Genomic DNA, 72,089 nt, shown 5'->3' on the forward strand with positions numbered 1-72,089 from the left:
CCTTTAGGAATTGGCTTTTTTCAGTGGAGATTGATTTAGGTTGTTGAGTATATCAACATTGTTTTTTGTTTTTGAGTAGTATTTCATGGTATGGATGTATTGTGGTTTGCTGAACCATTCACCTGTTGAGGGACATCTGGGTTGTTTCCAGTTTTGGCTATTAGACATAAAGCTGTTAGGAACATTAGTATACAGGGTTTTGTGTATCCTAAAACCTGGGATTTCATCTCTCTGGGGTAAAGTCCCAAAAGTAAAATAAAGGTGCTTTTAAATGAAGACCATTTTAGCCTAAAGAATGTTTCCACACTTTTTTTTTTCCCACACTTTTTAAAAAGAGTTTTTCAAGGATTTTCTCTTGTCCTCAGCTGAAGGGCTGATGATGAAAACAGAGTTAAGCAAGCAAAGAGAAAGTGTGGGGTATAGTTTCAGAAATAGAATGGATGAACAAACAAGTAAAAAGACAATGGGGAATCATTGTGCTCCAATGATTCCTTAGGTCGATGAGCTAAGGCAAATCCAAGCAAACTTCCATGAAGCCAAAAGACTTCTTTGGAAGTTTTGAGATACCACAAATGCCATCTGGAACATCTCAGGACTCTTGACTGTATCCTTTAAAGTGAGGGTTACATGAATGAGTTTGAACTTTTTCTTGAATAATTATATGCTTCTTTTAAATGGAATAGTTTCAAAAATGATTAAAACAAAATCTCCCAGGAATGCTTTTAACTAGCAGTAGGACTTGAGCTTACTTTTTTATTTGAAAAATCTTTTTTGCCCTACTTTGGTTTTCCTGTAGGAAAGAATGATTTATTTTTCCTACAACCAAGAATCACTGCAGTCTGACAATAAATGTTTTTGAGGAGTAATTTATTATGATAAATTAGGAACCCAGCACTCCTGCAGTCGAATCATACCAACATAGACTTTGAAAACACATCTTTATTTGAGCCCAACACATTCTTAATATGACCTGGTTAAGCTGATTGACAAACTGTATATAACGTGCGTTCACTTCTATAAAACATTTTTATTATAGGATCTCACACCAAAAACAGAGTAGAAAGTTGTAATCGTGTCAGAGAACCTGAATGATATCCATAGCATTATTATTATAATTTAATATTCATTGAGTACCAGCAGTGAGCTAGACTTTCTAAGAGACACAGCAGGAGAACTGGTTCCTGTCCTCTAGAAAACCACTCTGTATGCCACACTCGTACTGAGGCCTTTTGTTTCTTTCTGAAAGCGAAACACAAGAAAATGTCATTTAGAATGGATAGAATGATTCTGATTAAATGAAAGCTCAAACTTTAACTTAGCTGTAGCACCATGCCTTACATATCATAGTCAGTCAGTGAATAAGTTTAATTTATTTAAACTTAAAATTTCATCAACCAGCTTACATCATTCATTTTATAGTATTTATTAAACACTTGTCATATGCAAAGCTAAGTAGAGAAAAGGTATGAAAGTGAGAGCATGTGATGTTTGGGGCAATGACAAATTATCCAGTCATGCACTGCATGAAGCAGAAGTGACCAGATAGGCTGCTTTGGGCTGCAAGTAACAGAAAATATAAGTAACAGTGGCTTACATAAATAGGGTTTCATTTTTTTCTCATATAGCAAGAAGCAAGAACAGAGATAGGTGTTTACTGACATTTTTGATATTGCTCACAATGCTATCAAGAATACAGGCTCACTCTAGCTTTCCATTCTGTCTTCCTTCATTTACTGGGTTTTTCCTCTTCTGCTTGAGGCCCCATGGTTTTTAATATTGCTACCACAACACCAGGCATCCTATCCATGCAGGAAGAAGAGGGGAGAGGAGGTTCTAGCCAAGCCTGTCCATTTTATCAAGAAATATGGTCACTCCTAGCTGCAAAGAAGGGTGGAAACAACATTATGAATATTATCTTAAAATGATCATAATTCACCCCCTGGAATGAGCACATACGGACTGGAGTTCTGATAGCAGAAACAGGGCAGATTGGTCACCGGCAGGTGGAGGAAAATCAAGTTAGTGGCAAAATCTTGGGGGCCTTTCAGGCAGGTTTAGGAGTTTAGGCTTTATCAACAAAGATGTAGTATTTAATATGAGTCTTCAGTCACTGGATTGGGTGCTTGATTGTCATAAACCACTAGAATACTTCTAAGGTTTTAGGTTGCGTTGTGATTATGAAAATTTTCTTGGTATTCTAGCTTTATGTCCTAGAAAAACTACTTGCCAAATAGGTCTTACAGAGGGAGATTTTTGCAACCTATTTAGCAAAATGACCAGGAAAATATAAGAAAAGATGGACCTGTTATTCATCCACCACAATACAGGTGTATCCTGGAGCAGCCTATGTGGCTTCAGAATTGCCTGAAGATTTGAGGGAGAGAGATGCAAGTGTCCCCTGCAACCTGGCAGTCCTAAGTGACAGGCAGACTGTTTTCCCTCCAACCCGTGCACCTGCACCTGACTGCCTTTACGAGAATTTGTGAATTCAACACATACATACTCAGTGCCTCATGTCTAAATGGACATGAAAATAACAATGGGATGTTTTTGGAATGCCATCTGTATACACAGAATTTGCCTATGTGACACCATGTTATGCTTAAAGTGTTCATTTAATTAACTCTCTCTTAAAGTGAATTTAACTTACTATTAAAATACCAATAATCTTTGACCTAATATGGCGGATACTAGGAGGTCTAAAATGTCACGATTTATAATATTTTGGAAAAAGATTCCTTTTAAGGAAAGTGTTACAAAGGAAATTTGAGAAAATTGAGAGTTTAACTAGCTGTTTTCCTACCTAGTGAATATGCGTGTGCTTGGTATTTGTATGGTATGGGACTTACAGATTTGGTGGTGAGGTGGTGTCTATCTTTTTCTGTATCACTTGGTCCTAATTTTTAGTGATTATGTAAATTAGGTAAATTGTTGATCTTTTGGAGGTTGGTTTCCTTTTCTGTTGTTGTTGATTTTAGTGAGTTTGTAATAAATTCTAGACCTTTGTAAGAAACGGGATCAGTATTGGCATGATTTTTTAAAAGCTAAAATTCTTAGTGGTTTCCTTATTACAAATGAAAGGATACACAAAGGATATACAAAGGGAAGATTCAGACTTGTTCAGGAAAGAGAAGGAGATCATTATGCCTTAACTTGCTTCTGTCATACCATGTTCTTTCCTGTGGGAAAATATGAAAATGTGGTGATTCATTAAGACTGGTTAAGCAGGAAGTAGAGTCCCTATGGCTGTCTCATATCTAGAAGCAAAATTATATAACTCTTACTAAGACAGATTTAATCAATGAGAACCAAGCCTTGAGGCAATGACAGATAAACAGATATATAAGTACTGGTGACATTGTAATTAAAAATCTGGTGGTTTTTAACTGATCTAAAAGGCTATCTAAAAGCATTTTATCAGGCTTCTTGTATCATTATTGTCACATAGGTTATGCTACCATTTCATGGAATGTTGTTCTATATCCACTAGAAATTAAGGACTTTAGTAGTTGGGGGCTAGCTGATGCAGAATGGGTCCTGAATATACATTTCTGGAGCAACCATACAAGGGTCTACCTATAAGGGTTGTAGCTCTAGGTGAATTCTGTAGGTTACATCAAAACCTCTGTACTCTGCATATCTAAGTTGTATGTATAACTTTATTCCTTACATTAGGATTTTTCTTTACTGTTATAATTTTTTTTAACCTTTTGTGTCTGTGGTGTGCAGATTACTTCAATTTTCAGTGGACTATTTTAAATTTTCAACACAGATGTGTTCTGTAAATACAGGTGACCCTTGAACAATGTGGTGGTTAATCTACATATAACTTAGAGTTGACCCTCTATATCCATGGTCTGTATCCTCGGATTCAACCAACCATGGACTGTGTAGTAATGCAGTATTTTTGAAAAATGTCTGCATATAAGTGGACCTGCATAATTCAAATCCTCATTGTTCAAGAGTCAACTGTAATGATGGCTGTAGTTGGGTTGTTAGAGGTCCCCATGGAGGATAAGATCTCAGGGTGTTCCTTTGTTGTCATGGAGCAGGATGCAAGAGGATTGTTCCTTCCTCCCTTTGTCCTTCTTCCCTTCCTAGATACCCTGCATTTCCTCTTTGGGTAGACATTTTAAGGAACTGTTTCAACCCCTAGAATTAAAATGTTTGACAAAAAAGAAAACTGAACTTCGAGTGTCTCATAGCTGCGGAGTTAGAAATAGTGGTCGGGTCTTCCCTCTACCGACTCAGTGTACTTTCTTATTTATTTATTTATTTTATTTATTTAGTTTTGGCTGTTTTGGGTCTTCGTTGCTGTGTGTGGGCTTTCTCTAGTTGCGGCGAGCTGGGGTTACTCTTCGTTGTGGTGCGCGGGCTTCTCATTGCGGTGGCTTCTCTTGTTGCAGGGGATTCTCTTGGAGCAGGGGCTCTAGGTGCATGGGCTTCAGTAGTTGTGGCTCGCGAGCTCAGTAGTTGTGGCTCACAGGCTTAGTTGCTCCGCGGCATGTGGGATCTAACCGGACCAGGGCTCAAACCCCTGTTTCCTGCATTGGCAGGCGGATTCTTAACCACTGTGCCACCAGGGAAGCCATACTACTGCATTCTTTTAGGTACAGCATTGTTTTCCTGGCATACGTAGTTTCAGAAAGTATTCAACTGACTTGCAGAATGGAATCTAGGCAATTAAGAATACTTGGTCTATGAAAGTACATTTACGTGTGTTCTTTATCTTATGTCTGGTTTTAATGGGTCTACCCACAGAATAGCTCCATTTGATGAGACTTCCCACTAAAAAGATACCATGGTACTTTGAGCGAGGCTGAATAAGCTGCTTCTGTTCTGAAGAGCACCGGATTGTTTATGAAGGGTGTTGGCCCATTAGAACTATATAACAAACAGAGCGAGAAATTTCAGATCACTTTGTATTCAGTTAACTAAGTGTCAAAACACTGCAAAAGATTCAATGATGACTTTATGGGAAGGGTGGTGGGAAAGCCTTCTTATGAATGATGTGTTACAGAGAAACCGCTCTCTGGAGTGCATGCATGGCGAAAGGCAAAGAAGGAGAAAGACCTTGTTTACAATTACGGATGGAAGAGGCTCGTGTTAGGATTTCATAATGTTCTAGGGGGACACTGATGAACGTCCCATCTGGAACAATGAATGTGAACTGTACATTCAGGATGAAAATAACATCAGTTATAGGATTCCCTAAGTGGCTTGACATGACAAGTTCTACCTTATACTTTAAGCTTGTCTGCCTTCAAATATCGTTTAATAGCAACACTAAATGAATAAATGAACCTGTTTATCTTAGATGATTGGCTACAGGAATAATGCAGGCCATATCCGTCATCTTCTATGTCTAATTTAGCAAGACTGAATTGATGTCCTCTGTGTGTGTGTGTGTGTGTGTGTGTGTGTGTGTGTGTGTGTGTGTGAGAGAGAGAGAGAGAGAGAGAGAGATGGGATTAACATTTGGAGGCTCTGCTAGGTCTCTAAAGACAGGCCTTCTGTGGCTTCCAGAGCCCATAGGACTCTCTCCTATCTCACAGGAGTCAGGCTTGATTTACAGCTGCAGCCAGATGCAAAAAGAAGAACACCAGATCTGGTTCATTCTAGATTACTATCTGCCTGCTAATGTTGTGTTTGAGGAGCTAGTTGAAAAGGGCGGTGAGCGTGTGTGTGTGTGTGTTGGGGGTGGAGGACAGTTTTGGCTATCACATGTGGCTTCTTGTTTTGTTGGGCTTGTTGAATCTCCTTACAGAAAACAGCCATGTCCTGTTTATCAGGTTTCTTTAAAATCCTTTTCCTCAGCGCCATCCAAGATGCATCAGCTATTATTCTCCTGTGCGTCAACACGCATTCCTTCTTGAGCATAGAAAGCAAGGGCAGCTTCCCTTCAAATGTAATCCAACCCCCGAAGGGCAAATTTTTTTGTCATCATTTACCTGGGTAATTACAAGTATTTCTGCTGTAATTTATACAATTATAGGAAGTTTAATTTTTCTTAGTTGTGGGTTTCCATCACAGAAACTTGTCTGACTTGCTTCAATGCTTGGCTCTTAAATCTGTTGTAATACATTATTTTTTTTTCTCTTTTTTTTCTGCGGTACACGGGCCTCTCACTGTTGTGGCCTCTCCCGTTGCGGAGCACAGGCTCCGGACGCGCAGGCGCAGCGGCCATGGCTCACGGGCCCAGCCGCTCTGCGGCATGTGGGATCCTCCCGGACCGGGGCACGAACCCATGTCCCCTGCATCGGCAGGCGGACTCTGAACCAGTGTGCCACCAGGGAAGCCCTAATACATTAATTTTTGAATTCAAATTGCAGCTCTATTGTTTTCCATCACCATGTTGGGAGTGGATGGTAGATGAGGTAGAAGAGTTTAAAAGCGAAAAAGAAATGAGAATCCTTCAGGCAATTCTGATTTTAGTCTAGCTTTCTAGAAGTGTTTCGTTTTCTGTTGTATTTATATATTTATTTAGCCACTGGGATTCAGCTACTGACTAGCAGTTTACCACAGGTCTTAATAAATATGCGTTGTAAGGATAAAGGTTAGGCTGTTTCTCTCCTGTTTCCTCCCCATGTGTTAGTTTATAAACAGAAAGTTTTAGCCAAACACAATTAAAGAAACAGTGGTAAATTTTAATCATGCTTCGTTCCAGATACAAGATTTTTGTTTAATCATAGTAACATTATGTTTTCCTTCTCTGGAGTAATTTATATGTTTTGTTACTAGAATCTCTTCTGCATAAAAGAGGTTAAGATAAATCATTAGATGCCTTTAAGGAAGTCAAAATAAAATTGAATGTACTATTTGAAACATAGTCCAAGTGTAAACTCTGTGGATGTGTATATGTTTAAATTTCCCATTGATTATTTCACATAAGAGTAATCAGTGTCTTTGGCAATAAATTTTTTGAGTAAAATATCGCTTCTCCACAGGGAACAGAAGTAAAGAGAAATTTAAAACCCATTTGGTTTCACCTGGATTCTGACATGACCAACTTAGAAAAAGGATATAAAATTTGAACATTTTTTTCTTAATTAAAAACAGAGACTCTCTCTTTGACACAAATATAAATGAACTGTATCTCCAGAGTGACCCAAGGAAAGAGGAGGGAGGTGGTGTTGGTTGTTAATTGTTATTATTATAAATATTCTCAGGAAGAAATCTTCAGAAATATTCTAAACAGGACCAGTCATTTAATAAACAGAAACTATTTATATTCTCCTTGCCTAAACCTTTGCTGCAGGAGTTGCAGGGATGTGTAACATTATCAGGGTCAGTATGTCCTCAAGCAATCTTTATTTTGAGGTGTTTTTGCTTGCCTTTCCTCTGTACATTCTAGTAGCATCTCATCTCTTGTAGCACACTGAAGCAAAATTTTCTATATGACATCTTCATGGACTGAATATGTTAGTGTATTTATTTTCTTTAAACCAGTAGTAGATTCTTTAATTACTAACCTGACATATAAGTTAATATCTAATTAGTATAATTTGTCATATTAATCGTTTTAAGCTAGTAATGTTAGTTTAAAAAAATCAATGCATGCCCATTGCAGATAACTTATATGATAAAGAAAGGCATGAAGAAGCGATGGCTGTGCATAGTTACATACCTCTTATTTCTCCAGATTAAAGTAAAGGAAGACCAAGTGTCCATATGCTGATCTAGTTATCTTTCCCTTAGGGTCCTCTCTTACATAGTTGTTCATTAGATTTCAAGACCCAAGAAGGAGATCCCTGGTATTGAATCCACCTGTGGTTATTCTTTTTTTTTTTTAGGCATAATTTATTATTATATCTTATTAACATTTATTGAGAACCTAGTAAGTACCAGCACTGTGTTAAGTGCATACATATATTATAGAAAGACATGCCCATTCCCAGATCATTTTATCAAATGAAATTATTTCAACTTCTGACCACTTATTTCTTGTATTCTTTCACATAGCTTCATACTCTATTGTTTCTCTCTTATCAACAAGAAAAAGAACATGGCTTGTTAAATTGTTCCCTTTACTGTATATCAAGTCTTGTACCATTCTGATAAAACCTTGGGTTAATCTAAATTTATCTGACCTGGGAAAACCCACTAGTACTGTCATCAGATTCAAAAGCTGAATAGCATGAACCCGCCATCCTCCATAGTTAGCTTTCTCATGGCTATAAAATCTTCATTCTTCTTGCTGGACCATGTTCCTAGGGAGGACACCATCACTGCCAATTTTCTGGAATGACCAGCTGCCACAGCCCATTGGAGGCCAGGCAGCTGCACAATTCTCCTGTGGTTTCTAATGCCAGAGGGCCACACTGGGGCATGGACCAGCTTTGCCATTGCAGGATCCTCCACTCCCACAACTGCATCTCTGGCTGCCACCCTGAGGACCAGCAATTCTTTAAAGTTACTTTTCTGGTTGCCCTAAAGATTCTCTTCCCAATACCTTTTCTTTGTATTGGTTGATATATGGGATAAAACTAGAGGGCCACTTGCTCAGGTTCCTGGGGCTTCCAGGTTTACTAAGTTCTAAATCCAAACACTAGAATCTCAAGCAAAATTGAGCACAGAGGTCAACAACCCTTACTGTATTGATCTTGCTGTCATGTTAGTAGGTACTGTGGCACAGACCACAAGAGAAAGCTTTGCAACATCACTACTTACCTGTCTAATGGGGAAGAATTCTCTTGGAAATCTCTAACAACACAATACTTGAATTAGTACTGCCAAAATGAGGATGCTTAGCAATCTTCAGTGGCTTGCAGGAATTTGATTTACCTGAAGAATAAAACTAGGTTTAAAAAAAAACCAAAGGTTTTCTAAAGAAAAGGTAGTATCTGACTGCCAAGTCCTTGGAGACCAAGAGAAACATATTGAGGACTGCGGTCTGAAAAAGAGAGAGAATTCATAGAAGAAACTCTTGGAGATGATGAAAACAGTGACCACAGAGAAAAGATCAACCCAATCCTGCAGCTTCAAAGAGGACAGCAAACCAAGGGGAATTCTGAGAGGGAAACAGGAGAAATTTCATCATTAAAGTGACTGAACTTGAAGATGTCAAGGGGAGGGGAAGCAGAGAAACTAGTTCAAAAGAAACTGAGCTTTTCTCCACAGAGAAAGCACTCAATTTTTTGGAGACATCCAAAATTTCACAGGGAAAAGGTTATTATTATTGTTTGTTCTTTCCTATAACAGCAGTCTACCTGGAAAGCAATAGAGTCAGCTAGAAAAACACAATGCAGGCTTCCGTTCTGGGGGAAGTGGAAAAAAGGAAGAGGACCAATGTTGCCTCCTTTTTACCCACTCTTTTTTTTTAACATCTTTATTGCAGTATAACTGCTTTACACTGTTGTATTACTTGCTGCTGTATAACAAAGTGAATCAGCTACATGTATACATATATCCCCATATCCACTCCCCCTTGCATCTATCTCCCTCCCACCCTCCCTATCCCACTCTTCTAGGTGGTCACAAAGTACTGAGCTGATCTCGCTGTGCTATGCGGCTGCTTCTCACTAGCTATCTATTTTACATTTGGTAGTGTATATATGTCTATCCCACTCTCTCACTTTGTCCCAGCTTACCCTTCCCCCTCCCCATGTCCTCAAGTCCATTCTCTATGTCTGCGTGTTTATTCCTGTCCTGGTCCTAGGGTCTTCAGAACCATTTTTATTTTTTAGATTCCATATATATGTGTTAGCATACAGTATTTGTTTTTTTCTTTCTGACTTACTTCACTCTGTATGACAGACTCTAGGTCCATCCACCTCACTACAAATAACTCAGTTTCGTTTCTTTTTATGGCAGAGTAATATTCCATTATATATATGTACAACATCTTCTTTATCCATTCATCTGTTGATGGACACTTAGGTTGCTTCCATGTCCTGGCTATTGTAAATAGAGCTGCAATGAACATTGTGGTACATGACTCTTTTTGAATTATGGTTTTCACAGTGTATATGCCCAGTAGTGGGATTGCTGGGTCATATGGTAGTTCTATTTTTAGGTTTTTAAGGAAATGCCATAGTGTTCTCCATAGTGACTATTATCAGTTTACATTCCCACCAACAGTGCATGAGGGTTCCCTTTTCTCCACACCCTCTACAGCATTTATTGTTTGTAGATTTTTTGATGACGGCCATTCTGACTGGTGTGAGGTAATACCTCATTGTAGTTTTGATTTGCATTTCTCTAATGATTAGTGATGTTGAGAATCCTTTCATGTGTTTGTTAGCAATCTGAATATCTTCTTTGAAGAAATGTTGATATAGATCTTCTGCCCATTTTTGGATTGGGTTGTTTGTTTTTTTGATATTGAGCTGCATGGGGTGCTTGTATATTTTGGAGGTTAATCCTTTGTCAGTTGCTTTGTTTGCAAATATTTTCTTCCTTTATGAGGGTTTTCTTTTCATCTTGTTTATGGTTTCCTTTGCTGTGCAAAAGCTTTTAAGTTCCATTAGGTCCCATTTGTTTATATTTCCATTTCTCTAGGAGATGGGTCAAAAAGGATCTTGCTGTGATTTATGTCATAGAGTGTCCTGCCTTTGTTTTCCTCGAGGTGTTTTATAGTGTCTGGCCTTATATTTAAGTCTTTAATCCATTTTGAGTTTATTTTTGGGTATGGTGTTAGGGAGTGTTCTAATTTCATTCTTTTATATGTAGCTGTCCAGTTTTCCCAGCACCACTTATTGAAAAAGCTGTCTTTCCTCCATTGTATATTCTTGCCTCCTTTATCAAAGCTAAGGTGACCATATGTGTGTGGGTTTATCTCTGGGCTTTCTATCCAGTTTCATTGATCTATATTTCTGCTTTTGTGCCAGCACCACACTGTCTTGATTACTGTAGCTTTGTAGTATAGTCTGAAGTCAGGGAGCCGATTCCTCCAGCTCCATTTTTCTTTCCCAAGATTGCTTTGGCTATTTGGGGTCTTTGGTGTTTCCATACAAATTGTGAATTTTTTTGTTCTAGTTCTGTGATAAATGCCATTGGTAGTTTGGTAGGGATTGCATTGAATCTGTAGTTTGCTTTGGGTAATATAGTCATTTTCACAGTATTGATTCTTCCAATCCAAGAACATGGTATATCTCTCCATCTGTTTGTATCATCTTTATTTTCTTTCACCAGTGTCTTATAGTTTTCTGCATACAGGTCTTTTGTCTCCTTAGGTAGGTTTATTCCTAGGTATTTTATTCTTTTTGTTGCAGTGGTAAATGGGAGTGTTTCCTTAATTTCTCTTTCAGATTTTCCATCATTAGTGTATAGGAATGCAAGAGATTTCTTTGCATTAATTTTCTTTCCTGCAAGTTTACCAAATTCATTGCTTAGGTCTAGTAGTTTTCTGGAAGCATCTTTAGGATTCTCTGTATAGTCTCGTGTCATCTGCAAACAGTGAGAGTTTTACTTCTTCTTTTCCAATTTGGGTTCCTTTTATTTCTTTTTCGTCTCTGATTGCTGTGGCTAAAACTTCCAAAACTATGTTGAGTAACAATGGTGAGAGTGGGCAACCTGTCTTGTTCCTGATTTTAGTGGAAATGGTTTCAGTTTTTCACCATGAGAACAAAGTTGGCTGTGGGTTTGTCATATATGGCCTTTATTATGTTGAGGTAAGTTCCCTCTATACCTACTATCTGGAGGGCTTTTATCATAAATCAGTGTTGAATTTTGCCAAAAGCTTTTTGTGCATCTATTGAGATGATCATATGGTTTTTATCCTTCAGTTTGTTAATATGGTTTATCACATTGATTGATTTGCCTATATTGAAGAATCCTTGCATCTCTGGGATAAACCCCACTTGATCATGGTGTATGATCCTTTTATTGTGCTACTGGATTCTGTTTGCTAGTATTTTATTGAGGATTTTTGCATCTGTCTTCATCAGTGATATTGGCCTGTAGTTTTCTTTTTTTGTAACATCTTTGTCTGGTTTTGATATCAGGGTGATGGTGCCCTTGTAGAATGAGTTTGAGAGTGATCCTCCCTCTTCTGTATTTTAGAAGAGTTTGAGAAGGATAGGTGTTAGCTCTTCTCTAAATGTTTGATATAATTTGTCTGTGAAGACTTCTGGTCCTGATTTTTGTTTGTTGGAAGAGTTTTAATCACAGTTTCTGTTTCAGTGCTTGTGATTCATTGTTTATATTTTCTATTTCTTCCTGGTTCAGTCTCAGAAGGTTGTGCTTTTCTAAGAATTTGTCCATTTCTTCCATGTTGTCCATTTTATTGGCATATAGTTGCTGGTAGTAATTTCTCATAATCCTTTGTATTTCTGCAGTGTCAGTTGTTACTTCTCCTTTTTCATTTCTAATTCTGTGATTTGAGTCTTTTTCCTTTTTTTCTTGATGAGTCTGGCTAATGGTTTATCAATTTTGTTTATCTTCTCACAGAACCAGCTTTTAGTTTTATTGATCTTTGCTATCTTTTCCTTCATTTCTTTTTCATTATTTCTGATCTGATCTTTATGATTTCTATCCTTTTGTTAACTTTGGGTTTTTTTTTTGTTCTTCTTTCTCTAATCACCTTAGCTGTAAGGTAGGGTGTTTATTTGAGACTTTTCTTGTTTCTTGAGGTAGGATTGTATTGTTATAAACTTCCCTCTTAGAACTGCTTTTGCTGCATCCCATAGGTTTTGGGCCGCTGTGTTTTCATTGTAATTTTTTTCTAGGTATTTTTTGCTTTCCTCTTTGATCTCTTCAGTGAACTCTTGGTTATTTTGTAATGTATTATTTAGCTTCCATATGTTTGCTTTTTTTTTTTTTTTTTTTTTTACAGTTTTTTTCCTTTAATTGATAGCTGGTCTCATGGTGCTATGGTCGGAAAAGATATTTGATACAATTTCAATTTTCTTAAATTTACCAAGGCTTGATTTGTGACCCAAGTTATGATCTATCCTGGAGAATGTTCCATGAGCACTTGAGAAGAAAGTGTATTCTGTTGTTTTTGGATGGAATGTTTTATAAATATCAATTAAGTCCACCTTGTTTAATGTGTCCTTTAAAGCTTGTGTTGCCTTATTTATTTTCATTTTAGTTAATCTCTCCATTGGTGAAAGTGTGGTATTAAAGTCCCCTACTATCATAGTGTTACTGTCAGTTTCCCCTTTTATGGCTGTTAGAATTTGCCTTAGGTATTGGGGTACTCCTATGTTGGGTGCATAGTTATTTAGAATTGTTATATCTTCTTCTTGGATTGATCTCTTGATCATTATGTAGTGTCTTTCTTTGTTTCTTGTAATAATCTTTATTTTAAAGTCTGTTTTATCTGATATGCAAATTGCTACTCCAGCTTTCTTTTGATTTCCATTTTCATGGAATATCTTTTCCCATCTCCTCACTTTTAGTCTGTATCTGTCCCTGTGTCTGAAGTGAGTCTCTTGTAGACAGTATATGTATGGGTCTTGTTTTTGTATCATTTCAGCCAGTCTATGTCTTTTGGTTGGAGGATTTAATCCATTTACATTTAAGGTAGTTATCGATATGTATGTTCCTATTACCATTTTCTTAATTGTTTTGTGTTTGTTACTGTAGGTCTTTTCCTTCTCTTGTGTGTCCTGCCCAGAGAACTTCCTTTAACATTTATTGTAAAGCTGGTTTGGTGGTGCTGAATTCTCTTAGCTTTTGCTTGTCTGTAAAGATTTTAATTTCTCCATCAAATCTGAATGAGATCCTTGCTGGATAATCTTGGTTGTAGGTTTTTCCCTTTCATCATTTTAAATATGTCCTGCTGGGCTTCCCTGGTGGTGCAGTGGTTGAAAGTCCGCCTGCTGATGCAGGGGACACAGGTTTGTGCCCCGGTCCGGGAAGACCCCACATGCCATGGAGCGGCTGGGCCTGTAAGCCATGGCCGCTGGGCCTGCACATCCAGAGTCTGTGGTCCGCAACGGGAGAGGCCTGTGTACTGCAAAAAAAAAAAAAAAGTGTCCTGCCACTCCCTTCTGTCTTGCAGTTTCTGCTGAAAGATCAGCTGTTAACCTTATGGGTATTCCCTTGTATGTTATTTTTGCATTTCCATTGCTACTTTTAATATTTTTATTTGTATTTAATTTTTGATAGTTTGATCAATATGTGTCTTGGCATGTTTCTCCTTGGATTTATCCTGTATGGAACTCTCTGCACTTCCTGGACTTGATTGACTATTTCCTTTCCCATGTTAAGGAAGTTTTCAACTATAATCTCTTCAAATATTTTCTCAGACCCTTTCTTTTCCTCTTCCTCTTTTAAGACCCCTATTATTCAAATGTTGGTGCATTTCATGTTGTCCCAGTGGTCTCTGGGACTGTCCTCAATTCTTTTCATTCTTTTTTCTTTATTCTGCTCTGCCATAGTTATTTCCACTATTTTATCTTCCAGGTCCCTTATCCATTCTTCTGCCTCAGTTATTCTGCTATTGACTCCTTGTAGAGAATATTTAATTTCATTTATTTTGTTATTCATCATTTGTTTGCTGTTTAGTTCTTCTAGGTCCTTGTTAAATATTTCTTGTATTTTCTCCATTCTGTTTCCAAGATTTTGGATCGTCTTTACTCTCATTACTCTGAATTCTTTTTTAAGGTAGACTGCCTATTTCCTCTTTATTTGTTTGGTCTGGTGGGTTTTTACCTTGCACCTTCATTTCCTGCATATTTCTCTGTCTTATTCTGTTGCTTAACTTACTGTGTTTGGGGTTTCCTTTTAGCAGCCTGCACGTTCGTACTTCCCTTTGTTTTTTGTGTCTGCCCCAGTGGGTAAAGTTGGCTCAGTGGGTTGTTTAGGCTTCCTGTTGGAGGGGACTAGTGCCTGTGTTCTGGTGGGTGAGGCTGGATCTTGTCTTTCTGGTGTGCAGGACTGCATCCAGTGGTGTGTTTTGAGGTGTCTGTGACCTTAGTATGATTTTAGGCAGCCTCTCTGCTAATGAGTGGGTTGTGTTCTTGTCTTGTTAGTTGTTTGGCCTGGGGTGTCCAGCACTGGAGCTTGCTGGTCGTTGAGTGGAGCTGGGTCTTGGCATTGAGATGGAGCTGTTTGGGAGAGCTTTTGCCTATGTTTTTTACATGGGGCCAGGAGGTCTCTGGTGGTCCAGTGTCCTGAACTCGGTTGTCCCACATTTGAGGCTCAGGCCTGATACCCCAGTGGTGCACCAATACCCTGTCAACCACACAGCCAGGTACATGGGGAGTTTCTTGCCTTTTGGGACATCTGAGGTCTTCTGCCAACGTTCAGTAGGTGTTCTGTAGGAGTTGCTCCACATGTAGATGTATTCTTGATGTATTTGTGGGGAGGAAGGTGATCTCCATGCCTTACTCTTCTGCCATCTTGAAGGTATCTCCTCCTTCTGTGGTATTCTTGCTGCCATTATTTTCGGCTGCTTCTTGTGGCTCTGAAAACTGATTACTTCTCTTAGGACAGCCACCATGTTTTACCACTGCAGGAGAGTCTTGCTTTTGCTGCCCTTGCTCCTGGTTTGGGCCTGTGAGGTATCTGAGTGTTAGTTTCAATCCAGGTTGCCTCTTCTTGAAGTCCAAAGTTTACAGTTCTTAGTGCCCAGTGACTTGACTCCCCCTGTCAGTCTTCTTTGAGAGGACTCTAGCCCCCAAAAATCCTGAGATAAGATTGGTCTGCTGTCAGCCCAGTATGGCCTACAGCCATGTCCCTGTTTCTAACCCTGGGAAATCCATTTAGTCGTCAAGAGGTCTTTCCTTATTAGCCTCTCCTCAGGTGACTCATCCTCCATAGGTGACTCTCTGGTATTTGTTCCCAAGAGTTAGCAGGATGAAAACATTCTGGCATTTGAATAGAAATGCAAAACATGGAATCATTAGTGTATCATCCCATCTATCTAAGCAAATAAAAGTTACCTAATATCATTCATCCTACTCAGGGATAACAACCGTCAGTCACTGGGTGAGGCAACAACAGGGGTACATTTCTCAGTGGAATTCATGTAACTGGTTCCTCTTGGAGTTGTGCTGTGTATAGCCATCATGGCTCTGACCACTACTTAAATGTAACTATTTACCTTTCATCCATTTTCTATGCACATTTGCGAATATATGTAGTCATATACATACATATTCATACACATATATATACAAAGTGATATATATGTATATCACTTTGTAACAGGACATTTTTATACAAGTGCCCTGGGTTCAGGCATCCAAGACAGTGGCATTCAAATGACCCTCTTGGCATATCTCTTGGTACACAGAGCATAGCTTGTGCCAGAAAAAGTTGGACAGCATTTTTACATAGAAGTTACAGAGGAACAGAGGGCCTTCCTAGGAGGAAACTTCAGGCTCAAGATGTTTCCCTTTTTAGTTTAAAAGTTATGAAAACCTGGGGCTTCCCTGGTGGTGCAGTGGTTGAGAGTCCGCTTGCTGATGCAGGGGACATGGGTTCGTGCCCCGGTCTGGGAAGCTCCCACATGCCGCGGAGCGGCTGGGCCCGTGAGCTATGGCCGCTGAGCCTGTGCATCTGGAGCCTGTGCTCCGCAACGGGAGGGGGCACAACAGTGAGAGGCCCGCATACCGCAAAAAAAAAAAAAAGTTATGAAAAACTGTAGGATGGACCGAGGTGTTGCTGACCAAGTTCTCATGTCAATAATGTGCAAAGAAATGTTGATATGCAACAAGAATATATCAAAAGTGTGTGGGTAGGTTAAACTAGTGGATAGGAAAATGTATCAAGGGAAGGTTGATTTTGGGTCTACATGGGAGCTTGACTCAGAGCCTTTTGGAATCTTATCACTTTGAAATGGAAGTGGGTGTGTGTGGGAACCCAGAGAGTTATAACTTGGGGAGTTCGAGCTGGATTTGACCTAGGGTATCCTTCCTCTGAGCTGGAAGTTCTGGCACAGATAAGAGCAGGTGTCTTGGTGCAAGTCCATCTCTGTGGATGACCTTGGCTCCACCACTCACCACAGTGTTGAGCAGGGACACCCAGTGTGCGGTATACTCAGGAGGCATCAGGCATGGCTACCAAGTCTCCAGCATTGAAGACAGAACAGCAGCACAGAAGAAGATTCTGGAACAAGCAGCATCAAGACAGCAGTCATTAGGGGGACCTCCAGCCTCAGGAAAAACATTTTGCATCTTGGGGCAAGACTAGAGAAGACACGTTTGATCCTTTGGGCAGAATAAGCACCAGGGGAATAATTGGACACACTGGGGAGAAGAATTAAAAAGTAGACTGGGAGACTTGGAGTTATACTTGGAAATTTTAATGCAGAGTCACATTGTTTGTGTCCCAAGCTGAGGAAGAAGATGATACCAATTACATATTCAAACTCATTGGTCATATGCAAAACTTTATATTGTGGGTATTTCCCAAGTCATTAAAGGTTTTTCAGAATCTTGAGTTTGAATGACTAAATTGTTCAATTTCTTCATCTGTAAAGTGGGGATAATAATACCTGCTTTGCAGGGTGGCTGTGAGGATGAAATAAGATAGTGTTTTTTAAAGAACCTAAATAACAGTAGGCAAACAATACAAGGTAGCTATTGTAATGGGCAAATTAATTCTTCAACTTCTCATTTCAGCAGGATTTAAATTTATGTAGTAGTTAAATAAGTCACACACTTTTTGATGATATTTATAAGTCCTTCCGGTTTAAAAAAAATGCTGAAAGGAAAAAGAAGAACTGAAAATAAACTCCTGTGATACCATCTCTCTCCAAATATCATTGCACAATTGTTGGTTTGCAACATTGCATTGACTTAAAAAAATAAAATAGAAATGCGACATGTTAAAGCAAATATTCTAAGTAAACAAATTGCTTCTAATTCTCAGAAGTCCATATAGATAATACTACAATGGAAAGTTTTATAAGGCAAATAACACTTAGTTAAATAATTTTGCTTTTTAAACTTTTAAGTTTGTTAATACATACAGTATTTTAAGCTAGATTTACAAATTCGAAAGCAGAGACTAAAACAATTATTGTTAAAAAATCTCTTGTGAAAAAGGTGTTTGTGGGTCTCAGAACAGATGGCCCTTGGCTTGGCATCTGTGAGCTATCTCATGACATGGAGAGGACTTATCTTTTATCTAGGCTTTTCTTTTCTTTTTAAAGGACAGTTGAACTTAGCATTTGAAATACTGAATGGGATATTTTTATTGATTTAGATATATTAGTATTTGTTTCAAAACTTCACTGAATACATTTTCAATTATTAAAAACATGGATATTCCTGGTAGAAAATCTGGAAAATATAAACAAAAAGGAGAAAATATAAAACCACCTACAGTTCCATCGGTCAGAGATAACGCTGGATATTTGAATCTTTAAAAATGCATTTATACCTGTCTTAGTTTGGGTTGCTCTGACAAATTACCATTCACCAGGTGCTTATAAACAACAGAGGTGTATATCTCACAGTTCTGGAGGCTGGAAATTCGAGATCAGAGTGCCAGCGTGGTCGGGTTGTGGTGAGGGCCCTCTTCCAGGTTGCGGACTGCTAACTTGCTGCTGTATCTTTACATGGAAAGAGAGGGAACTAACTCTCTGGCCTCTTACAAGGGCATTAATCCCATATGAGGACTCCATCCTCATGACCTAATTACCTCCCAAATACCATCACCTTGGGGGTTAGATTTCAACAAATGGATTTTTGTGGCATACACACACTCAGTCCATAACAACACCTGTATACGCATGTTTAAAGCAAAAACACAATCACGCATTGAAAATTATACATTTTTCAACCTAGCAATGTGTTTTAAACGTTTGCCCATATTACTTAATGCTTTTTCATTTCCTTTTTAAACATCCACAGATTTCCATTTTATGACTAAACCACATTTTATTTAACCAATCTTCTATCATAAACCTTTTAGCTTTTTACTGTTTCATCAGTTATAAATAGTATTTCTACAAACATTCTTGTGGCTAACTCTTTGCACACATCTGTGATTTTGTATAGAAGGAAATTATGGGTCAAAGGCAATAGGCAAAAATATTAGAAATGTTTGATATATATTGCATATTGTCCTCCAGAAGAAAGTTACAAAACAACATTCCTTCCTCTATTCCTTCAGTGCGTATTTCCCTAAGTCCTCAACACTGTTGATTATTGCTCTTAAAAAAATTTCCTAAATTTTTTTTTTTTTTTTTTTTTTTTTATGGTACGCGGGCCTCTCACTGTTGTGGCCTCTCCCGTTGCGGAGCACAGGCTCCTGATGCACAGGCTCAGCGGCCATGGCTCAGGGGCCTAGCCGCTCCACGGCATGTGGGATCTTCCCAGACCAGGCACGAACCCGTATCCCCTGCATTGGCAGGCGGACTCTCAACCACCGCGCCACCAGGGAAGCCCAAAATTTCCTAAATTGATAAGACTAAAATGCATATAATTTCACATTTATTTATTTACTTATCTGTGTGATTATATTTTCTTATTTGTCTATTACTAACTTGTAAAGGTTTCCCACTTGAATATGCAAATGTTAAAGTGTTAATGTTGAATGCTGAATATAAAAAAGAAATAATGCTTACTTGCTTTCCTACATTTATTGTCAAGTCTTAACTTTTCTCAACCCCTTTTTGTACAGGATCTCACACAATTCCTTAAGTGAAGTAGTCATATTTTATTTATTTATTCATTGAAGTATAGTTGATTTACAATGTTGTGCTAATTTCTACTGTACAGCAAAGTGACTCAGTTTTACACATATATATGTTCTTTTTAAAATATTCTTTTCCATTATGTTTTATCCCAGGAGACTGGATATAGTTCTCTGCACTATACAGTAGGACCTTGTTGTTTACCCATTCTAAATGTAATAGTTTGCATCTACTAACCCCAAACTCCAAGTCCATCCCTCGCCTTCTACGCCCCCTTGGCAACCACAAGTCTGTTCTCTATGTCTGTGAGTCTGTTTTTGTTTTGTAGATAGGTTCATTTGTGCAATATTTATTTTTTATTTATGTTTTTATTTTTTGACTGCGTTGGGTCTTTGTTGCTGCGTGCAGGCTTTCTCTAGTTGTGGCGAGAGGGGGCTACTCTTTTTTTTTTTTTTTACATCTTTATTGGAGTATAATTGCTTTACAGTGGTGTGTTAGTTTCTGCTTTATAACAAAGTGTATCAGTTATGCATATACATATGTTCCCATATCTCTTTCCTCTTGCATCTCCCTCCCTTCCACCCTCCCTATCCCACCCCTCCAGGTGGTCACAAAGCACCGAGCTGATATCCCTGTGCTATGCGGCTGCTTCCCACTAGCTATCTACCTTACGTTTGGTAGTGTATATATGTCCATGCCTCTCTCTCGCTTTGTCACAGCTTACCCTTCCTGCTCCCCATATATTCAAGTCAATTCTCTAGTAGGTCTGTGTCTTTATTCCTGTCTTACCCCTAGGTTCTTCATGACTTTTTTTTCCTTAAATTCCATATATATGTGTTAGCATATGGTATTTGTCTTTCTCTTTCTGACTTACTTCACTCTGTATGACAGACTCTAGGTCTATCCATCTCATTACAAATAGCTCAATTTCATTCCTTTTTATAGCTGAGTAATATTCCATTGTATATATGTGCCACATCTTCTTTATCCATTCATCCGATGATGGACACTTAGGTTGTTTCCATCTCTGGGCTATTGTAAATAGAGCTGCAGTGAACATTTTGGTACATGATTCTTTTTGAATTATGGTTTTCTCAGGGTATATGCCCAGTAGTGGGATTGCTGGGTCATATGGTAGTTCTATTTGTAGCTTTTAAGGAACCTCCATACTGTTCTCCATAGTGGCTGTACCAATTCACATTCCCACCAGCAGTGCAAGAGTGTTCCCTTTTCTCCACACTCTCTCCAGCATTAATTGTTTCTAGATTTTTTGATGATGGCCATTCTGACTGGTGTGAGATGATATCTCATTGTAGTTTTGATTTGCATTTCTCTAATGATTGGGGCTACTCTTTGTTGTGGTGTGTGGGCTTCTCATTGAAGTGGCTTCTCTTGTTGTGGAGCACAGGCTGTAGGCATGCAGGCTTCGGTAGTTGTGGTGCGTGAGCTTAGTTGCTCCATGGCATGTGGGATCTTCTTGGACCAGGGATCAAACTCATGTCCCCTGCATTGGCAGGTGGATTCTTAATCACTGCACCACCAGGGAAGTCCCTGTGCCATATTTAGATTTCACATATGAGTGATATCATATGGTATTTGTCTTTCTCTTTCTGACTTACTTCACTTAGTATGATAATTTCTAATTTCATCCATGTTGCTGCAGATGGCATTATTTCATTCTTTTTTATGGCTGAGTAGTATTCCGTTGTGCATATGTACCATAACTTCTTTATCCCTTCATCTGTCAATGGACCTTTAGGTGTTTCCATGTCTTGACTATTGTGAATAGTGCTGCTATGAACATAAGGGTGCATGTATCTTTTTGAATTATAGTTTTGTCTGGGTATATTCCTAGGAGTGGGAATTGCTGGATCATATGGTAATTCTATTTTTAGTTTCCTGAGGAACCTCCATACTGTTTTCTATAGTGGCTGCACCAATTTAGATTCCCACCAACAACCAAAGGGTTGCCTTTACTCCACACCCTCTCTAGCATTTGTTATTTGAAGACTTTAATGATGGCCATTCTGACAGTATGAGGCGGATGCCCGCTCTCACCACTTCTATTCAACATAATATTGGAAGTACTAGCCACAGCAGACAAAATAAAGAAATAAAAGTTATCCAAATTGGAAGGGAGGAGGTGAAAGACTTATATGCTGAGAACTATAAAACATTAATAAGGGAGATTAAAGAGGATTCAAAGAAATGGAAAGATATCCCATGCTCTTAGATAGGAAGAATTAATATTGTTAAAATGGCAATACTACCCAAAGCAATCTACAGATTTAATGTGATCCCTATCAAATTATCCATGACATTTTCCACAGAACTAGACCAAATAATCCAAAAATTTATATGGAACCATAAAAGACCCAGAATTACCACAGCAATCCTGAGGAAAAGAAAAAAAGCGGGAGGCAAAGCTCTCCCAGACTTCAGACAATACTACAAAGCTACAGTAATCAAAACAGTGTGGTATTGGTACAAAACCAGACATACGGCTCAATGGAATGGATTAGAGAACCCAGAAATAAACCAACACACCTATGGTCAATTAATCTTCAACCAAGGAGGCAAGAATATAAAATGGGAGAAAGTGTCTTCAGCAAGTGGTGCTGGGAAAGTTGGACAGCTGCATGTAAATAAATGAAGTTAGGACACACTCTCACACCATGCACAAAAATAAACTCAAAATGCCTTAATGACTTAAACATAAGACATGACACCATAAAACTCCTGGAAGAGAGCGTAGGCAAAACATTCTCTGACATAAATTGTACCAGTGTTTTCTTAGGTCAGACTTGCAAGGCAATAGAAATAAAAGCAAAAATAAACAAATGGAACCTAATCAAACTTACAAGCTTTTACACAGCAAAGGAAACCATAAAAAGCAAACAAAAAACTGAAGAGATAACCTATGGAATGGGAGAAAATATTTGCAAATGATGTGACAGACAAGGGCTTACTCTCCAAAATACACAAATGGCTCATACAACTCAAGAACAAAAAACGAACAACCCAGTCAAAATATGGGCAGAAGACCTTAATGGACATTTCTCCAAAGAAGACGTATGTATGACCAGTAGGCACATGAAAAGATGCTCAACGGGGCTTCCCTGGTGGCGCAGTGGTTGGGAGTCCGCCTGCCAATGTAGGGGGCGCGGGCTTGTGCCGCGGAGCGGCTGGGCGTGTGAGCCATGGCCGCTGGGCCTGCGCGTCCGGAGCCTGTGCTCTGCGGCGGGAGGGGCCGCGGCGGTGAGAGGCCCACGTACCGCAAAAAAAAAAAAAAAAAAAAAAAAGATGCTCAACGTCATTAATTACTGGAGAAATGCAAGTCATATTTTAAATTACAAGGGACTGAAAATTAATTTGACTTGGAAGTTCAAATGGAAGTTCAAATTCATGATTTATGCTACTGAAGAAAAAGCTTGATCAAATTCAAAACTCTAAAAACGTACATCACCTCACATTGTTCCTGCAAAGAGTAAATGTAAATAATGTGATTCATCATTCAGAATCCTGGAATGGTGAACAGAAAGGGCCTTTAAAGTTCTAGTCCAACGACTTAGTGAGTTCACAGAGGAAGAAATTAAAACTTGGTATAATGGAAAACCATTAGGCTTTGGAGTTCGGTGCCTGGATTCAAATCCTGTTTGGCCACTTATCAAATGTAAAGAGAAGGAAAATATACTCAAAATCTTGGAGCTTTAGTTTTGCCGTCTCAAACTCTCAAACACAGTTAATGTTAACTGGTTCACTTAGACTATTGTGAGGTCATTTCCTTTCCTTGTCCTTTAGTGTCTTACCTGGGGTGACTTACCTAGTAAATTAGACAGAGCCGACTAGAGTTTTGTCCCTTGGTTCTTCATCACATGCTCTGTTCACTATATCCTGGCTCCTTTTCTAGTTAAGGCCTATTAAGGTGCATCATTTTAATTAGACTGGAATGGAACAAAGTTGTGGCAAATACTTGTTTGGTTGACTGAGTCTTCAGTGCCTTCCAACCAGAAACCACCAGGAGCACACTTGCAGTTCAACATATTGGATTTATTACTGGTTGCAAGGAGGAAGCCCACACACCATGGGAAATGTGAGGCATTTCAGTAGAAGGTGTCTGAAAGGATTCTCATGGGATGGGGACCCATGTGAGGTGAGTGTTGGGGAGAGTTTAAAACGTGGCTTTGTTCTGGATTGCATGCTATTGGGAATTGAGGATGAGTCCCTGATTGGATATTTTAAAAATCTTATGAGGTGGACAAAATAAAGTCAGGCTAAAGCTCTAGTGGGGAAAGGAGTGGCAGGTCCCCAAATTAGTCGGGGTATGGAGATGTTTGGAATTTTTGTGGTTTGCACAATGACCTTGTTTCTGTGCTTAGAAGATTACGGACGTGTCTTGTTTTTCTCACTTCATCATGGTAGCTGATGGTGATTTGGAAGCTTATTTATGGTCCACGGGAGAATACCAAGGCCTATTGTGAGTGCTGCACTAGCTCTTAACAATATTAAGGCTGTGGGTGTTAGGACAGTTTCTGGATGTCAGAAGACGCTTTTCTTGTTCTCTCTGCATCTCCTTTCTCTCTTGCCACCTGTAGGCCACCAGTGACTCTGGGACAAAATTCTGGCCAAAGAGAAACAAACATGCTCTTGCAGCTTCCTCACACAGTGTTTACTTTCAGATATTGGCACCACTCCTTCTCACTGTCCCATCTTCCTTCTTCCTGGTGGAAGGGGATATAATTGTCGAAGCTGCAACAGTCTTTTTGTAATTATGAAGAAATGGTCATGGAAATCTCAGGGTCTTTAGCCCCATTGATCTGCTGAACCAGTCCAGCACTGGTAACTCTGGATTTCTCACCATGGGAAATAAGAATACTCCCCAGTTAAAAAAAAAAAAAAAAAAAGCCACTCTAGTTATACTGTTTGTTACCTGAAGCTGAAAGCATTCCTGAAGTATTAGGTATTCATGCTCATTATTTATTAGACACTCTTCTGGCATCCAAATTTTTATGATGGCACAGAGCATTTACCATTTGGAAATGGAGTTTGGCAATGTCCTATTTTTTTTTTAATTAGGCTTATGTTAGGTGAATACATTATTGTTCTTTCTGCTTCACAAGGTTTGTCATTATTACTTCATTCAGATGCAATTTCTTTCTTGGTTTCAGAAACCTGCATAAAAATGAAAGCTTTAGAAACCTTCCAGGTCAGGTTGAGCAGGAAGAAGTGTGGGTGCATTTGTAGATGTGATTATTGAAAGGGTGAATACAGCTGTAAACCTAATTGCTGGATAATTGTGACTTCACCATTACAATTTGCAGGTCCCTGTAGCCTTTGTGATTTGTTAAGCTTAACAATGTATTGGTTGGTTTTAATTATCATTGACTTAGAGGTAGGAAAATCTCCTGTCCTCCTGGGGGGATAATTCCCTGGTTACTCTGGACCACTGTGGTTAGCACGTAGACTCCATAGCACAGAATCAGTGCTCACTGGAAAACTGCTAATGTATTGGGAGGTGGGGATAAGGACAGTAGCTAATTACTATTAACATTCAGTGTGCAGGAAAACTAAACCACAGGGCCAGTACGAATCCAATGTGTTCCGGATGCGAGATGAGAGATCTTAATAAAAGATAAGTGGAACTGTTCAGGAAAACTTCACGTACTGACAGCTAGGATTTGTCTATTGAAAATTATGTGCCTTTGGTCAGAATACATTTTACTGTGGCCAACAACTGGTAGTTATTCTACAGGTGTTTCTGATCTCTCTCTGCACCTTACACATAACAGGTACAAAATATTTGTCCAAGAAATGGTTGAAAATGTATTAAAATTTGCTTCTGCAAGATGGCTCCACAATAGTGACAGTAATAATTTATCAAAATATTCTCTATAAACAGTAAATTATTTAGCAGATCACCATTTATATACTGTGGATATATTACTGAGTAAAATATATTAATGTTCACTGTTGTGAACATAAAATATCCAGATGCAGGGAAATGTAATAATTGATGAGGAAGATTTTTGTTTACTTAATTAAATAGAAAGTGAATCTTGCATGGAGTCCTTGACCAGGAAAATGTGTCAGCACATGAAGCAGACCAGTGGCTCTCTTTTTCAAGAAAAATTTAACGGTAAATTACAACAAAATAGTTTCACAATATAAGTTTAACATTATGTATTTTATAAACATTTGAAATGTTTATGAAAAGACTGATCTTTTCCCTCCAGTTCTTGTAGGCAGATGAAATAAATCCATCCAAATAAATTCATATAATTTAATCTACGGCATGTTATGTGTTGTAGGTATGTGTTGAAGCTATGAGTACTGTACACCTTCACACATGCTTAGTAAAGTGCAGAAATTTACTAACAGAGGAACTTGCAGAATCCTAGTTTTGTGGTAACCACATTCAGTATGATTGTCATTATGCAGGGTTCTCAGAGTTTCTCCATTTTGTGTTTCTCCAGGAAGTATGCTCTTTGAATAGGAGATCTATGCTGGAAAAGATATTGCAAAAGGAGTTTAGAAGCTGGTCTGTTTTTCCTATTTTGAGGTTTTTATAGTGCTGTCAATTTTCCTGCAGAATTAAATTCTGGTGAAGTATGTGTTTTGATGAAATTATTTTGAGAGAATGAATGAATGAATGCATGAAAGAGTACTCTCAGCGTTTATTTAAAAGTAAATTTACTAGGAACTTCTCTTTGAATTTGTTAAAAGCCATAATGAAGGCAGGGAAGGGGCAGTTGCAATTCAGTGAAATAACTACTAGATTCGTTGTATAAACTGCAGTAAAAAATAGAGGAGGGAGTCTAGAAGGAGTGACTTTATTTTCTGGAGTGATATTTGAGATCACTTTTAAGGGGGAAGAAGGAGTTTTCCAGATGGACAAAGGGTAGGGAGGGCAGAACAGTTTCATACTGTGGCCCGTGATGTTTCTAAAACAGGCCACAGAATATTATGGCATCTTAGAAGTTTGATTACATTATATTAGGACTCATAAGGCTTTTTTTTTTCTTTTTCTGGCACAGAGAAATGTCAAGAGATGATGATAAGTAGGTTGTTCAGAGTTAGATTATGCATGCATTGAATGACATGCAAGAGTTTAAATTGTGTTCTGTGGTCCCTATAACACTAAGCTTCACTGGAGCAGGAACCGTGTCTGCTTCACTGAATGCAGCAGTCCTGGTGACCGGGAGAGTGCCTGACGTATTGTAGTTATTTAATGTGTGTTAAGTGAATGAGTGAGGAGCCATTGAAGAATTTTGAGAAAATTTTGAGAAAAGGAGCAACCAATGAACACTTAAATTTGGGGACCATCACTGATAGCAGTAAGAACATGGAAGTGAAGGGTGCATTTATTTTCTATTACTACTGTTAAATTACCACAAACTTAGTGGCCTCAAACTACACAAACTTATTGTTTTATAGTTCTTTGTGTCAGAAGTCTGACATCTGTCTCACTGGGCTAAAATCAAGGTGTCGGCAGGGCTGTGTTTCTTTCTGGAGGCTCTGGAGGAGAAGCCACTTCCTTGCTTTTCACACCTTGTACAGGCTGCCTGCGTTCTTGCCTCATGGCTCCCTTTCTTCATCTTCCTTTAACAACACTGCCTTTCTTGGACCCTTCACCCATCTTCCCATCTCTCTGACTGTTGTCCAGAAAGGTTCTCCATTTTCAAGGGCTCATGTGATAATATTGAACCCACTTGGATAATCCAAGATAATCTCCCCACGTCAAGGTCTTTCTCGTTAATCACATTGGCAAAAGTCCCTTTTGCCGTGTGAGATAACATATTCACAGGTTCTAGAGAACAGGCTGTGGACATCTCTGTTAAGAAAGAGGTTGTGAGGGGGATAAAGCTGATTCACTGAACAATTTTACTTTTCCTCTTTGCAGAAAGGTAGGCTACATGTTGCACCTTCTTTGCACTTAGTTGTGACCAATATGACTAAGTTCTGGCCAGTGGGAGTTACGTATACCTCCTCCAGGCCTGACTCATAAAACACCTCCTACTTAATCCTTGATGCTCTTTCTTTTCTCTCATCTGTTGGCTGGATGAAGAGGGCTCCAGCCATGCACTCTGAGACCCTGAGGGTTGGTAGAGTCTCTAGATAGAAGCAGCTGGGTTCCTTTGAAGAACCCCCACCAAACAGAGTGCACCATGATTTGCATGATAAAGAAAGCTTTGTTGTGTTAGCCCCTGAAACTGAGAAGTGTTGCTACAGCAGCCTATCCTGACTAATATTGAAATTTGTACCTCGCAGTGGGGTGCTGCTGTAACAGCAGCAATAAACGTGGCACTGACTCGTGTTTGGGCAGTGAGGACCCTAATATTAGGGACTTGAAATACAGTACCTCATGTTCTGAAGGGGAAAAACCATGGATAAGCTGATGTCTGGACTAAGTTGAAAGGCAAGATATAAAATCTTATAGCTTTAGGACAGTGATTCTTAACCTTGCTTACATATTAGAGTCACTTGGAGGATTTAAAAAACTATCTATGCTTGGCCCCTGCTCTCAGAGGTTCTGATTTGATTGATCAGTGTGTATGTGTTGGGGAAGGGAAAGGGGTATTGGTATCATTTTAACAGTGTTCCAAGTGATTCCAATGTGCAGCCAGGCTTGAGAACTAAAACTCTGGAACAGAGAGCAGCAAATGTTTTCTGTAAAGGGCTAAACAGTAAATGTTTGGGGCTTTGGGAAGCAAGAGTGTCTCTGTTATAAGTATTCAACTCTGCCACTATAGCATGGAAGCAACCATGACCATATGGAAGTACATGGGTGTGGCTGTGTGCCAATAAAACTTTATTTACAGAGCAGGCAAGCAGCTGGATTTGACCTGCCATTGGCCATAAATTTGCTGATCCCTTCTCTAGGACAGTGATTCTCAAATGTTTTCTTCTCAGGGTTTCTTTACCCTTTAAAAACTATTGAGGATCACAAAAACTTATGGGTTATATCTAGCAAGAATTACCATATTAAATTTAAACTGAAGTCAAAAAACAGAAATGAATAGAAAATAATCATAAATCCATTATGTTAACATAAGCAACATATTTTTATGATTACTGTACTTTCAAAAAATTTAATGTAAAGAATGGTGTTTTCTATTTTTGCAAAAGTCAGTACTGTCTAGCTTAATAGAAGACAGCTAGATTCTCATTTGTTTCTTCATTCACTCTGTTGTGATAAGTCGTTTTAATTGAAGTATATGAAGAAAATCTGACTTCACACAGATGTATAGATATTTCTTGTTAGAAGACCAGTCTCCTTCTCTTAAAGGAATATTTTAATAGCCTTTTCAGATAATTGTGGATATTCTTGGATACCACCTAGTCATTCAACAGGTGATAATTTCTTAAAAGTTGATTGCAAGGTGGAATCTGAAATCATATCCACAAACTTTTCACATACTATAACATTAAAATTCATTGGTCTGGTTGTGCTTTAAAGGAATCATTCACCTACGCATGATTTTATGATATCTTACACTGGTTACTTAGAAAATACTGTTTCCTTGAGTTTTACCATTGGGATACTTCGTTATATAGTATTTTTAAAAGTCACATTTGTTAATATCACTCCTGATCTCTTCAGAAAAGTCTTTAAGAATTCAGAAGCTGTCAAGCTCATGGTGGTGGGTATGAGTTTTCCAAAATTCTAATTTTCACTTGAAAGCTCAAGTTTTATCATTGGCAACAAGTACTGTCAGTTTGTTCGCCTTCAAGTGACAGGCTCACTTCATTTATTTTCAAGAAAATGACTGCCAAATACCCAAGTCTGAATAACCATATTTTGTTTATCACTTGTTCTCTCAAGTGTAAATGGTATTCCACGAAAAAGAGTTCAGTTTGCAACTCAAACAATTGCATGCTGCTTTTCCTCAAAACAACCTTTGTATTTAGGTATGCAGCAGAAGTGCTGTGGGTGTTCTTTCCTTTTGGTCTCACAGAATATTTAAGACTTCTTTTCCAAGGTCAAGATTTAATAACGTGAATAATTTTTACTGTTTCATGAAGGACATTTTTAAGTGAAACGAGCTTTTAAAAAAATGAACTGTGAGTACATAGGAAAAGATATGATACAATGTTAGGTCAATGATAACAATACAAAGATACAGTTGGATGACATTGTCTTGGTTTGTGCTAAAGTATCAACAGCTTTACATGTTGTTGTTTTGGTAGTACCAGTGTGAGTTTCAACACAGTGAAAAAGGAAAATAACCTCTTAGCATTATTGTGAAAGTATTTTTGACCCTGTGGATCCACTAAAAGGGTCTTTGGGATTCCCAAGGCTGTGCAGACCACACTTTGAAAACTTCTGCTTTAGGGGACGTGCTGTAAAGAAACAGAGTGTGTTAGTGTGGGATAGCTATTATTGGCTTCCTTTTGTATAAGGTGTTTCAGGAAAGATACAAGCTCAGAAAAAACTGGCCAGTTTTCAAGCTGAATATAAAATTGTAGAGGGAGTCCAAAGACTTGGGGTGAAAAATGGTTGGAAAGCCAATTGCTTCCAGATCCCAAATGGAGGCAAAAAGGGCCAGTAGAACTTCTTAGTTGGACAACATGATTTAATTCTATGGCAAAAGTCAGACGAAGGGGGAGACCTTCCAATAAGAAACAATAATCAAAGTAGCTGCAGTTAAGGAGGGAGAGGAAGAGAGGAGAATTATACCTGAGGATTATAGATGGAGGCAAATACAATAGAAGCCTACCAAGGGTTTGAAGAACTTGTCAAGAATTGCAAAATATCAGACTAAAAATTCTTGGAGCTGTAAAATCACCTTTTGGCTTTCAAACTTTTGGGAACACTCATTTCAGTTGTGTCCAAAGGGAAGAAATACACAATAAGAACCCCTAAAAGCTAAAGGTCAATGAGGAAATTATTCCCTGAGTGCAGAAATAAAGTTTAATCATGTAACTCACCCTCTCTCCAGGGTAGGGGACCTCATAAGCCCTGCCAAGCAGGATTTCAGAATTGCAATGGACTAATGAACACTGTGCATCTCCCAGTATTACCCAATTTGAAACGAGAGTTTTAACTGCATTTATTCCATCCCTGCTCCACCATTGTATATAGCCCAAGCCCAGAGCTGAATTCTACCTTCTCTTCTCTCAACTGTTTGCCACCTACAAGTGTCTGGTGGGGGACTCCACTAGGAGGTTGTATGGCCACTAGATGGAAGAAGCTTGGTTACCTGAATGGAGCAGATCCTGCCCAACAATTTGCACTGGATTGTGACGTGAGCAAGAAAGAAAAAAATCTTTATTGTGCTAAACCACTGAGATTTTGTTACAATCTTTGTTACAAATGTTCTTTATTACAATATTTAAACTACTCTGAATAATGCAGAGGCCATTCCATTGATCTAAACAGGCATTCAATGAGACACTGAAATAAAGTAGTGGCAGAAAGAAAAAGAAGAAATAACATAGATTAAAGGTAGAATCAATAAGCTTTTGTAGACTAGGGGAATGTGAGGGCAGAATAAGGGAGAGAGAGGTTTGGGATGAATTCTAGCTTCTTATCTTGGGTTGAAGTGGGTGGAAATTTGGATGGTACTCATAGAACAGTCCAGTGAAGCAGTAGCAATAAGCAGTAGCAATATGGGGGCTAAGAGCTTGGGACAGAGGTCTGGAAATGAGGCACATGGGAAAGAGTAGTGGTGGGGAGAATTTGTTGGGAAGATAATTCAGTGGGAGAAGAACACAGAGGTCATTTAATTCACAATAGAGAGAACAGTCTACAAAACAAGAGCAATAATGAACAATCAGGAAGGGAGAAAAATGGCAGAAAATGGTATATCAAACTGTTTTCTCATTTGGTTTCTGTGAAGAGTCATGAAGTGGTTAAGAGTCAAATATTGCAAAGATGTCAAATATGATAAGCTAAATATTTATTCAATTTTAAAATTAAGAGTATTGGTGACCTTCATGAAGATAATTTCAGTGGAGCATTGATGTAAAATTCAGAGCATTTTAGGATAAGTGTCTTATGATTTTATGGATGAAAATACAGACTGAAGGTGTTAGATCTTGACCAAGGTCCACAGCAAATGTTGGAGCTTGGTTTTGTAATCTTGCCTATCCAATACCACAGCCCAAGCTCCTCTACTCTTCCAAACTGAACCAGAAAAGGGCACTTTGCTAAGATGCTGATTCAGATACAATTTTTAAAGCAGGATAAAATAAGTTTATAGAAATCATAAGGATCAGTATGTATTTTCAGAGAGAAAGATGTAGAGAGGTTACTCTAAATTTTTATAATATTTTCTGAGAGAGGATTTCTCCCCACCCCTTCCCTCCCTCTTATTTCTCTTAAGTTGATTATATTGTCAGCCAGGAGTTACACTTTATGATGTGAATGGGTTTATCAGTGTCATATTTTTAAAAATAGGGTTTGTTTTTTTTTTTGATTTTAGAACACAGGGTGTACCAATCTGCAAAAATAAATTCTTGCTAAAACTATAATATCTAAGTAAGTTAACTGACAGACTGTTTTCTCTCTAAAGTCTTATAATACTTAATTAGCAAGATCAAAGTTTATAAGAGTTTAATAGCCACCTTCACATTTACCAGATGCCTTATTAGTAATTTGGTATTTAAAGTGTAATCCCTAAACAAGCCAAAAACAGAGCCAACTTTTTTAGGAGATAGTTAATGTAAGTTTTTTTCTTTAACAAACTTAATGGAAACCCCTAAATGCTGTCATAGAGTACTATTCAAAATAAGCTCCTTAGCAAAATAAATGAAAGACATGTCAAAACCCGAAGAAGCATTTGTCCTTGAGAGCCAAGGTGTCTGCAAATCTTGTGTAGGAAATCTCACTTTTCTTTCATTTCATATAAAGAAATTTTGTGTGAAATGAAAGAAAATAATTGGCATCACTTGAATCCATTATTCATTAAATTTTACTATTTTTGTACAAAGGGACCTTTCTTGGCATGTACTGATTTCCTAATCTGGAATGCTTGGTAAAATATTTTCATTAAGATGTGTTATTTTTAGCAGTAAAGAACCTTCCAGTTTGAGAGTCAACACATTCAATTTGGAGTACACATAAAGTCAAGAATAAATACAGTCAGCATTCTTAAACATAAACCTTGATACTGCCCTACTTCAGTTGCAATTTTTGATAGCATAATTCAGTAATATTTATCCCCTTTGCTTTTCTATAGCAACTATTTCTGTGAAACTGAGGCATTTGGTTGAAATGCCTCAGTAGAACAGAAAAGAATCATCTAATTTGTTTTTTGAAGGCTGTGTTGTAATGATGAGGAATTGAGAAATGGCCTGCATTCTATGCAAAACAATTAAAAATATATCTCTTTATATGTGTTGCAAATGTGTGCACATACATGTTTGATGCATATCCCATTTTAAAGACGTTAAGTCCCATCTGATTACCCATATGTTCTTAAAACAGGGTGGTAGATGATAATCTCCGTTTAAAAATTTGCTGAGAGGAAACAATTTAAAAAGAAAGAAGTCCCATCCTGAAAACCCCATATTAATTTTAAATCTCACATGTGGATCTTGGTAAAATGTAAGTAGAAAAATGTAGCTATCACATAACTATTACACATATTACATAAGAGTTAGGATACAGGATATGTTCCACATTTTAAGAGATAGTATTTTGCGATGCACACTGCCCCAAAGGAAATCAAAGAACATTCCACCCCTGCCAAAAACAAAAAAAAACAAAAACATAAACCTGAAACAGTTATGAAAAAACTAAACTAAGCTTATTTTTGTTTCCAAACCAAGCTTATTTCTTTAGCAATATTAAAACATTTTGTTTGGTTTTTCTCATCAAGACTAAAGTGTATCCTAGTCTCACAATTCAGAAGTTCCCAAAACTTTGTGCTTATGAAATTGAGTATCTGAAGAGGTCTAAATTTTTAGAGAGTATTTTCAGAATCTATTATATGCTGGAAAGATAGCATCACAGCTTCTGAATCTCTTGCCAAGTGTCAGGACTGTTTAACACATCTTATAAAAACAATGAAATTACATATTTTAAGTTATGCATTTCTGAAATATTTAAACAATAAACATGTTTTGCATGCAGATGAAACAATAAGGCTAAAACTTTGGTTTATAAAATCAGAATAGTTGTCTTTTGCAGTATTGGTTATATACAGTAAAGGCAAGTGAAATAAATATTTGGTGATTTTATGACACTAATTTTATATATTCACTCATTGAACAAGTATGAATTATTTACTCTGTGACAAGGTGTTACACTTATATCCCTGGGTGTGCAACAAAGGGTTAGGTACTTAATGCTTTCTGGAACTTGAGGACTAATTCTTCCCGTCCCTGTGAAGTAAGACCGTTTGTTGCATATACAGAGCAAAAGAAAAACAAACAAAACAAAAAATATGTCAATGAATCACAAAAACTATTTAACTGGGTTGGGACCCAAGGTTGTTCATATTCTTGGCCTGTAACTATCTGAACCCGCCCCCCCCCCCCCCCCCCGCAATGTCAGGCTGACCTCTTACTGGTGACTGGGTGAATACCAAGGTTCAGTGGTTTGTCCTGGATGCACATCCAAACATTTGGACATCTAGCCAATATTTTTAGTTAGAGCATTTTCTTCTGTTAACATTGTTTAGAAAAGTGTAATGTGTAACTTCCATAGAACATTCATATTTCTATTTTTATCATATTAAACAAATAAAAGCAGTCCATTTTTTGAATGCATTCCCTTTTCTGAAGTTCACATGGGGTTAAAGTAGTGTGATGTTAGTTATTTATGAACTGCTGTTGATAGCAAGAATACAGATATTGTGAATTCAGAACTTGAGAGACAGAAAATAAATCAAATCATTATGGGCTGTGACACACTCTATGAAAGACAGAAATAGGTGATGTGAATGATAGTAACAGGGGACGGAGGGGGAGAGGAAAGGCCAAGAAGAACCTCTCTGAGGAGGTAACATATACACTGAGGTCTGAAGGATGAGAAGTCATAGGAAGAACCAGGAAAAGAGCCTTCTAGGGAGAGAGAACTGAAAGCCTAGAACTACGAGGTGAAAGGAGCTTGTTGGTTAGGAACAGGAAGGAGGGTAGCTTAAAGTCCCCTAGAAAGGATCTTTCTGACTTAGATGATCTTGTATCTAATGGAGAGTTCCCTGCTGTCAAGCAGGAGAGCCTAGATTATTCTACAGAAACCAACCATCCCCCAGGTCAGCCGCTCTAAACAACCAGATAGATTTCTCACTCACTCTATCTGCCAGTTGCAGGCTGGCCAGGTGCTCTGGTCTGTATCCTTCTCACTCCAGGACCCAAGCTGACGGAGCAGGCACTATCTGGAACGCAGCACTTACAGTGGCAGAGTCAAAAGAGAAAGCATTGCACATCGAGTACAGGCTCTTAAGGCTTCCACACACACCGCTTCCGCTCTCATTTCATTGGCCAAAGACACTAATCTCAAATCAGCAAGGCAGTGTAATTCTCCAGTGTGCCCGGAAGAGGAGTAGAACTGGAATTATTGATGAGCACAGTACTGTCTTCTCTGGGTGGGGGTGGTGGTCAGTGAACAAGCTGGAATTGTACGTAGAGTTGTGAGTGAGTTAGTGAGTGAGTGAGTGTGTGTGTGTGTGTAGGTAGGTAGGTATGTGCACGTCACCAGGGAAAAGGTCCATTGCTTAAATCAGATTCTTGAAGGGATCTGACACAACAATTAAAAACCACTGGACCAGTTGAAAACTGTCATGTAAACAGATAATTGCTATACAAGGCAATCTGCAGCATGAGTGAGAGGCTGAAATGATTAAAGAATTGTGTGTGTGTGTGTGCGCACACAAGCGTGTGCATGGATAAGGAAAATGTTGAGCAAATTTGCAGACCAAAGGGTAGAAGCCAGAGAACAGGGAGTGATGGATTAAAGACACCAAAATGTGATGGGAAATGACTAATGAAATGAGGTCCTAGAAGATGTCTGAGGAGATGGTGTCCAATATCCTATAGAAGTGTTAAATTTGAGGATTAGAAAAGACAACTGTTCTCTGATTTAGGAGGAAGGGAGGGAAAAGATGGGTGCCCCCGTGGATGTCAGGCAGGCTGCAGGTGGAGGGGAGAGTACCTCTATTTTATCTGGTACATGGACAAGGGCATCTACTTAGAATGAGGGGATCGTTAAGCATGTTGAAAGGTTAGAACAGCTGTAAGGGAAATCTGAAACGGAGCTGGCTTGGGACAGATAAAAGGACTGCCAGTAGCACTGGGAGCCCAGCGGCTGCTGGAGAACATAGATTTGTTGCAGTGCCAGTAAACAGAGCTATAGGATTTTTCTTTCCATGCCCAGCTGCCTGGAAGCAGGAGTGGAGAAAGTTAATGGTAGGACTGATCCAGGGCTGGGGATTGACAGAGCAGTTGCAGCAACATGTTTTGCTGATAATCTGAAGTTCAAGAATCTCGAATAGGGAAAATGGACTAATTTTGCTTTTACTTTTTAAAAAAGAAGTCAGTCGATAATGGTGAGAGGCAGCCATCTCACCTTACAACCATCGTTATTCTTTGTGAGTTGTAATCCTCGGTCCCTGTACAATTTTTTTTGAGCTCACAACTGATAGAACAGTATAATCACATGGTGGAAGGTAAATAGCATAGCTTATCTCTTACTGTTTAAGTAAAATTCATCATGCTCCAGCCACCTAAGATTTTAGGTGTTCCCACTACTCCCTTGCTCCAGTCGTAAAATCTGACAGAGGAAGGTAAGAGAGAAAAATGAAAGCTCCAAAAATATAATTATATACCCAGAGACAGAATTGCTTACCTAAGCATCCTGCTATTAATTAGTAGGTTTTAAATTCTGCTGCTTGGCTGATACTGACTTTGTATCTAGAGGAACCATTAAATGAAGATAAAAGGGAAACATCTAGAGTAGCTTAGCTCCAATGCATACTGCAGTCTGAAATGGCATTGTGTTGCATTTCTCTTCTCCCAGTAGCCTGCCAAATCCCTGAATTGCCCTGATTTTGGTGAGGTTACATCATAAGCATTTGATAAAAATGGCATTGCTCTTCATAAAGGCTGCATATGCATCCCGAAGCCGTGATAATCATTATTCTGGTTTACTGCACGACTTTCCTTGAAACCTGTCTTTTTTTTTTTCGGCGGTACGCGGGCCTCTCACTGTTGCGGCCTCTCCCGTTGCGGAGCACAGGCTCCGGACGCGCAAGCTCAGTGGCCATGGCTCACGGGCCCAGCCGCTCCGCGGCATGTGGGATCTTCCCGGACCGGGGCAAGAACCCGTGTCCCCTGCATCGGCAGGCGGACTCTCAATCACTGCACCACCAGGGAAGCCTGAAACCTGTCATTTTACTTTCCATTTTCTGAGAATGGAGGGTTTGTCTCTTAAGTATCTATTGATGACTGACAAGTGACGTGAGCAAGCCAAGTCTGATCATCTAGAATTAAGTTTGAGGCTGAAGTGAAATGTGACTTTTTGCATCCTTCCTCAACAGAAAGAAGTTAGCAGGAGGAAGCGAGTAAATATTCTAAAAGAGATTTTGTTGCTGCAAATGGCTCTTCCCCAGAAAACCCTCTCTCAGAATTTCAGTTGTTGAAACTAGCAGGTTTTTATCTCCAGGAACTAAGATAAGTTTCTCTTCGCTCTGGCCTGCCAACTTGTAGACTGTCTTCAGCTGAGGCAATGCTGCCAGAATGCATAGCTGGAGAATCTACTCGACTCTCTATTTATTTTAGAGTATGATAATGTGAGGGAAAATTAAAATTGTCAGTTTTTCATTACACCAGAAAGCTCTCAGAGCTGGTTATCCCATCAGGCCTCACAAATATACTTCTGCAGAAAATTGTATAAACAGATGGAAAAGCCAAGAAAAGAGGGATTCTTGTCTTGCCAAAGGTCACACAGTATGTTCAGGACAGGACTGGGCACCTGAACCTCCTGACCGATCTGACCGATCAGCACAGGGGGGCATTCGGGTGCTGAGGTCACGAAGTAGACGCTGGGCAGGGGCTTGGTTAAGCAAGGGGCAAGGACAATGGATTTTAAGGAGACACAGAATGACCTACAACAAGCTGTACCAGAAGCCCAGTGACCATGTGGCTTCTGAGGACGAGAACTGTCTGTTCATTTCTACATGCTGGGCACCGAGCTCCAGTGCCTGGTGTATCAGCAGAAACCCAATGAGTGGTGAATACATTCTGTCAAATAAATTGAGAGCCTTTACAAACCTAAGTCAGAAAATCTCATTTTCTGTGCTGAAAATGCATTGTGCAATGGCTTCTCATTTTCCTCAGAGTGAAAGTCAAAGCCCTGACCTGGGGGATCTGGTGTTGGCTGTCTCTCTGACTGCAATGACCACTCTCCCTTCCCCAGACACGCCCTCTTTTCTCCCCTTCTCCACAGGAGACAGCCTGCTTTGCGTTCTTCAGGCCTGGACTCTCATTGTCCGTATGTAAAAGGCCCCCTCCTTTTACATCAAGACTTTGCCCAAATGTCACTTTTCATTAAGTCATTCTCACTGCCCTTTTTAAAAATGGTAGCCCTTTTCCCAGCCCCCTGCCCACACATACCCCTGATCCTCCCTCAGCCTGCTCTGTTTCTTTCATAACGCTTATCACCTGTTAACTCTGATTTACTATGTCATTTACTATCTGTAACATTGATGTTTTATTGTCTGTCTCCCTCTTGCTAGGATGTCAGCCAACAAGGGTGAGGATTTTTGTCTCTTTCGTTCACTGCTATCCCTAGTGTTGCATCCAGCACCTGACACACAGAGGACGGCTTGTAAATAATTGTTGAATGAATAAATTAATAAAACTGGATAGTGAAGCAAATGAGTGGGTGAGGTGAAGAATGAAAATGACACAGCATTACAGCCAAGTGTAGAGGTGAATGGACCACCAGTTGCGATAACTTTTGAGAAGCAAACACTCATTTTCATATTGAGAAAGCTCTTGAAACTTTCAGAGTCAAAGCTACAGACATCCAACCAATTAACTGTCAAACTTTTTTTGTTAACAACGTGTAGTTCAACCCCTGGGAAATTCAGACAGAAAGCACGTGTATGGGTTGGTATCTCTCAAAGTGTGGCATGAAGCCCTCTGTATTAGGATTGCTTGGTATGTATTCAGGTTCCCAAGCTTTATCTGGTTATTGAATAATCGCTAAGGATTAGATTCCCAGGTGACTCGAATGCATGCTAAAATTTGAGAATTACTAGCATATAGAAATTTATAGAAAACGATGGAACTATAGTAAAACAGGATTTCCGTACTGTAGTATAACTGTTCTACAGGATGTTGAAAAGATTTCAGTTAAAAAAAAAAAAAAGTATTCCTTGAATTAATAAATTAAGGTAACACTAAGTTAAATGGATTATGTTTGGTAACAGGAAATTCTCAGAATCTTTAATAAGCTGACATCATTGCAAATTGCCAGTAGTAGGATGTGGTGTGTAGCATCACTTTACTTCATCATGGGCATCTCTTTTTAAGTACCTCTTATTAACACTTAGGGGAGAGGTTTTTCTTTAAATAAAAAGTCTGGGCATTTCTGCTAGGGATAATATCTAAGATTCATTTTTGGTTCTAACAGTCTATCATTCTCTATAATTCTGTTTTCTCTCTTGTTAAGTCCCCTTAGTTTGTAATGTAACTGGGGTTTTTTGATCCCTTGAGAAAAACGTATGTAGTAGTATATCTGGATTTCATGGTTCGCAGGACTCACCCTTGCAAATGTCTTTTGTCTTCGTGTGTGTGTGTGTGTGTGTGTGTGTGTGTGTGTGAGAGAGAGAGAGAGAGAGAGAGAGAAATGATGAATGACAGTTTAGAGAGGGCACACAGAATAGCCTATATACAGTGCACCTGAATGAGTGGGTCTGCTTTTTAAGGTCAAATTTGGTAGATTAGTAAGTGAGGGTGCTGTCCTTTGTGTGATGCTTTATAAACTAGTGGGATGCACACATATAAATATATCATTGGGTATAAGCGTCATGTGGGTTCTGATTTTCCTGTATTGATCACTACTAATCTATTCCTTATGTCACTTTCCATTCCTTTGGCCTGGCCCCTGGAAACAAGATAGGTTTGTGCCTGGAATAAACAGCTTTCTCCCCCTTTGAAAGCCATTCCAGGTCTATAGCACATTACACCCTTCCGTGTAATGGAAGTATCCACACATGGTCAATCGCTGTCTACAGATGTAATTAACCAAGTGGGAGGTAATGAGAAATGACTGTCATGCCATCTCTAGGGCCCCGTTCCTCCCACTGCACAATTACACTGTGACCTTAGAGAAACGGAGAAGACTGTAACATTCTCCACCTTCCTGATGGTCTTAAAGCCAGCCCTTGCTTACCAGGGGAGCTGAAACACAGCGTTCTTCATTTAACAGTCCAAAGGCTGTCCAAGGAAATACATGATGATAATATGGAGAGCAGCTCTATCCACAATCATACACTGTTTCCTCAGTGCTGACTTGGCCTCTTGCCTGAAAGATGCCAGCAGACTAAGACGGTCCTTTCCTGCTTCCCCCTGGCATGTTTTTGGGGTGAGAACTGCTACTTTCACAACAGAAGAGCTCAGGGAGCAGGCTGGTGGGCAGAGCTGCATTTCTGTTAGAGGAATACAAGCCGAAGATTTACCCAAAAAGCTCTTTTAAATAATGATGATAAATGCAGTGATAACGGCTCTTGGGTGCCCTGTCTCTCCAATCTTATTTCTGAGTTTCGCTTCACAGAGGGCACTGATTACGGTGCCCATTTCCACAGGCTAGTTCTTGTGGTGAGAGGGAGATGGCAGGGTTGCAGAAAAGGTAGAAGGTTGCCCGCTGAGTCAATTGTTAGGGAGGGAGCATACAGAAAGTGCAAAAAGGTGGGAAGCCTTTTAAAATTCCTTTCATTGTCATCATTTTGCTCCTGTAGCTGAGGCTTGCCCATGCTCTGAGGGAAGTCTGCCAAGTGCTTGCCGCACAGTGAATGGGAGCAAGCCGGGCTGCTGTGTTGCTTGGCAAAGAGAGTAGAGCAGTGCAGGCGGGCTGCTGGCTGCAGGGCACCATTTTCCACTCCCCTGCGCCGCTGCCTGTGGGAGGCCCCCAGGTGGCATTAGGGAGAATTAGCGTGTAAATCACAGGGCTTGCTAATTTCTCACCACTTCATTAGCTGACAGTTCAATGCAAGCGCTCTCCCGCCATTCACCTCACGTCCCTGGCACTGACGCTTCACATCAGCGGAGGCAGAGTTCAAGCGTGTTGTGTTGACGTGCTTGTGACTTTTTGGTTCCCCACTTCAGTGCATGCCAGTTTTTTCTCTGACCCTGCTACTAGCAATTACTTCTTGGGCTGTCTCTGCAACATTTACCTCCAATCTCCTTTTGGTTCAGACTTGGGTCAGTATCATCGGGAAAATGCGGAAATTGCTCCTGATGCGGTCGTGTCTTTTTACAGAATGGGTTCAAATATACAGCAAAGAAAGGAAAAATAATACCCTATGTTTAAAAGGACTCTCAGAGCATTACTAATAACTAATAGTTTTTGAGTGTTTACCATCTACCAGGTATTGTTCTGAGCACTTTACTGTTCCTTAGATCCTGTTATTTCTATTCTGTGCAAGGGGAAACTGAGGCACAGAGAGGTTAAGCTTATTGCCTAGGACACACAGCATTTGAATATAGATGGTCAGGACCCATAGCCCACACTCTAGGTATTAGGGCATTTTGCTTTAATTAGTCACTTGTTCCTGGATTTATTCAGTAAAAATTAATGAAGCACCAGCTATGTGTCACTACGCCAGAATTTCTTAGCTATCAATCCTTTGGTTTTCATTTCCATCAATCAGAAGGTATTTGTTGATGAACTTCTGTATCTCCAGGTTGTGCTCATGTAGCTATGAGAGAAATGCAGGGTATAATTTTGCCATTGAGACATTTACAGACATGTGGACCAGGGGTTGACAAACTCTTCTCTTTAAAGGGCCAGAGTAAAATTATCTTTGGCAATGAAGGACACATGCTCTCTGTTCCACAAGTGCAAAAGCAGCTATAGATAATATGGAAACAAACAAGCATATCTGTATTCTAATGAAACTTGACAAAAATCCACAGAGGTCTATATGTGGCTCCTGGGCTGCCTGCTCTAGAGGATAAAAGAAGCCCCAAGAGAATGGTATAGAACAGTAACTAGTGATAGTGTGGCTGGAAGCAGGGGTGTGGCATACTGCCCGTTCCTGCCTGTGAGGGGCACAAACGAAGTAAATTACCAGGGAGCAGAGAGACCAGTGTGCTTTCCAGTGACTGGGTGAGAGGTGGAGCATGAACCTTCTTATAGGATGGGAAGTATTTGATGGACGCCTGTAACGTGGTTAGGTGGGTTTTATGAACCAGTCAAGGGTTCTTATTACTGTGGATAGCTGGTAAGTTGGTTGACTGATTTCCCTTGTCCCTTCCTTCTTTGCTAACAGAACCCCAAATTTGTTTGGCATCACCATAGCTTCCGCTCTAAGCAATAAATCATCACTGATTAAAGTCAACCTTAATAATAGTCTTTAATTTCCCAGCCATACAGTCCAGTTCTGATCAACTAGAAATAGGGGATGCCTGCTGGGTGAAGTGGGGAGGAACTTTTGGAAAACCTTTTGCTTTTCTCATCAAAGGGACAGACAAAGCTAGTGCCGTGCACCCCTTATGTTTTCCTGCCACAATGGGAACGCTAAGACGAGTTGTGACAGCCATCTGGGGGCTTTGAAGGAGCAGGCCGACATGTTGAGGATGGGATATGGAGGCAGAGAAAAGGAGCCAGAGCCTCTGATGACGCCACTGAGCTACTGCACAGGTGCTGGGCTGACTGTCTCCAGCCTCCTCGTTAAATGTTAACTAGATGTTTTTATTGCTTTAAGTCACCTTTAGTGGAATAACAAATGTGTCTCTTAGAATTTTCTAGAAGTAACTAGAAATTAGTTACTTCTAGAAGTTTCCCATTTCCTTAGATATTTCAGAAAATTGTATTAAATCAGATAAGAATTACTTCTAATACTTGTCAATATGTTTGATTTTCTTGGTGATCTCCTTCTCCACAATATACTAATTAGGAAAATAATATATTACAAAAGCTATTCACCCATTTTTATTTAAAAGCATAAGTGTCTTAAGATATGTGCGACAGTGGGATCATAGTGCTTGTGCTTGGGTAACTGATTCTCTCTAGGTGTCAGAATTAGGAGTGTGTTTTGTTTTGCTTTATTCTAATTTTTCTATAGAAAATATGTGAACAGAGAAAAAATTTAAATGGCATTGACAAAAACCAAATTAATTTTATTTTTAATGCAAGCTTCTTTTCAGGCTTTCTCTGTTTCTCTCCTTGTTTTCCCTTTGGCTTTCTAAGCTCACTTTTCTTTCCCATATTATTGGTTTTTTAATTTCATCTGTTTGCTTTATAAACTGTCTTTCTAGTCTTTCTAGATATCTTCCTTTTTTTTTTTTTTTTTTGGCGGTACACGGGCCTCTCACTGCTGCGGCCTCCCCCGTCGCGGAGCACAGGCTCCGGACGCACAGGCTCAGCAGCCATGGCTCACGGGCCCAGCCGCTCCGCAGCATGTGGGATCCTCCCGGACCGGGACACGAACCCGCGCCCCGCGCATCAGCAGGCAGAGTCTCAACCACTGTGCCACCAGGGAAGCCTAGATATCTTCCATTTTAATGGAGTGTTTAGTATGATGTTGCAAGTATGAAGTATGTCCTTGAAGTCTGAGTCTTATGTTATTGACTTTCACCCAAACTTCTTCTATGGTTGCTCATTCATTTAATAAATGTTGCATGGTTGTTATGTAGCAGCCACTATTCTATATGCTACAGAATTAGGAGGAATTGATATTTGAAACTCTGTGCTCTTCTCTCTTGCCCTCTTTCCTTTTGGCTGTCACACCTGTACTCGATCTGTAAGACCTAATGCAAATGCTATTACGTCCACGAAAACTGACGTGACCCACTTATTGAACTATTACCTTACTCTTTCACATTTCCATTACACTATTGTTTCTGCCACTCTTCGGCTATTTTCATGCTGACGGTATATTATGTGTATTGGTATATATTCTTGTTTGGGCTGTGGACCCCTCTAGGGGAGCTACTCTGTCATTGTAACTCTCCCCAAGTGTTCAGTCCCGTGTTACTCCTTTAAACAGCTACATTTAGATCTGCAGTAAGGGCCATGGCCACATAAATTGCATGCTCAGCTGCATGCTTCCTGTAAAGAATGTCCTGAACGTGACCTATATCTTGTCACACCTTATCCTGACTGACAGTCAAGTCTCCCAGACACCAATGTGCTGACTGTTGTCCTTTTACTCTTCTCTCCACTCCTCGGGTATGTCTCACCCCTTTTCTTTTCTAGACCTTCTCATCTGTGTCTCCTCAACTTTCTTACTTTGAAAAGGAGGCCCAGACCTTGAAGAGGAACCTAGAGAACAATCATGTTTTACACTCAGCCAGCCCTCAATCAATAATGTGTTTAATAACTAGGTGGATGGACAAGTGAATGTTCATAGAAAATAGGCATTGAAAAACTTGATGCTCTTTATAGTAAGTATGGAGTAAGAGAAAAGAAACAACACTATTGGCTGCTAGTGGTATTTATTGAAATGTGGGAAGGAACACAAATATAGGCCTGAAAAATGCACTGTGACACACAAGGCCAGTATTCTCCTGATCACCCGGTCCCCTTGCATCATATTCTTGTTGGTATACTAATCCTCTTTAAATAAGGGGAAAAGTAAGGAAAATAAGAAAACAACTCTTTTTCAAGTCAAGTTAGATCAGGAAATTATGGCAAGTTTTGGAACGTCGAGTAAAAACAAGGGAAGAATTAATTGTGCTAGCCCAAAATGAGATGCTGTCACCACCAAAGCTATAACTCTCGAAATGAATATAACACCTCCGAAAACTCCCAGAACTTTGCCAAGTATTTACATGTTCACTGTGAATGTGGCAGCTAACAGCAAGTGGTTCTGGTCATGAAGCACACCATCTGTGTGATTACCCACCCCTCGCGAGAGTGCTCTGAACTCAGCAGTTGTACAACAGATGCGTTTAAATATATAGTATTCCTCCTCACATAGTTCAGGATGGGTGTTAAGGACCGAGGGAAAACAACCAGCTTCCTTGAAATGCAGGCTCCATCTGATGTCTTTCCAGACACCTTCCATAGCCATACCACACGCAATCCTGGAAGATAAGTTTATCGTAATAGATTTCCAGATAGTTAAACAGGTCAGCTTGACCCAGAACATCAGCAGCTGCCTTCCCAATCATTAATGAGTCAATCTGGAAGGTGAAACCAGATCACTGTTTGGTTTTCATTTAAGTGGAAGTCTGCGTAGTCATGGGAAAAAAAAGACTAAAGAAGTCAGATTGTACATACTCCAGATAGATGAATAAAAAGAGTTTGACTATAATTCATCACTACCATATTAATAGATGCATCTCTTCAGAAAAATAACAGCAGACTGGATAGTTTTTTGATGAATTATGAAATTAAGAATGAAAGATCAAATTCCACCTTATCCTTTATATTTTGTTTACTTAAATAATTCACAGGTAGTCCGCAAGGTATTCTCTTTGGGGATTAGTTCATCCTAATTGCAGGAAGGAGATCTAACATTATGTTTATCAGAATGTGTATGTCAGTAAAGGCTGTTAAGCCTTTCTGAATCACATCCTCACTTGCCTCCAGTTGCTGAGGTGATATCACGCTCTCTGAAGCTGGTCACAAGCCACGCTAGGCCAGGGATGGACATTCCTTACACGAAAGGGACAGCTTTTTCACTTTGCCCACAAGCCCCTCTCCTGTTTTTCTTCATGGTAGTGGCGTACATGAGGCAGAGGTGTGGTCAGCACTGAAAAGAGCACACTCTAGGAATGAACTGATATAACCTTAAGAATCTAATAAATGGATGAAAGATTTGTCATTCTACATTGATGTGATAAAATTCCAAACAGTAAATTTCATGTGACCAGGAAATGAATTGTCATTCATATTTTCCTGCAAACTCTGGGTAAGACTTGCACTGTAGCCATCAACATGAAGCCCAGCGACCACCTTTGAGACAGTCATTGGAAACAAGTCTTCATGGGCAGCTCAGTGGCTGAGGAAGCATTGTTACTGATGTAACTGGCATTGTATAAATGATTTTAGGAAACTGCAGAGACGAGATGATCTATGTTGTATCAATCTGTAACAAACAGATCCCCGAGAGCCTTGGCATTGTGAATCTTAACTGCTTTTTTCTCTCAGTGGGAAAAATATGAAAAACATAATTATTCTTAAACTCAAATTAGGTCTGGAACTGGAAACAATTTCTGGAATGTCATGAGTAAAAATAAGAAGCGGAGAATTAATCCTGTTAGCATGAATGAGGAGTTGTCACCACCAAAAGATAATGGTAAGATGGTTACCAGAGTCTGAACAAGAAGATGTGGAGCCTGGACTCTATGAAGAATATTTACCTGCCCCGAGTGGATAATAAACAAATACATAAGCCCATCTTCTCTACCTATGATTTTAAATTTTCGTCCATGAATCACTATACCTCACAGGAACCTATGGATTCCTAGTACATTTTTAATCAAATTGTTTATAAAGACAGGGGCGCTACAAAAAAAAAAAAGAAAAAAAAAATTGTCCAGCACCCCACATACCTGAGAGATTGCCCTGACCTGGAGACCCAGACTGACTCTGAACTGTATTTACTTGGTAGTCAATAGGAAAACACTAAAAAGATATTTAACAAAATGTAACAACCAAATTTTATTTCGGAATTGTAATATGCAAAGAGACCTTGTAAGATGACTTAGTGGGTGTGAAAGGAGCAACATAGGCCCAGGAAGGCTGGGAGACCAATGCAGTTGTCCATATGAGGACGGACTGACAGTGCAAGTGGAGGGACTGAGGTTTCAAACACAGAGGGAAATGAGAATGTCTTTAACAGAATTAGTGACATCTGAAGAAGAAAGATGTTTTTTGAGGGGAAAGAAAATGCATTTGGAATTTTATGCCTTGGAACATTGGTTATTTAATTTGAATTTTAAGGAGGATGACACTAGTGGAATATCTAACTGATTTTGCCTGCACTGAAATCCAAAGGTCTTTTGGCTGCAGTTTCTCAGAAACATTCATTAAATCTTTGATAATCAGAAAGTGTAATTAGACATTCGGCAGAGTTCTCTAAACCTGCCGTTACCTACGTATTTCCAAATCAGTTAGATCAGTTTCCCAAAACAAGTAGGAGAGAAATGGTCTGGATTTTCTGTATTTAGAGATACTTCCATCCTCATCTATATACAGCACGATTTTGAGATCCAACTGGAGACTATTGGTTAAAAAAAAACAAAACAAACCAAAACAAAAAACAGGCAATTTTGATGTTTCTGACTAGTTTCTGCTGAGGAATATAAAATTCAGACCACATCACCAAGTGATTATTCCGATGGCACTCCTCTACTCTCATACTCCCCCAGAACAGAAACAAGCCCAATCAGTATTCACATGTGGGTAAAGGAACATTGCAAAGAGTGAAAGAAACACATCTTGGGCTTTGTGTGTGTGTGAGCACAGTGCCCCAGGCTCTCACCAAATGGCAGGTGCTCACTATGACACACAATCCAGTATAAAGCAAGGGCATATGGGAGATAAAAATAATTATCAGTGGTTATCAAAATTTGAATAATAGTTACGCTGTTGTAACAAATGTCCCAGACAGTCTCAGTGACTAAGATTCTCACAGAGTGCTTGTTTTCTTAACCATGTTGTGGGTTTTCATACCTGATGACTGATTCAGCAAAATTCTAAGTACTGCACGCTGTTTAATGTGGCTTAGAGAAGTAGCAGTAAAGGGACTCTACTTATAAAGAGTCATAATATATGAGATATTTTAAAATTTAGTGATAGAGTGGAGTATTAAAATTAGAAATTAATGTTGTTTTGGGAAGAACTCACAATAATAATAATTTTTAAGTACCTAAAACCTTTTCTTCCCAACATTTTCCTCATTGCATGTCCATGACATTGCTATTAAAAGGAATAATGCTTTGGTAAAGAGGAAATTGAAGCACATAATTTAAGAAGTTTTCATATAGTTGTTTAGTCTCGAAGGCAGAAATAAAGAGTAGAATCTCCAGGACCTTTCTATTAGATCATACTTTTTGTCTATTCACTTTGATTCTCAACTCAATTTACAAAAATGTGTATGTAGTAGGTGATATTTAACAGATATAAATTCAGAATCAATTCAACCTAAATGTAGGGACCCTCAAAAAGACTGTCATCCCACTGTTTATTTTTTTACTGAAGTATAGCTGATTTACAATGTTGTCTTAATTACTGCTGTACAGCAAAGTGATTCAGTTATACATATGTACATTCTTTTTTAAAATATTCTTTTCCATTATGGTTTATCATATGATATTGAATATAGTTTCACTGTATAAATTCTGTAATTACTAAGAAAAAAACTTGCTTGTGTTTATCCTCACTGTTTCTCTTTTATCCAGAGAGAAACATTTTTTGATTAGGTTTGGTTTACTCAGGGTATGCCTAGTAGTGGGATTGCTGGGTTGTACGGTAGTTCTATTTTTAGATTTTAAGGAACCTCCATACTGTTCTCCATAGTGGCTGTATCAATTTACATTCCCACCAACAGTGCACGAGGGTTCCCTTTTCTCCATACCCTCTCCAGCATTTATTGTTCGTAGATTTTTTGATGATGGCCATTCTGACTGGTGTGAGGTGATACCTCATTGTAGTTTTGATTTGCATTTCTCTAATGGTTAGTGATGGTGAGCAGCCTTTCATGTGTTTGTTGGCCATCTATATGTCTTCTTTGGAGAAATGTCTGTTTAGGTCTTCTGCCCATTTTTGGATTGGGTTTTTTGTTTTTTTGATACTGAGCTGCATGAGCTGCTTGTATATTTTGGAGATTAAATCTTTGTCAGTTGCTCCGTTTGCAAATATCTTCTCCCATTCTGAGGGTTGTCTTTTCATCTTGTTTATAGTTTCCTTTGCTGTGCAAAAGCTTTGAAGTTTCATTAGGTCCCATTTGTTTTTTTTTGTTTTTATTTCCATTTCTCTAGGAGATGGGTCAAAAAGGATCTTGCTGTGGTTTATGTCATAGAGTGTTCTGTGTATGTTTTCCTCTAAGAGTTTTATAGTGTCTGGCCTTACATGTAGGTCTTTAATCCATTTTGAGTTTATTTTTGTGTATGGTGTTAGGGAGCATTCTAATTTCATTCTTTTACATGAAGCTGCCCAGTTTTCCCAACACCACTTATTGAAGAGGCTGTCTTTTCTCCATTGTATAATCTTGTCTCCTTTATCAAAAATAAGGTGACCATATGTGCATGGTTTTATTTCTGGGCTTTCTATCCTGTTCCATTGATCTATATTTCTGTTTTTGTGCCAGTATCATACTGTCTTGATTACTGTAGCTTTGTAGTATAGTTTGAAGTCAGGGAGTCTGATTCCTCCAGCTCTGTTTTTCTTTCTCAAGATTACTTTGGCTATTTGGGGTCTTTTGTGTTTCCATACAAATTGTGAAATTTTTTGTTCTAGTTCTGTGAAAAATGCCATTGGTAGTTTTGATAGGGATTGCACTGAATCTGTAGATTGCCTTGGGTAGTATAGTCATTTTCACAATGTTGATTCTTCCAATCCAAGAACATGGTATATCTCTCCATTTGTTTGTATCATCCCCTGAGAAACCATAATTCAGAAAGAGTCATGTGGGCTTCCCTGGTGGTGCAGTGGTTGAGAGTCCACCTGCCGATGCAGGGGACACGGGTTCGTATCCCGGTCTGGGAAGACCCCACATGCCGCGGAGCGGCTGGGCCCATGAGCCATGGCCGCTGAGCCTGCGCATCTGGAGCCTGTGCTCTGCAACAGGAGAGGCCACAGCAGTGAGAGGCCTGCATACCGCAAAAAAAAAAAAAAAAAGTCATGTACCACAATGTTCATTGCAGCTCTATTTACAATAGCCAGGGCATGGAAGCAACCTAAGTATCCATTGACAGATGAATGGATAAAGAAGATGTAGCACATGTATACAATGGAATATTACTCAGCCATAAAAAGAAACAAAATTGAGTTATTTGTAGTGAGGTGGATGGACTTAGAGACTGTCTTACAGAGTGAAGTAAGTCAGAAAGAGAAAAACAAATACCCTATGCTAACACGTATATATGGAATCTTAAAAAAAAAAAAAGCTCTGAGGAACTTAGGGGCAGGACAGAAATAAAGACACAGACATAGAGAATGTACTTGAGGACATGGGGGAGGGGGAAGGGTAAGCTGGGACGAAGTGAGAGAGTGGCATGGACATATATACACTACCAAGCATAAAATAGCTAGCTAGTGGGAAGCAGTTGCATAGCACAGGGAGATCAGCTCGGTGCTTTGTGACCACCTAGAGGGGTGGGATAGGGAAGGTGGGAGGGAGGGAGACGCAAGAGGGAGGAGATGGGGGATATATATATATGTATACCTGATTCACTTTGTTATAAAGCAGAAACTAACACACCATTGTAAAGCAATTATACTCCAATAAAGATGTTAAAAAAATGCGAATAAATAAATAAATAATTTAAAACTCAACTTGTTATACTAATGATTGACAGTTAACAATGCTGTGTAACGGGAAGATGTGTTGACTAGATATCAGAACTAATTGTAGACACATTCTCTCATTATCTAGTTAATTGTTTTAGGAAAGTCTCTCTCTTCCTTTGTTTCCTTTCATCCTCTCCCTCCTTTCTTCCCTCCTCCTCCCTCTCCTTCCTTTTTTTCCTCTATGAATCCCATTGTTCTCATCTGACAAAAGATTGGAGATAGTAAGGCCTACTACGTAGCTACCTCAAAGAGCTATTGGGGGCAATTATATGAGACACGTAAGTAGTTTTACCCCTTTCCTCCTGTCTTAGTAGATAGGACCACCATCAAGTCAGTTTCTCAATAAAATCTTCAGTATTCCTGTCTTTTTTCTTCTCCCCCAGACCTATCCCACTGCAGGCCCTTCACAGATGGTTGTCTGCCACCCTGTTGTAGGCCATCCAGACAACTGTAATAGCTTCTAACTGGTCTCCCTGCTTTCTCTCTTGTCCTCGTTCAATGTATTCTCTATCTAGTAGCCAAAATGATCTTTTAAAAACAAAAATAAAATCCTGCCATTTCCATATTTAAAGCCTCCAAAGGCTTCCCATTACATTCAGAGTAAAATGCAGAATACTTACCATGGCCTCTGCGGCAGATTCAAGATGGTACAGATTCTTTGCCACTCCCGCCTTAGAGAGGTGTCTGATTCTCCTCCCTTTGTATCTGGGCTAGTCTCAGAGCTTTGTCTGATTCACATAAATTGGTAGAAGTAATGTTCTGTGACTTCAAGAGAGGTCATCAGGAGTCTTGAAGCTTGCGTCAAGGCTTGCTCTGGGAGAAGCCAGTCTTCATGTAAGAAGTTTACCCACCATGAGACAGCCATAATGCCACTTGGGAGAATAACAAGCCATTTGGAGAGGCCTCGAATGTGAGTTGCCATGTAGAGAGAGGCCAGGGAGCCCTGAGGCACCAGACATTGAATGAAGAAATCCCTTGGAAGTGGGTTCTACAGTGTCAGCTGCCCCACCTAGTACCACATGGATCAGAGAGAAACTGCCTGGAAGAAACTTCCCATATTCCTAGCCTCCAAATGGTGAGCCAAACATAACCTTTGTTTTAACCCGCTATGTTTTCGGGGTGATTTCACAGAAATAGGTAGCCCAGTAACTTCTAATGACCTAAAAATGTGGCTCCAGCCTCTGTCTCTGAGTTCATCCCTTTCCATTTTTCCTCTTGCTTAACTGTCTAGCAGCCACGTTAGCTTCTCTGAATGTCAAGCTTGTTCCTGTGCCAACACCTGGGCACTTGCTGTATCCTCTGCTCGAACTCTGACCCCAGATCTTTTCATCTTTATCTCCTTCTTGTCATGGAGCTCAAGTGGCACAGTTTCTGTTAGGTCCTCCAGATCACTCAGTTTACATCCGCCTTACCTCCCCTACGTCATTCTGTTTTATCACTGTTCTTTATTTGTCGTAACACTTATAACTATCTGAAATGATTTTGTTCACTTATTTATTTCCTACTTACTGATTCTTTTGCTAACTAGAATGTAAACTTTTGAGACCAGGGGTTTTATCTGTGTTTTTCACAAATGTGTCCCTAGTGCCTTTTACAATATATTTAAAAAACTTTTTTTCTTCATGAATGCATGTAAAAGTGCTTCAAACCTAAAGGGTTTCATTATTATTGCACCACAAGAAACTATTGCAAGAAACCACTGAGTGCTACAAAAATAGACTAGGATGTACTAGGACATAAAGCGATAAGATGTAGAAAATTAGAATTTACTAAAATTGTAGAGAATTAGAAACATCCCCAATATCAGTACCTTTAAGTCCACTTGAGTCAATCATAGCTGCACATTTCCATGTTAATATCTTCTTTAGGAAACTGACAGTTCACTTGTATTATTTTTCTATCCCCACCTTGGCACCTGGCTCAATCTTGTTTTTCAGCATCTAACCTTCAGTAATAAAATGAAAAATAAAGTATTCTTTTTGGCTTAACCGTCCATAAAGTCATTGACCAAATAGTCTATGAGAATGTCAGATGTGTTAATCATTTAATGCAGAGGCACTGACCCCCTTCAAGAAAGTGAGAATAAGCTCACAATCCAATTCATGGGAATTTGTTTTATTTTACAATTAACACCCAGTGATTACTTAGGGAGAAGGTTGTTGCTAATCGATAGTATTTACACTAACCAAGGGGAGAGAACATAGCTTCACAAATTTGTGGAAAGAGCATCTCTATAGGGATTTAAGAGACAAGTGTGATTTGATTTGATTTCAATAAACTTATTGGCGTGATAAGTTATGTAATTGTCAGCATGTATCAGGAGAGCAAGTTTAATATGTATTACTCTAGTACACATTTTAATATAGCAAGGTAGAGAAACTCACTGACTAGCAAGGAATTGAAATGTTGAAATGGAAATCCAGGCTTTGCGATTCCTAGAATCTCTGAAACCATCTTGCATCTTTCTCTCCATCTGCCTGTCAGCATGACTTTCTGAAATAACTAATCTCAAAGGAATATTTTAGAAAAAAAAAATATCATGTGGATGTGTTTTTCCCCCCTAATAAATGCCAATCTCAGGCAGTGTTTTTGTCAGGAGACCCTGTTCCAGATTTAAAAGCCAAAAGAAAGATGAAAATGAGTACGCCAAAATGTAATTTAAAATGCAAATACAGATTCTGCAGAAAAGCAGCAAAAGCTAATTGTAGTTGTTCTTCATGCGCGACTCTGTAGACAGTGTGTGTTGTTACCTTCCCCCTGCTGGGATTGCCCAGACCACAGCTGCACTACTGCCACACTTGGACCTCTCAGATGAAATACATTTGACCTTAAAAAAAAAGAAAAGAGAGAGAGAGCGAGACAACACAAAACCCCAAGCCCCAGTCACAGAAATCAATAGGAACTTAACCCTCAGCAGTACTAGGTGGAAAGGCAACCATGTGTGACAGTATGGCTGTTAACTCATGAGAAATCCCCAGAATAGAAATAGAAGTTGCATATTATAAAGAAAGGGCAACGAATCTATATTATCTAAGAGCTCATACTGTAGGTTAAAAAAAAAAAATGCAACCCTTGAATTAAGGACACCGTTTGTTTTCAACCTAGCAAAGCTGCACAAATATTTCATACTTAGATTAACTTCAAGTCAATTCTAAAATATGCAACTTTAGCTTTTTTGGTTTTATTCCTGTCATACCTGGATTCTAGTAGGCTCTGTACTATGCTGAACTTAGGTGAGCATATTTTTTGCAGCATAAGCTTATGCACTCTTTTAAATCTTAGGACTTATTTATGAAAAAGGATTATAAAATTGCAGATCCCAATTTCTTTACTGTCTGCCTTTTCTTTGAGTATGTGGGAGTTATAGTAAATCCAATCAGCATTTTGTCACACACTATGAATGGTCTTGCGTACCTGCATAGGAGAGCCTGCTCAAAGGTATTACAAGTCCTGGAGAAAGAATGATTTTACCAAATAAAAGAACTGCTGGGAAAAGCTTGACCTAGTCACAAAATTGGCATTTTGAATTCTTTTAAATGACTCTGAAACTCAAGTGGGGCCCATTCTCCAAAATGTATGTTAATTAGGACCACTGACCCTGGGGACCAAAGAATTTAATTCTTCACTATCAGAACGTTATGAACTCAGTTAATAGAGTTCTATTGGTCCTTTGTGCCCTTTCCTGCCCTCTAGTGGGGGTGGTATTGTGCTACGAAATAGTCAGACAGAAACAAGAAAGGGGCCGTGAGATGAACAGTTTGGATAATTGCATTAGTCACACCAAACGTGGTCTCTGGTGTCCACGCATGTGCCAGGGTCCAGAGGCTGTCAGGGTTTCTCAGGGAGGGAGGGCGCAAAGTCTCTTGTGCAGGCTTAGACAGCGCAAGGGTCTGGGACCCACAGCATTTATGTTGCCTTGTCCTACCTTTCTTTCTCTTTCCAAGCTTTACTTCTGGTGTTATCCTGCCTGATAGCTCATGACTTCTTTTAGTAATACATACACTTTACAGGAAAAGCAGACTCCTTTGTTTTCCCGTATCAATTACGTTGCACAAAGAGTCACATCCACCTGCTTGCATGATTGATGTGCTGGCTTTGAGGAGGAAAAGGAGTTGCAGCTTCCTTATGAACTTAGTGGGAAATAGCAGTTTAACTACATAAAGAGGGAGTGTTAAAGCAACTTTGGCAGGTGTCAGTCATCTATATATGCCAATCTTAAAATTTTATCAAATGAATCAAACTATGCTAAGGTTCCTCATGCATAACTGCTTTTATTTTCTCTATAATTTCTTGCTTTTAGTTCCAAAGATACTCTTTATTTCGCTTTTTTTCTTTGGGAAAGGGGAGGAGGTGAACTCTGAGGTCCCCTCCCTGGAGGTCTTATGCCTGAGTTTATCTGTGAAAATAGAGGAAAGAAGACATGTTTTATAATACCACTCAGAAATATATGTTTTCTTTTAGAAATTATTTTTGCATGAATATTGTACTTTGTTTTATACAGTGAAGGCTGGAGCCATCCTTTAGTGTCTGTCAGGCAGAGAAGGGGGATGTACTCTAAACTCATTTGTTTAATTTGTTATTTTTTTATGGAATATTATAAACATGGTACATAGGACCATGGTACATATCAAATTGAAAAAAAAAAGATTTCAAGTGAATCCAGAGGTATGGGAAATCCAACTGCAGGAGGATAACAGGTCAATCAGAAGTAGGAAAATGCTCAGGAAAATCCAATCTAAGGCCAGCTAAGGTCAGGCCTGTCTCTGATGCATAGTTCAATCCCTCTGTTTATCTTTCTTACCAGAGTTGCTCTGCGTTAATAGTTTCTGCCTTTCCCAAATGTGTGGGTGCTTCTCCCCTCCCCCACCCAAAATGAAGGTTTATTCCTTCTTTTCCTCTTGCAGCCAGTGTCATTATTTCTAATGTGAGCTTGGCAGTTTGACTTAAAAAAAAATCAATTATTTTGCTAAGCTGTACCAGTTTTGAATTAAAAAAAAAACCCCACAAAACAACGATTTCCTTTTCTCAGGGGCCAGCTAAGGACGAATCTCTATCCAAAATAACTGATGGATCTGAGATCTTATTTGATTTCAGGTCTACGTGATTCTTAAGTACATTTCCATTTTCTATGATTCTCTAAATTACTTACATTGTTTATGACCCTCACATTAGATTATTCCCATTTATGGAATTTTGTTTCCTTCTGCCTCTATAGAATGACTATAATAATAATATTGATACTAGTAAGACAACTACTAATAACAATGATAGCAAACACTATAGTTTTGCTATGTGTTAAGAATTATTTCAAGTGCTACATATTAACCCATTTATTGTCTAACAATCTTGTAGTACATTTTACAGATGAGGAAACTGAGGCACAGGTTGGTTCACCTGATGGCCATCACACAGCCAGTCAGTTTGGAAGTAGGATTCAAAACCAAGTGATGTGGATCTAGTAATGATGTTCTTAACTACAATAATAATGTCCTTTTTCTATAATAATTGCTAAAACTTGTTGTGTATTTACCGTCAACAGTGTAAAACAATACACTTCCATCACTGTACTTGGTAGAGCAGCACTTGCTCTACCTGGTGCCATGAGATGCCTTGAAACGGAAGTGCCAAGAAAAACGTTCATTCTTTTAAGTCTCTAAGATTGCATGGCCATGCAGGGTGTTAAATAGATGCCTACGTCTGAAGAAGGGACTCTTTGCCAAGGGAGCTTGGCACAGATGATGTCTGGATTGTCAGGAGGGGACGGGAGGAGGCACAGCACCCGCAGTGGGGGCAGCCCTGGCTTTAGTCCTGTGACCTCAAGCATGCTGTCTAATCTCTCTAAACCTCAGATGCGTCCTCTATAAAAGAAAGAAAATTTGGATCCCTTAGGTTGCTGGAGGCTATATTTAGAAATTGAAAACTGTCATTGTGTTGTATGAACAGAGATTTTGCTAGAGCTTTGGAAGAGAAAAATGCTGGTGGAACTAAGGTGCTACCTGGCACGTAAGAGTTTCAGCATATAGAACACAAAGCACCTGCACCCTTGGGGTACTGCCACTTTCATATTGTGATTAGACATACAATGTGTAGGAAAAACACTTCCGTGTAACTCCTCTATTCACCCACACACCACTTCTGACACCAGATGTGTGATTTTGTTCCCCACACCAAGTAATTCTGTGATGCCAGCTGGGTGACATACAGTTAGATTCAGCCCCTTAACTCTCCACCTGGAGCTGGCATCAGACCCCACGCGTGAAGGACTCAGTCTCACAAGACTGCACCCACTTCAGACACCAATCTCAAGTCCCAGGTTGTCCTTGATATTTCTGACCAAATAACTATAAATTAGGGTTCCCATGACCACCTCCTTTGGCTAGTGATGTTTGCTAAGATCCTCTCTCTTGGTGCTGGGCAGGGCAGTGAGCCAAAGTTCTGAGTCAGCTATGAGATCAGGAGAGTAAACAACCGATACACTTAAAACCATTCGGTCCGCACACAACCATTTTATTGTTCATTTTCAGTACAGTATTCAATAAATTACATGGGATATTCAACACTTTATTATAAAATAGGCTTTGTGTTAGATGATTTTGCCTAACTGTAGGCTAAAATAAGTTTTCTGCACGTTTAAGGTAGGTTAGGTTAAGCTATGATGTTCTGTAAGTCAGGTGTACTTAATACATTTTTGATTTATGATATTTTAAACTTACATTGTAAGTTGAGGAAGCTCTGCAGTCATTTGTTTTTTGAATTTTATTTTATTTTTTTTTACACAGCAGGTTCTTATTAGTTATCCATTTTATACATATTAGTGTGTATATGTCAATCCCAACCTCCCAATTCATCACACCACCCCCTCCAACACCACTTTCCCCCCTTGGTGTCCATAAGTTTGTTCTCTACATCTGTGTCTCAGTTTCTGCCCTGCAAACCAGTTCATCTGTACCATTTTTCTAGGTTCCACATATATGCATTAATATATAATATTTGTTTTTCTGTTTCTGACTTACTTCACTCTGTGTGACAGTCTCTACATTCATCCACATCTCTACAAATGACCCAGTTTTGTTCCTTGTTATGGCTGAGTAATATTCCATTGTATATATGTACCACATCTTCTTTATCCATTCATTGTCGATGGGTATTCAGGTTGCTTCCATGACCTCGCTATTGTAAACAGTGCTGCAATGAACATTGGGGTGTATGTGTCTTTTTGAATTATGGTTTTCTCTGGGTATATGCTCAGTATTGGGATTGCTTGGTCATATGTTAATTCTATTTTTAGTTTTTTAAGGAACCTCCATGCTGTTCTCCACAGTGGCTGTATCAATTTACATTCCCACCAACAGTGCAAGAGGGTTGCCTTTTCTCCACACCCTCTCCAGCATTTGTTGTTTGTACATTTTCTGATGATGCCCATTCTAACTGGTGTGAGGTGATACCTCATTGCAGTTTTGATTTGTATTTCTCTAATAATTAGTGATGTTGAGCAGCTTTTCATGTGTTTCTTGGCCATCTGTATGTCTTCTTTGGAGAAATGCCTATTTAGGTCTTCTGCCCATTTTTGGATTGGGTGGTTTGTTTTTTTAATATTGAGCTGCATGAGCTATTTATATATTTTGGAGATTAATCCTTTGTCTGTTGATTCATTTGCAAATAGTTTCTCCCATTCTGTGGGTTGTCTTGTGGTCTTATTTGTAGTTTCCTTTGCTTTGCAAAAGCTTTGAAGTTTCATTAGGTCCCATTTGTTTATTTTTGTTTTTATTTCCATTACTCTGGGAGGTGGATCAAAAAGATCTTGCTATGATTTATGTCAAAGAGGGTGCTCCCTATGTTTTCCTCTAAGAGTTTTATAGTGACCAGTCTTACATTTAGGTCTCTAATCCATTTTGAGTTTATTTTTGTGTATGGTGTTAGGGAGTGTTCTAATTTCATTCTTTTACATGTAGCTGTCCAGTTTTCCCAGCACCACTTATGAAGAGACTGTCTTTTCTCCATTGTATATCCCTGCCTCCTTTGTCATAGATTAGGTGACCATAGATGTGTGGGTTTATCGTTGGGCTTTCTATCTTGTTCCATTGATCTATGTTTCTGTTTTTGTGCCAGTACCATATTGTCTTGATTACTGTAGCTTTGTAGTATAATCTGAAGTCAGAAAGTCTGATTCCTCCAGCTCCATTTTTTCCCTCAAGTCTGCTTTGGTTATTCGGGGTCTTTGTGTCTCCATATAAATTGTGAAATTTTTTGTTCTAGTTCTGTAAAAAATGCCATTGGTAATTTGATAGGGATTGCATTGAATTTGTAGATTGCTGTGGGTAGTTTAGTCATTTTCACAATATTGATTCTTCCAATCCAAGAACATGGTATATCTCTCCATCTGTTTTTATCATATTTAATTTCTTTCATCACTGTCTTATAGTTTCCTGCATACAGGTCTTTTGTCTCCCTAGGTAGGTTTATTCCTAGGTCTTTTATTCTTTTTGTTGCAGTGGTAAATGGGAGTGCTTCCTTAATTTCTCTTTCAGATTTTTCATCATTAGTGTATAGAAATGCAAGAGATTTCTGTGCATTAATTTTATATTCTGCAACTTTACCAAATTCATTGATTAGCTCTAGTAGTTTTCTGGTGGCATCTTTAGGATTCTCTATGTATAGTATCATGTCATCTGCAAACAGTGACAGTTTTACTTCCTCTTTTCCAATTTGTATTCATTTTATTTCTTTTTCTTCTCTGATTGCCATGTCTAGGACTTCCAAAACAATGTTGAATAATAGTGGTGAGAGTGGACATTCTTGTCTTGTTCCTGATCTTAGAGGAAATGATTTCAGTTTTTCACCATTGAGAATAATGTTTGCTGTGGGTTTGTTGTATATGGCCTTAATTATGCTGAGGTAGGTTCCCTCTATGCCCACTTTCTGGAGAGTTTTTATGATGAATCGGTTTTGAATTCTGTCAAAAGCTTTTCCTGCATCTATTGAGATGATCATATGGTTTTTCTTCTTCAGTTTATTAATATGCTCTATCACATTGATTATTTTGCATATATTGAAGAATCCTTGCATCACTGGGATAAATTCCACTTGATCATGGTGTAGGATCCTTTTATTGTGTTGTTGGACTCTGTTTGCTGGTATTTTGTTGAGGATTTTTGCATCTATATTCATCAGTGATATTGGTCTGTAATTTTCTTTTTTTGTAGTATCTATTTCTGGTTTTGGTATCAGGGTGATGGTGCCCACATAGAATGAGTTTGGGAGTGTTCCTTCCTCTGCAATTTTTGGGAAGAGTTTCAGAAGGATGAGTGTTAGCTCTTCTCTAAATGTTTGATAGAATTCGCCTGTGAAGCCATCTGGGTCTGGACTTCTGTTTGTTGGAAGATTTTTAATCACAGTTTCAATTTTATTACTTGTGATTTGTCTGTTTATATTTCCTATTTCTTCCTGGTTCAGTCTTGGAAGGTTATACCTTTCTAAGAATTTGTCCATTTCTTCCAGGTTGTCCATTTTATTGGCATAGAGTTACTTGTAGTAGTCTCTTAGGATGCTTTGTACTTCTGCAGTGTCTGTTGTAACATCTCCTTTTTCATTTCTAATTTTATTGATTTGAGTCCTCTTCCTCTTTTTCTTGATGAGTCTGACTAATGGTTTCTCAATTTTGTTTATCTTCTCAAAGAACCAGCTTTTAGTTTTATTGATCTTTGCTATTGCTTTCTTTGTTTCTATTTCATTTATTTCTGCTCTGATCTTTATGATTTCTTTCCTTCTGCTAACTTTGGGTTTTGTTTGTTCTTCTTTCTCTAGTTCCTTCAGGTGCAAGTTTAGATTGTTTATTTGAGATGTTTGTAGTTTTTTGAGGTAGGCTTGTATTGGTATAAACTTCCCTCTAAGAACTGCTTTTGCTGCATCCCATAGGTTTTGGATCATCGTGTTTTCATTGTTATTTGTCTCTAGGTATTCTTTGATTTCCTCTTTGATTTCTTCAGTGATCTCTTGGTTATTTAGTAACGTATTGTTTAGCTTCCATGTGTTTGTGTTTTTTATGTTTTTTTTCCCTGTAAGTGATTTCTAATCTCATAGCATTGTGGTCAGAAAAGATGCTTGATATGATTTCAATATTCTTAAATTTACTGAGGTTTGATTTGTGACTCAGGATGTGATCTGTCCTGGAGAATGCTCCGTGTGTACTTCAGGAGAAAGCATAATCTGCTGTTTTTGGATGGAATGTCCTGTAAATATCAATTAAGTCTATCTCGTCTACTGTGTCATTATAAGCTTGTGTTTCCTTATTAGTTTTATGTTTAGATGATATGTCCATTGGTGTAAGTGAGATGTTAATGTCCTCCACTATTATATATATTTATAATTGTTATATCTTCTTCTTGGATTGATCCCTTGATCATTATGTAGTGTCCTTCCTTGTCTCCTGTAACATTCTTTATTTTAAAGTCTATTGAATCTGATATGAGTATTGCTACTTCAGCTTTCTTTTGATTTCCATTTGCATGGAATATCTTTTTCCATCCCCTCACTTTCAGTCTGTATGTGTCCTAAGGTATAATGTAGGTCTCTTGTAGACATCATATATATGGGTATTGTTTTTGTATCCATTCTGTGAGTCTGTGTCTTTTGGTTGGAACATTTAATCCATTCATGTTTAAGGTAGTTATTGATATGTATGTTCCTGTGACCATTTTCTTAATTGTTTTGGGTTTGCTTTTGTAGGTCCTTTTCTTCTCTTTTTTTTTCCACTGAGAGTTCCTTTAGCATTTGTTGTAGAACTGGTTTTTGGTGCTGAATTCTCTTAGCTTTTGCTTGTCTGTAAAGCTTTTGTTTTCTCTGTCGAATCTTAGTGAGATTGTTTCTGGGTTAAGTAATCTTGGTCATAGGTTCTTCCCTTTCATCAGTTTAAATATGTCCTGTCACTCCCTTCTGGCTTGTGAAGCTTCTGCTGAGAAATCAGCTGTTAACCTTGTGGGAGTTCCCTTGTATGTCATTTGTCTTTTTTCCCTTGTTGGTTTCAATAATTTTCTTTGTCTTTAATTTTTGCCAATTTGATTACTATGTGTCTCGGCATGTTTCTCCTTGGGTTTATCTTGTATGGGACTCTCTGTGCTTCCTGGACTTGGGTGGCTATTTCCTTTCCCATGCTAGGGAAATTTCAAGTATAATCCCTTCAAGTATTTTCTTGGGTACTTTCTCCCTCTCTTCTCCTTCTGGGACCCCTATAATGTGAATGTTGTTGCATTTAATGTTGTTCCAGAGGTCTCTTAGGGTGTCTTCATTTCTTTTCATTCTTTTTTCTTTGTTCTGCTCTGCAGCAGTGAATTGCACCATTCTATCTTCCAGGTCACTTATCCGTTCTTCTGCCTCAGTTATTCTGGTATTGATTCCTTCTAATGTATTTTTCATTTCAGTTATTGTATTGTTCATCTCTGTTTGTTTGTTCTTTAATTCTTCTATGTCTTTGTTAAACATTTCTTGCATCTTCTCGATCTTTGCCTCCATTCTTTTTCCAAGGTCCTGGATCATCTTCACTATCATTATCCTGAATTCTTTTCCTGGAATGTTACTTATCTCCACTTCATTTAATTTTTTTTCTGGGGTTTTATCTTGTTCCTTCATCTGGTTCATAGCTCTCTGCCTTTTCATCTTGTCTATCTTTCTGTGAATGTGGTTTTTGTTCCACAGGCTGCAGGATTGTAGTTTTTCTTGCTTCTGCTGTCTGCCCTCTGGTGGATGAGGCTACCTAAGAGGCTTGTGCAAGTTTCCTGATGGGAGGGACTGGTGGTGGGTAGAGCTGGCTGTTGCTCTGGTTGGCAGAGCTCAGTAAAACTTTAATCCACTTGACTGCTGATGGGTGGGGCTGGCTTCCCTCCCTGTTTGTTATTTGGCCTGAGGCAACCCAACACTGGAGCCTACCTGGGCTCTTTGGTGGGGCAAGTAGTGGACTCTGGGAGGGCTCACGCCAAGGAGTACTTCCCAGAACTTCTGTTGCCAGTGTCCTTGTCCCCTCGGTGAGCCACACACACTGCCCACCTCTGCAGGAGACCCTCCAACGCTAACAAATAGGTCTGGTTCAGTCTCCCCTGGGGTCACTGCTCCTTCCCCTGGGTCCTGATGTGCACACTACTTTGTGTGTGCCCTCCAGGAGTGGAGTCTCTGTTTCCCCCTGTCCTGTTGAAGTCCTGCAATCAAATCCTGCTAGCCTTCAAAGTCTGATTCTGTAGAAATTCCTCCTCCTGCTGCCGGACTCCCAGGTGGGGAAGCCTGACGTGGGGCTCAGAACCTTCACTCCAGTGGGTGGACTTCTGTGGTATAAGTGTTCTCCAGTTTGTGTCATCCACCTAGCAGTTACGGGATTTGATTTTATTGTGATTGTGCCCCTCCTACTGTCTCATTGTGGCTTCTCCTTTGTCTTTGGACATAGGATATCTTTTTTGGAGAGTTCCAGTGTCTTCCTGTCAATGATTGTTCAGCAATTAGTTGGGATTCTGGTGCTCTCGCAAGAGGGAGTGAGAGCATGTCCTTCTACTCTGCCATCTTGAACAAATCTCTGCAGTCACTTTTATAGAGTTATTTACATTGGCATGTGAAAATAGATTGTTGTGGCTTTGATTAAATGTAAGATCTGATTATCCTGAAGTAGCAAAAAAAATCTTGAAGTGATTAATTTCATTATATGCTACATGCTTCAGTTAAAAAGACATTTATCTGCATTAATATTACTAAATTCAACATACATAAATAGTTAAAATACAGAACAAGACCTGAGGGTATATCATCTACCATTTATAACACCAACACTTTTGTTTCAGTAAAATGGCATCATCTATCATATTAAATTAACTTGATAACTTAATTTGATTATATTCATAGTTTTGACTGTATCTCATGCATAGATTAATTTTGTTATTTATTTTTTTCAAGCATAAGAAGTTGGTATTTAAATAGTATGAAAAAAGAGGCTCCACAATTTTTGTTTTCCTTTAAAAGGGAAGAATAAATTACTCCAATTTGAAAAAATAACACTTTTGAGTATAGCAGCCATTATATTACTATATTAGCTATAGTAATAGGTAGAGAGAATGGATGCAGAACCCAGCTACAAGAGTCTTTACTGACATTTGTAGGTATCTAAAACTCTGTACATCACTTCCTGCTCCAAAACCACAGTTTCTTTTGTCTCATTTACTAAGAAATCTGTATTATCACTTTAGGCAAACTAACTCTTGGATGACCTAAGAAATGTTTCCTTCTTAGTACTAATAACTTTCGAAATTATCCCCTTTATCTTCATCTAAATGTCCTTTTCCAACTGTATGTGGGCTCTTACAGTCTATGTTGTCCTCATTTCCAGAGCCATTTCTCTAGTAAGAAACAAAAACACATCTTGATTGGTCATATATGGGTGTTGTTGTTGTTCTTATTATTATCAAACATAATCATAAACTAGGATTCAGAGTCAATGATAGGGAAGGACTGCTTGTTTTATGAAAGCAAGAAGTAGCAGGGATGGAGGAAACACATTGACTCTCAGGGAAGTCTTGACAGACTTTATAAGTTTGCTAGAAGGAATGATATTAAACATAGTAGAATAAACAATGACTTTGGAAGGAGACAGTCTTGCATTTGAAGCTCTGCTACCTAATACTGTATGTCTGTCAGTCAATAATTTGCCCTCTCTGAATCTTAGATTCCTTGCACATGAAATGGGGATGATAACACTTATCTTGGAGGGTTATTGTGAGGATTATGGGTTGTATGGACTTATGGGAAAATAATAATACAGTGTTTGGTCCATAATAGGTGTTCAGTTTATGGTTATTATTATTACCAGCCTAGATTGTGAGTCTCTCATGTTATAATGAAGACACACAGTGAGGGCCTACAGATCTCAGAAGATGACAGAAACAAAAAATTATGAAACAGAGGGCAAAGGTATTACCACAGGTGCTATGGTCTGAATGTTTGTGTCCCCTCAAAGTTCATATGTTGAAAACCTAATGCCCAATGTGTTGGTATTAGAAGGTAGGGCCTTTGAGAGGTGCTTAGGTCATGAGGGTGTAGCTCTTGATTTGTGGTCATGATTCGTGCTCTTATAAAACAGACACCACAGAGCTCCCTTGTCCCTTCCACCATGCACAGTGAAAAGATGGCCATTTATGAACCAGGAAGTAGGACAGACATCTTACCAGACATCAACTCAGCTGGTACCTTGTTCTTGGATGTTTCAGCCTCCAGAACTGTGAGAAATAAATTTCTGTTGTTTACAAGTTACCCAGTCTATGGTATTTTGTTATAGCAGCCCACAGGCACTAAGACAATAGAGAATCAAATTATGTCCTCATCAAGTTCTGGTTCCCCGTTTTCAAGGGAAGATTCCTACCCCTTTCTCCCTGCATGCTTTCTAGGCCAAGCCAATGCATTCACTAAATTGGCTATTTATAATACAGCACTATGTTAAAAAAAATTACTACTAACTTCCAATTGCAGCTTATAATTTGGGGTGATGTTAAAAATATTTAATAACCAAGTAGCGGGAGTGCCTATGTCCCACACTTCAACTGATAGCCCATATGAGCCCCACTTCCTGTCATGAACAGTCACAATTGACTCAGACTGTGTCAATGTATACTTTCTAATTAAACAGATGTTTTTATACAACAGGAAATGCATGAATAAGAAGGAGAGTGACTCTGTGTGACTTTGCTACTCAATGTGAGCTGCTTGGAGAAGTATACTCTGAAATGGATACAATTTTGCTTGTTTTTTAAAAACTTAAATAATTAATTTATTGGCTGCCGTGGGTTTTTTTTTAATTATTTTATTTATTTTTGGCTGTGCTTGGTCTTTGCTGCACACGGTTTTCTCTAGTTGCGGCGAGTGGGGGCTACTCTTTGTTGTGGTGCGCGGGCTTCTCGTTGCAGTGGCTTCTCTTTGCAGTGGCTTCTCTTATTGCAGATCATGGGCTCTAGGCATGCGTGTTTCAGTAGTTGTGGCACATGGGCTCAGTAGTTGTGGCTCACAGGCTCTAGAGAGCAGGTTCAATTGTTGTGGCGCATGGGCTTAGTTGCTTTGCTTGGTTTTTACTTTCAAACGTTGCTTTCCTTTCCCTGTCAGCATGAAAAAATCCCCAAATCCTTAACAAACAGAATAAGTGAAATTTTAATTTAACACCTCCAAGAGTGTTCACGTAGTAATTGGAGCTTTTTCAGCATATGCAGCAAATATTTTTTAGGATACTTGACAACTTTTACTTTGGCAAATATTTAATTTAAAAAATTACAGGAGACAAAGAGTAACCAAATATCCAACATTTCAATTTAGTTTCAAGGTCAGCAGTAATTTAAGTAAATGTGAACTGGACAGCTTTATAAAATATTAAGATGTATAGTTGTGTTTAAAGTTTAAGTTGGAGACACGTTAAGTTGATGTGGGAAGTTTCTAAGAGTCCTTTCACCCTCAGGCTGAAGAGAGATTTTTAACAAACTCATACTGTCAGCACTGGAATGGGAAGAAATACAGGAAGGCAAAGCCCATTTACTGAGTAGGAGTATACTCACGGCATGTCTGAGGACAAGTCAGTTCTGTCCAAATCCCTTGGCTGGTAGGAATCATGGGGAGTTTGCTCATTGTAGCCTTGTGTTCCTTGGATTATGTTTCTACACTGAAAACCCAAAGGATGCTGGAAGGCTGGGTTGGTTATGTATTTTAAACCTCAAGTGGCTTTAGACCACAAAAGAACAAACCCAACTCCACAGAGGATGACATTTCAGGAGTCAGGGCTCGTTCCTATGCTGTCTTTCCATTTCATGTATGTTGCAAATGGTTTAAAGGTATTCAAAACCTCTGGGTTCACTGCCCATTGACTGGACTGTAGTAGTAAAGCTCTTGGTAGGCTGGTTCTCAACATGAACCTAAGGGTTCAGCCAGAGCTGCTTTTGCTCTGCCAGTGCAGTGAGTTAATCACAATATAACTGGCAGAATTCAGCTCTGGGTCAGTTGTCAGAACAACTATTACCACGTCTATCACGCGTCACGTGAGCTGCCTGTTTTTATATGTGGTAGATACTCTACATGGACAGCACTGGCTGGTATAAACTGAACTGCACTTGTGCCAAGAAAATAGCTACACACACTATAGACATGTTGGCTTTTTTCTGCAGCCTCTTGGGTTGTGTGAGCTCTGGTAGGAGCCAAACCCCAGGATGGAGACTGAGTTCTTTGGCCACCAGCTGTGTTGGGCAGCTTCACAGGGCACATGAGGCAGTTCCAATTGGCAAACAGCACTTCCTTTTAATAAATTCGTTGGCATCTTCCTTAGGGAAGAAACAGAAACGGGAAAGAGCTAGTCTTCACTGCGCACTGAGGATGTCAGACTGATATCTTTATAAAAATTCCTTAAGCTGAAAGTATCTGAGAATATCAACAATGTATTACCAAAAAAACCCACAAAGTCTAAAGCTTTATCATCATCATCAGGAAGGTACAGAGGACAAAATTAAATATACCCCAAAGACTCCTAGGCTCCCAGAGCAGACCCATTATGACTTGGCACCCGTGTCGCTAGAACATCTTATGAGCAGGTACAATGCCAAATGAACACATGTGAACAAGAATACTCAGCAAGGAGGAAGTGTTTATCAGTGAGTATCAAATCTGACTAGAAATAGGAAAGAATGGTGCCATCTGCTCCGCGGACAGAGCCATCCCGGCTGTAAGACAGCAGATCACTACTGGTGAAAGTCTGAGATAGAAAGAAAAGACATGCATCCAGCCAGTTAGTGAAGCCTGGTAAATAAGCATTTCCCAATGTTTAAGCATGCTTTACCCACCCACCATCACAGAGGAGGAAGCATTGTAAATCAAATCCCTACTCTTTGCTGCTCATCAGACATTGATTATTATTCTCCTGGGCAAGTGGAGAAAGTGGCTAATTGTTTGGATGCCTTTTGTGTGTATACTATCCATGAAGATTGCATACTTTATTGGTGAAGTTTTTTTTTTTTAACATGTTTATTGGAGTATAATTGCTTTACAACGGTGTGTTAGTTTCTGCTTTATAACAAAATGAATCAGTTATACATATACATATTTTATTGATAGTTCATAAATTTGCAGATACTACGAGGGGGGAAAGGAAGTTCAGTGTGTGCCAAGAGCAGACAGTTTGGTTTATTTCCAACTGTATGGTATCCTAACATTGTCTCTGGAGGGTGTTTTTCTTCCTCCCTTCCTCCATCCCTCCTTCCCTTCCTTCCTCCCTTCCTCCCTCCCTTCCTTCCTCCTTCTCTTCCTTCCTTCCTTCCCTTCTTCCCTCCCTCCCTCCCTCCCTTCCTTCCTCCCTTCCTCCCTCCCTTCCTTCCTCCCTTCCTCCCTCCCTTCCTTCCTCCTTCCCTCCCTCCCTTCCTTTCTTCCTCCCTTCCTCCCTCCCTTCCTTCCTTCCCTTCTTCCCTCCCTCCCTCCCTTCCTCCCTCCCTTCCTTCCTCCTTCTCTTCCTTCCTTCCTTCCCTTCTTCCCTCCCTTCCTCCTTCCCTTCCTTCCTTCCTCCCTCCCTCCCTTCCTCCCTTCCTTCCTGTAAATACAGCTTTATTGAGGTATAAGTTACACACATTAAACTGCACATACTTAAAGCATACAATTGATAAGTTTGTATATATGTTTATATCCATAAAATTATCACTACAGTTAAGATAATTAATGTACTCATAACCTCCAAGAGCTTTCTTTGTGTTCCTTTGTAATTCCTTTCCCTCTTGCCAGGGCAACCACTGATCTGCTTTTTGTTACCCACAGGTTACTTTAAATATTCTAGAATTTCATATAAATAGAATCATACAATATGCACTTTTTTGTTTTTGTTAATTTCTTTCACTCATTACACTTGCTTTGAGATTCATCTACATTGCCATATGTCAATAGCTCATTCTTTTGTATTGCAGAGTGGTATTCTATCATAATGGTTGAAGAACCACTTGTTTATCCATTCACGTGTTCATAACGTTTGGATTGCTTCCAGTTTTTTGGCTATTACAAATAGAGCTGTATGAACATTCACATGTAAGTCTCTATGTAGACAGATGCTTTCATTTCTCTTAGGTAAAGATCTAGAAGTGGAATGGCTGAATCATATGATAGGTGTATATTAATTTAAGAAACGGCCACATTGTTTTCCAAAGTGGTTGTACCATGTTACATTTCCATCAGCAGTGCGTGAGGGTTCCGGTTTTAAAATTTTATTCATTCCAGTGGATGTGCAGTGTTATCTCATTGTGGCTTTAACTTGCATTCCTTTATTGATTAATGATGTTGAATATCTTTTCATCTGTTTATTGCAATCTGCATGACTTCTCTGGGGAGGTGTCCAAATCTTTTGCCATTAAAATTTTTTTCCTTGAGTTTTTAAAGATCTTTATGTATTCTTTAAACAACTTCTTCATCAAACATATATTTTTGGGGCTTCCCTGGTGGCACAGTGGTTGAGAGTCCGCCTGCCGATGCAGGGGACACAGGTTCGTGCCCCGGTCTGGGAAGATCCCACATGCCACGGAGCGGCTGGGCCAGTGAGCCACGGCCGCTGAGCCTGCGCGTCCGGAGCCTGTGCTCCGCAATGGGAGAGGCTACAACAGTGAGAGGCCCACGTACAGCAAAGAAAAAATAAAAACATAAAAACCCATATATTTTTGCATAGATTTTGCAAATACTTTCTCACTCTCTTAGTAGTGTTTTAAATTTCAATGAAGTCCAATTTATCAATTTGTTATTTATGGATCTTGCTTTTGGTGTAATACCTAAGAAATCTTTGCCTAACTCAAGGTCACAGAGATTTTCTCCTGCGTGTTTCCTCTTTCTCTTCCTTTTCATTCTTTGGTACCAGGAGCAGAAGTGGTAGAGCTGGTTTCTAGATGTTAAGAGATTCCTGTTTTTTGCATTGAGCAGCTCTGTGCCATTTGGCTACTTGCCATTTGGATTTGAAGCATTAGAAAGATGGTGGGTGCAGGAGCCTTGAAAACTTGCTGTGAAACCTCGCATTCCAACAAAGAAAGAAGTCACTAATTGCTTTTAAAGAACTTACCAAGAAGGTTTCAGAGGTACTCAGTTGGTGTTTCCAAGAAAAAGCAAAAGCAGTTTTTTATAGTATTTTGAAATGTTAACCAGTGGCATTTATTATCTAGTAAAACTGGGAAATGGGAAGACCCTTCTTGGCATTTTAGTCTTAAAATATTAAATATAATTAAGATACTATTTCTTTCAATTTGTGCTGTTCTCCCTAATTTGGATTGAGTATTTCTGGAATGTGAGCTTAGCTAGTGGCTCAAAATAAACAATCAATGTCGTGCTGAATGAACTGTTCTAAAGACTTAAAATTAACGTGATAACAGCACATGTTTCTATGTTCCATTTGGTCACAATTTTTGAAAATACTTCCCGTGAATTATAATTCTGGTATGAGCTCTATTTACTGAAATTGCTTTAATTCAAGGCAGACTTTATATGATGTTTTCCTAAACATCCTAGTGTTTTAAGTGACTAATATAGAAATGAAACCCCTCTTTGAAGCCACTTTTTTTAAAGCAAACCTCATACTGTGAGAACAAGAATTATTTGAAAAGTTTCTATTTAGTTAATGTAATTCTTATAGAGCAGATAATCTAATGTAATTCTTATACAGCAGATTATCTAAAATCTAAAGATAACTAGTTGCCTGGTTAATGCCATGTGATTGTTTTACTGGATATTTGTTCTGATGTTATGACAAATATTGCTCATTACTTTTGGGACTTTTGAGATCATTTTGCAGAAGTCATGTATATTCTGCATTCTTAAATTTAGATTTAAGTTTTGCATTTTCTGCACTGAGGAGGATGTCTATCTCTCAAGCTGGTTAAAGCAGTTTCAAAGGCAATCAGAAAAGTTGTTTTGCATTGGCAATATAAAAGCTAGCTGAAGGGTTTGGAAATGTTCATATAGGAAGGAGGGAGAGAGGGTTGAATTTCTTGCCATGGGCCACCACTAGAGCAACTGTTAACAATTTAAACAAGGACGATTTTTTAAAGCAAAACTGTGCAAGTAGGGTTTCTTACCTTGAGGCAGGCAGAGGACATGGCTGGGCTCATATATTTTTAGCAGCTGACATATTAATGAGACTACTTGCATTGAAATGAGCTAAATACTATTACCATTTGTGGCCTTCCAACTGATTTCTGAAGCATTTATTGAACTTCAAAAAGTGCTTCCAGAATCAATTAAAAATAATTTGTAGATTCAACATGTATGTGCCCATGAACAGTCAATATTTATATTAACTTGACTTGGTTCATATCATGTCCAATTTTCTTTAAAGAGTTGGTGATTTGATGGTTAAACAATAAAAGAAAGAAAATCTGCCAGAAATTGTAATGTAATTCAGTGAATTTTTCCAATTTTACTTTTCCTCTTTTGGAAGAAAACAATAACCAAAACACTCATTGGCCAAAAAGCCGTTTATTAGTTACCAGCAAATAGGTAATCTGCAAAACTAGAGAGAATAACTTGTTTGGAACAACTGGGAAGTAACTGCATCATATAACAGTGGGAAGAAATGGAGCTCTTCTTTAGTTTCTGAATCTGAAAGTAGCATTATTATCAGATGGGAATTATAATTTTGGAGTAAAATAGTGAATTTGTCACAGCACTGGTCTGTTCTGATTTTGGTTATAATAGTTTGCTTTTTTCTTTTCTAAACTACTTTTACATAAATTATCTTATTGAACTCTCACATCGAATATTACTGTGAACAATAGATAAACTAGAAACACAGAAAAGTTAGTTTGCACTAGGTAACGTTGCCAGTTAGCAGAGAAATTGGGATAAGAACACTGTCTTTCTCTAATAGTTTTTTCCTCTGGAAGTTGATGCCACTTTTTTTTTTTTTTTAAAAAAAAAGCACTTCTTTCTGTTAATGGAATATCCAACTGTATGCCATTCTGCTTCTGTTAATATCCATCAGTAGATGAGAGTAAAAAATGAATGCCAATGAACTTGGTAGCAGAAAAATGGAAACATTGAAGAAGTCACATGTGCTGTCTAGACACCCAGTATCCTACTTACAGAAAACATGGATGTTCTGCATCCCAAGGTTTAGGTTTAAGACTTTGGAGCTGCACTGAGCGTGCCTCTCACTGAAGCTTCTTTCAAGTGATCTTTCCAAGAGATTCCAGAGAGGAGGCCTGTCTACTGTAGGATGGGCATACCCCAAGGTCTGCTTCTGCATCAAGGTGTGTTTTTGCATGCTCTATCCTTTTTTGCAAATGTGAAGATCATGTCCTGATTGAAAAAGAAATATAACTAAATGCCTGTGACATATAGAGGATGCCAGGAACAGGAACTGAAGGGAAATTCTTAGGCATGCCTGGCGAATGTCTGCTGCATTCGAGAGTGTGTCTGTGCTACAGTGGTCTATGCCATGTGACTTCATGAGGCTCCTAAGAAAAATAAGAGGTAACAGAAAGATGCTTATTACTTCTCAGGAAAAGCAGTGTAGCCCTTTGCTTACTCTCATGAGATCTAGGACTACACATAAGATATTAGTCTGTCCTAGAAATTTCCTTACCCATGATATAACTCAAAAGGAATACCACATTTCTTTAGTACAAGATGTCTTTTTTGAGTTTCCTATATCTTTTAGATAACAAAAGAAATGGACCTGATTTTAGCCTGCAGCACATTTTAATGAATAGCTGACTTATTAGGACATTCTTATAATGAAATACCAACTTTCTTTGAAAACAAGACAGCTCAAAGTCCATCCTGATTTTCTCCAATGTGTCACCACATTTTAGAGAAAAAGTATATTTCTGACTCTACAAATCCAGTGACTCTCATACTTGGTTTAATGCTGTAGTGGATGTTTATTGTTGTTTTGGATTCTCCTTC

The 72,089-nt window shown here is 38.9% G+C and overlaps 1 long non-coding RNA gene across 1 annotated transcript; it reads right to left on the reverse strand.

Moving 5' to 3' along the window:
* Positions 1 to 8,607: 8,607 nt before the first annotated feature.
* Positions 8,608 to 34,922, reverse strand: LOC137223111 (uncharacterized). The gene is made up of 4 exons (XR_010942721.1): positions 34,777 to 34,922; positions 18,354 to 18,451; positions 16,896 to 17,001; positions 8,608 to 8,784 (listed from the first exon to the last, which is right to left on the reverse strand). It is a non-coding gene; the product is annotated as an uncharacterized lncRNA (long non-coding RNA).
* Between the last annotated feature and the right edge of the window lie 37,167 nt (positions 34,923 to 72,089).

This window comes from Pseudorca crassidens, chromosome 4, assembly GCF_039906515.1.
Source record: "Pseudorca crassidens isolate mPseCra1 chromosome 4, mPseCra1.hap1, whole genome shotgun sequence".
In the NCBI taxonomy this organism is placed as follows: Eukaryota; Metazoa; Chordata; class Mammalia; order Artiodactyla; family Delphinidae; genus Pseudorca; species Pseudorca crassidens.